This window comes from Diceros bicornis, chromosome X (assembly GCF_020826845.1).
Source record: "Diceros bicornis minor isolate mBicDic1 chromosome X, mDicBic1.mat.cur, whole genome shotgun sequence".
In the NCBI taxonomy this organism is placed as follows: Eukaryota; Metazoa; Chordata; class Mammalia; order Perissodactyla; family Rhinocerotidae; genus Diceros; species Diceros bicornis.
The window spans coordinates 42,261,566-42,330,488 of NC_080781.1; the positions used below are offsets into that span (position 1 = coordinate 42,261,566).

A 68,923-nucleotide genomic window follows, 5' to 3' on the forward strand; every position below is an offset into this window, starting at 1 on the left:
TCTTTTTTTTTCTGTGTGTGTTTCATTTTAGATAGTTTCTATCATTACATCTTCAAATTCACTAATGTCTTTTTTCAGAATGTCTAATCTGCCATTAATCCCATCCAGTGTACTTTTAAATTTGGGCATTGTTTTCACTTCTAGAAGTTCAATTTGAGTCTTTTATATATGTTCCATGTTTCTACTTAATGTCCAGTCTTTCCTCTAGCTTCTTACACATATGGAATACAGTCACAGTAATGTCCTTGTCTACTGATTCTCTCATCTGTGTCATTTCTGGATCTGTTTCTATTAATTGAATTTTTTCTTCATTGTGGCTTGTATTTTCCTGCTTCTTTGCATACCTGGTAATTTTTTATTGGATGCCAGACATTGTGACTCTTACTTTGTTGGGTATTGGATATTTCTGTATTCCTCTAACTATTCTTTATTTTTTTTTAATAAAGATGTTCTTTTTTTTTAATTTTATTTATTTATTTTTTCCCCCAAAGCCCCAGTAGATAGTTGTATGTCACAGCTGCACATCCTTCTAGTTGCTGTATGTGGGACGCAGCCTCAGCATGACCAGAGAAGCAGTGTGTCGGTGCCCGCCGGGATCCGAACCTGGGCCGCCAGCAGCGGAGCACACGCACCTAACCACTAAGCCACGGGGCCGGCCCTCCTCTAACTATTCTTGAGCTTTGTTTTGGGATGTGATTAAGCTACTTGGAAACACTTTGTTACTTTCAGGTACTGCTTTTAAGCTTTGTTAGGCAGGACCAGAGCAGCGTTGAGAATGGTTAATTTTCCCCACTACTAAGCAAAGACCCTTCTTAGTACTCTACCCAATGATCCATGAATTATGAGGTTTTCCTCTCTGGCTTTTGGGAAAAGGCATTATTTCCTGCCCAGTGTGAATTCCAACTATTGTTCCATTTAATCTTTTCGTGTGTTTTCCCCTGGCCTTGGGTAGTTTCCTCACAAGCCTGTGCTGATTAACGCTCAACTGAATGCCAATGGAAACCCTCTCAAAGTCTCTGGAGTTGTCTCTCTGTGAATCCCTCTACACTCTGATACTCTGCCCTGCTAACTCTAACTGCCTAGGCTTTCACCAGACTCTCAGCTCTGTCTTCTCAACACAGGCCAACTTCTAGGTTTTGCCTGAGTTAGCCCTCTCTGTCTCCAGAGAGCTGGGCAATCATAAGGCTCACCTTGTTTATTTCCCATCTCTCCGGGATCACTCTTTCATTGCACGATGTCCAATATCTTGAGATTTGTTGTTTCACACATTTTGTCTAGATTTTTATTTGTTTCAGGCAGGAAGGTAAATTTGGTCACCATTACTTTTTCTTGGTTGGAAGTGGAAATCTCCTTATTGTTTTGCTAATCTTGTAATTCTATGCACTACTAAACCAGGGGTGTTAAAATCTCAGAGAATGATTGTGGATTTGTGTGTTTCTCCCTTTATTTCTGTTGGGTTTGTGTCATATATTTTGAAATTCTTTTATTAGGCATCTTATGCATTTATGATGTGATGTCTCCCTGATGAATTCATTCTTTTATTATGACATGTCTCTCTTTATCTCTGGTAATATACAGTCTCTAAGTGTATTTTTTTAAATAATTTTATTTATTTATTTTTCCACCAAAGCCCCAGTAGATAGTTGTATGTCATAGCTGCACATCCTTCTAGTTGCTGTATGTGGGACACGGCCTCAGCATGGCCAGACAAGCGGTGCATCGGTGCGCGCCCGGGATCCGAACCCGGGCCGCCAGCAGTGGAGCACGTGCACTTAACCGCTAAGCCACGGGGCCGGCCCCTCTAAGTGTATTTTGTCTGTTATTAATATAGCCATCCAAGCTTTCTTAAGTTTAGTGTTTGCACGGTATATATTTTTCTATGCTTTAACTTTCAAATTATCTGTGTCTTTTTATCTAATGTGTTTCTCCTGTAGACAGCATATAGTCGGGTCTAGTGCCATGCCAAGCCATATCGGAGCCTGAGGCAGAAGGAAGACTGTGTGCCCTTATATATTTTTAATGTAATTTTTAATAGTTATATTTGTTTCAGACATTAAACTCATTGAAAAAATATTGACAGAGAAGTAGATGTATTAAAATTCACATTATTTTAAGTTTAAATATTTTATTTATACCAAAAATAGAATTTATTATAATTTTGCTTTCCTTGCTTTAATAGAAGCAAACTCACCAATAATATTTTCAAAATGTACTTCTTTGTTTATCTTGTTTTCAGTTGAGAGAATTGCCATGTTTGACAATTTCTCTTGACCAAGTGATAATCTGAAATAATTTTTAATTAACTTCACCTTACAGAAACTTCTTTTGCAGGACACCACTGTGACCAGTATTGTTAAAATATTCTCAGGGTCACTTCCAAATTTGGATAAGATTGCACTAAGCATAATTGGTAAATTAGTTTTAGAAGATCCAAACACAATGTTGAATTTATATTACAAATTATTGATAGTACATCCTGCTTAAACCTACTTCAGGTAAATTTCTGTAGGACTTAAATCAGAATATTTAAGAGCTAAGTCAATGGCCACCTTTTGTAAATCACATGTATTTGTAGAAAATAACTTATCTCTGGTTAAAAATCCAAAATCTGAAGACACTTTAATTTTTCATATCTCCATTTTAAATGTGAAATTAGAGTATCTATGATCTCATTAATTTCTGTTTGATATGTACTTTCCCCATAATAAGTGATACTCTCAAACAGTGATTCATACATTTCCAATTTCTGTACTTTCCTTTTTAGTTTATTTTAAAATTTGATAAGTATATTCATATCTTGTGCTAAAGTTGTATATTCAGCAAAATTTCTTTCAAAGTTACATTCTCTTGTTTTTTGCAAGCAGAGGGATAGGCCTTCTGTTAAGCATGCAGCTTTTTATGTAGTCTTTTTTTTTATTGTAGAGCTTTATTCACTTTTCTCACTTGGTTCAAAACATCACCCCACACAGATGAGTTGCATACAAATTTGTAATCTATTTTCACCAAGATGCTTTTGATTTCAGGATAATGTATTTTGTCATTTCATATTATGTATTTTATTTTTTTTTGATTTATTTTATTTTATTTTTTTGGTGAGGAAGATTGGCCGTGAGCTAACATCCTTTGCCAATCTTCCTCTTTTTGCTGAGGCAGATTAGCCCTGAGCTAACATCTGTGCCCATCTTCGTCTATTTTGTATATAGGATGCTGCCACAGCATGGTTTGATGAGTAGTGCGAATGTCCATGCCTGGGATTTGAACCTGTGAATCCTAGGCCACCAAAGTGGAGAGTGCAAACTTAACCACTATGCCACTGGGCCGGCCCCCATATTATATATTTTAATATATGATAAACATTTTTGATTTGTGACCAAAATGCCTTGATTGTATTTGATCTTGGCGCCCATGGGTATCTGTACATTTTTAAAATGTAATTTTTAGAGCAGACATAAGCATATTTCATCTGCTGGTTGAATTCACAAATCATCTCACAATATATACACGTATCAAATCATCATGTTGTACACCTTAAACTTACATGATGTTATGTCAATTATATCTCAATAAATCTGTAAAAAATTAAAATTTAAAAAAGAAATTTGATCATTTTCAGTAGCTGGAATAATGGGTTTTTATACCAAAAATTGTAACTGCTCCCTATAATTTTGATTCATTTCTGCACATATTTTTCTTTTTTCCTGAACATTGCACAACTTGGCTTTTTAGAGGCCATATTTGTCTAGAAATTTTTTAGTATAAATTTAAAATATATTTATTTTTCATTAATACATTATTTAATTAGAATAAATATACACAATATGTACTTAATTTATATTTTCATATAAATTATAATATTTAATAAAATAAGTGTGCATAACAATTTGTATCAAAAATACAAAAATCAATCATTACAGGCAGCAGAAAACTATGCACCAGATTTTCCAGACAAATTTGGTGAAAAATAATTTTTTTTATAAAAGAATTTAATAATAGCAAACTATTTGTCACTGTTTTAAGTGAATAAAGTATAAACGTTTCCTGGTAAATTTTTTTCCCCAGTAAAAAAATAGTTTGTTCAGAAAATGTGTGATATTTGATCAGATTTCATTTGTGAAAAGTCATATTAATAAATAAAATTTGTATTATTTAAATTACCTACATGCTCTTAATATTTAAAGAATCACATAAACGTATTTGTAATAAAATGAAACTTTCCCTTTTAACTTGCAAAACTGTAGACTGCAACTATAAACAATGGAAAAAAACTTGTCGACTTCCCTCAGGATGGAACAATGACCTTCAAAAGAAATTACAAGTGAGAGATTTTTTTTTGTCTTTGAGCTTGCCCGCTCTCCCCACAACCTGCATGATTCTCAGGGTAGTGCAAGCACAGGGTGGAATCCTGCCATGATGTAAAATTTTGCTATTTTGTGTATCATAGATTACTTTGCATTAATTTTTATTTTTTTCAATATTGCATTAAAATGTTATTTTTCCCAGTTACTGAGTCTTTTGGCATCCCTTTATTTATTTATTTTTTTTTTTTGAGGAAGATTGGCCCTGCACTAACATCTGTTGCCAATCTTCGTTTTTTTTCTCCCCAAAGCCCCAGTACATAGTTGTATATCACAGTTGTAGAGTTGTAGCTCTTCTGTGTGGGACGCCGCTTCAGCATGTCTTGATGTGTGGTAAGTAGGTCCGTGCCCAGGATTCGAACCAGCAAACCCTGGGAGGCAGAACAAGAACACACGGACTTAACTGCTACACCACCGGGCTGGCCCCTGGCACTCCTTCAAAGCTTGCACCCAAGGCAAGTGCCTCACTTGCCTCACCCTAATCCCAGCTCTGGTTGGGTCTTGTTTTTTATTTTTCTGGTATTAAAATCCTTGTCTTTAATGGGAGCTTTTAGTTGTTTACATTTTATGGAATTATTGATATGGTCAGATTAAGCTCTATCACATTATTATATGTTTTCTATTTGTTCCTTCTGGCTTTTGATCCTCTGTTCCTCCTTTCCCACTTTCTTTTGAGTTAACCAAATATATTTTAATATTTAATTGTTATTCTTCTACTGGCTTTTCAGCTGTACTTGTTTTCATTTTCTTTAGAGGTTGCCCTGGTGGTTACAAAATACATTCTTAATCACAGTCAACTTAAAGTTAATATTGTACCATTTCATATGAGATGGAAAAATCTTGCAACAGAATAGTTTCATTTTACAAATCCTATCCTTTGTGTTATTGGTATGTGTATTATATCTAAATACATTCTAAATCCCACAATTCAGCTTGAACCTTTTGAGGCATGTTTTTAGGATATTTAGTTTTTACTTTATTTTATTTTTTTGCTGAGGAAGATTGGCCCTGAGCTAACATCTGTGCTAATGTTCCTCTATTTTGTACGTGGGTTGGGGCTGATGAGTGGTGTAGGTCTGCACCCGGGATCTGAACCTGTGAACCCGGGCTGCCAAAGTGAAGCGCACCAAAATTAACTATCACGCCATGGGGCAGCCCCTTTAGGATATTTTGGAGAGGATCTACAGGAACCCTTACTCTAGGGCTGAAGTGGCCTACTCTTAAGGCATGGCCTTTCTAAGGTGTCTGTTCTCAGTGGGGTATTAGGTGAGGACTCTCCTCCACTCAGGCTGGTCAAAATACCTGTTTCCCAGAACTGTGCAAGCATCCATTCAGTTCATGTAAGCCCAGGACTGATCTCTGCTTGGCCTTGCAGTGTCACACTCTAAGCCTGCACAGCCTAGGATTTGGCCAAAGACCTAAAGCAATGCCTATGGTGATTCGTGGAAGTCCACCTCTACAAAGCTCCTTTGCTCCAGTACCATGACTGCTAGGAGGAAGTCCGGAAATATGATCTCTCCTCCCCAGCTCAACTATGTTGCTATTCTCTGCCTGGGCTCCACTTCCCTATGAGGGGGTCCTGAAACGGACTCAGGCAGAGTAAAAGGTACATTCCAGGCTCACTGCATGCTTCCCTTGTCTCTGCCGTCATACTCCATTCAGCAAAGTGTAGGACACTGAGCAGCCCTGATAAACATCTGTAGAATGACACCAGCTTTGGTCTCAGGGCCAACAACAACAACAAAAAGCCGGAATTGACAGATGAAAACAAGAATGACTGCGTTTGCTTAAATGTACAACCAATCTTTCCTTGCCTTTTGTTACACTTTTGAAGAATATTGGTTAAGTATTTTGTAGGATGCCCTTCAATGTGGATTTCTCTGGTGTTTTCTCATGATTACACAGGGATTATGGGGTTTGGAGGATGAATACTATGGAAGTGAAATGTTCCTGCATCACATCAGGGGATACATGACAGCAAAGTTACCATTTTTCACTTCCCATGCTCTTGTCATTAGAAGCAAGTCACACAGTCCAGCTCATGTTCAAGAAGAGAAGGGGAATTAAGCTCCAACTCTTGGAGGGAGGAGAACCAAATATTTAATAAATATTTTGGAGGCAATACTTTAAGGCTGTGCAACTATCATGCTCATCTTAAAGCTTTGCCCACTAATTTAAATTTTTTTTATTTTTTATTTATTTTATTTTTTCCCCCAAAGCCCCATTAGATAGTTGTATGTCATAGCTGCACATCCTTCTAGTTGCTGTATGTGGGATGCGGCCTCAGCATGGCTGGACAAGCAGTGCCTTGGTGCGCACCTGGGATCCGAACCCAGGCCGCCAGCAGCGGAGCGTGTGCACTTAACCGCTAAGCCACAGGGCCGGCCCATGCCCACTAATTTTAGCATTTAGTGGATCAGGTCTGTAGCAATTATTACTGTGGTATTCTAATGGAATTTTCTATTTCCCTCATTTCCTCTATAGTTATTATTTGTAAGTTCTGTGTAAGGAAGTGTTATCCTATCTCCAGCATTTATTTATTCAAGCATATCACTTTTTATATAAGTATGGAATCGATATTTGTTTTATTTTTAGACTATGAACCAATACTATTCTTATCTTTTTGTTGCTCAAATTGTTCCAGCTTTGGCCATTGGGAGCTCTTTCAGGTTGGCTCCTGTATCCTTATGACATGTTCCCATCTTTTATTTTTTTTTAGGTACTTCCTTACTTTCTGGCACAACACAATGCTCCAAGCTCCTCTTGTTTCCCTACCCTGGCCTTAAAATGAGCCATTTCTCTAAGGAGCCCTGGTTCCTTTTACTGGAGAATGGCATTTAGAAACCAAGATCTGGGTACTAGGTGTGCTCATTGCTTCTGGAATAGCACAACGTCTAGGCTTTCTCAGTGGACAGACTGAGAAACTGTCACAGGAGACCAAGAAGATATGACAGCTAAATTCAATCAGGTGTCTGCGTAAGGGAGCTTCTAAGATGGCCCCCAGTGGTCCTTATCTACTGATATTCATGGTCTTGTGTAATTCTCTCCCTTGAGTAATTGATTCTAACCAACAGAATGCCTGGACATTGAGAGCATGTCACTTCCATGATTAGATTACAAGAGAATGTAACTTCTGTTTTGCTAGCAGACTCTCTTGCTGGCTTTGATGAAGCAAACTACCATGCTGTGAGCTGCCTCATGGAAGGACAGGCACACATGGCAAGGACTGAGGGCACCTCTGGCTGACAGCCTGAGAGGAACTGAGGCCGTCAGTTCAACAGGCTGCAGAGAACTGAATTCAGTCCAAAACCACTTGAGTGCAGAGCAGATTCTTCCCCAGTCCTGCTTTCAGATGAGTCCTCAATCTCACCCGACACCTTCCCTGATTGCACCCTCGTGAGAACCACTGGAGCAGAGGACCCAGCTAAGCCAGCCTGGATTCCTGACCCACAAAAACTGGGAGATAATGAAAGCACATTTTTTTACCCACTAAGATTGTGGTAATTTGTTACACAGAAAGAGGTAACAAGTACAGTATCCTTACTTGAATTCTAGAACAAGAGAAAGACATTCATGGAAAAACCAGTGAAATCCAAATAAAGTCTGCAGTTGAGTTCCTAGTACTGTGCCAAAGTTATTTTCTTAGCATTGATAAAAGTGCCATGGTTATGTAAGATGTTAACATTATGGGGAGCAGGGTGGCAACTCTAATGTCTTTGCAACTCTTCCGTAAATCTAAAATTATTTCAGAATACAAACTAAAAAAAAAACACTTCTGGGTTTTACATGTTATGTTTATAAAATAAAGATGAGAATATAGAAAATTTGAGGAGAAAAAATAAAGAAAAGGTATCAGGGAGCCACCAATCTGGTGGTAGACTCAGCAGCCAGGCCTCAGATAGGATAGAAAGGAGTAGCAAGTGTAGTGTTCACAGTCTGTTGCGGGAGACACAGGACCCGACCTGATGCCTGTCCTGTCCCAGGAGTCCGAGTCTGGTTGAGGAATTCCTGGACTAATATTTTTTCCCAGCCTTCAACAAAGAAGATACTTGTGTCTTTCCCCTCCATTTAAATTCCCCCCAGATGTCAACATCTGTTCCAAAATTGAATTGCCTGCTTGTTCCTCTACCTTTATGGCTTTTGTCTTTGCCCTTTACGGCGTCTGGAACACCTCTCCTCTCTGCTGGGAGATATCCTCAAACACTTCCTTAGCACTTCCAAAAGTGAACTTGCAAGAATATCTTCTTTGCCTCCTCTGCCTTCAGTGCCATTTTTCAAACCATAGCCCTCACTCACCTAACTTGACCATTTAGCTCTTCACCCACTTACTAGCTGTACATCTCAGATAGTTAAATTCTATTCCTCAGCTTCTTCAAACAGGAAATGGGAATAGGAATCAGCACTTTCTTGACGAATATTCCTGAGAATAAATGAGGTGAAACACTTGCAGCAGTTAGGAGGGTGCTGGCGGGCAGGTAAGGACCGATGGTTTTTGTGTGCAGGTTGTTTTCCTCCAGCCTCTCTAATTCTTTTATGGATCCCTCTTCAATCTGTTTCTTCCAAGAACCATTCTTCCTCCTGGCCTGCGTGGAGGCTCACTGCACAGTCAAAAGCAAGGACAGGAGACTCTTTGCCAAAGTTAAAAGCGCATCAAACACGCCTAGCATTTATTATTTTAATCACAAACCTACAGACCTCTCAGTACACCCTCCTTGGGGCTTGGCCCCAACAATCCAAAGCTGACAATCTTGGGTATACGTGGTAGGAGGGGTGGGGATGGGCAGGGAATGTCTCTTGATAACTCTGAAATGGGGAAGATTCCTCCAAATGGAGAACTGGGTGGAGGCTGGAGGTTGGGGGTGACTTAGCTGGAGTAGGATGTCAATAAAAAATCAGATTAACAAAAGAGGAGGGACATATGCTGTTGCAACCCTCCCTCCAAGCCTCTGCCTTGGTGGGACAGGCTTCCACTTTTCCCTGGGCCTTTCCCGGAAAGGCCCTTTCCTTCATCCTGTTCCTCTACATGATGAAGAGTACTGCGGTGCTGGTTCTGGGAACCTGGACTCAGTACCCCCTAATCCCCATCACCTCCCTAAACTGCCCTTCAAGGAAGGAGGCAGGACTCCGCCCAAGGGTGGGAGTCTAACTCTCACTCCTGATCTAGGTCTGGAATGTCAACCCACAAGATTTCAAGATCTGCCCCCTTCTCCAAGGGCAAGGTTGGCTCAGAGTCCTCCTGGCTTAGGTCCCGTTGGTCCCAGGTTAAGGCAGGGGAGCTTACATAGCACTCCTCCCTGCAGTGTGGAATGCTTGGATGGCATGGGATGTTGCTAAGGGACAAGGATGTGATCTCCGCTCCATGGCCTGATCTTACTGACTCCTCCACACCTGAAATACCTGCACGGGGCTGTTCCTATAGGGAAGGGGCAGGGCTTAAACCCCCAGGGTGGGACTTCCATCATTTTGACTCCTCTTCCTTGCCAGGATGGACTAGACTGATGGTTCCAAGAGAGGGGATGGAGCAGTATCCTGACACCTCCTGATCCCAGGAGACCTGGCTAGGACAGTCGCTAGAGGACATGGGCTGACTTCATCCTGTCTCCTTCCGTCACCTGGGCAAGGGTGGGTCCCATGGGGCAGGCACGAGGCTGTGATCTCCAGTGGACAGGCCCTGATGTCACTGCCTTCTCCATGGCTGAAATACCTGCACCAGCAGGTCCTGTGGGGAAGGGGCAGGGCCTCATCTGACTCCTCCTCCTTGGCTGGTTACCGGGGTGGGGCCTCATCACATCTCTTCCCCCAGAACACCTGGGCAGGGCAGTCTCATGGGCGGGTGGGGGAAAAGGCAGGGCCTCATCCTGACTTGTCCTCCTTTCCTGGGTGGGGAAGTCCCAGGGGAGGCGTGAGGCCTGATCAGGACTCTTCTTCCATGCTGAAGCTACTGCGGCGACTACTGGCCTTGGAGACAGCAGGGGATACCGAAGAGAGCAGGGGGTCAGAGGCAGCCCGCAGTGGGGACAGGGCACCCCCTGACAGTCCTCCCACCACCCCTTCCTCCTCCTCCATCAGAATGTCCTCCAGCCCAAGGTGGAAGGGGTCCCCCAAATCCCCCAGGTGGTCGCTGGGAAAGTGCAGGTCCAGAAGGGCATCCGAGGGTGGTGCTGGGGGCTGCTGATGGGGAGCACTCTGGGCAGGTCCCCCCCCTGCATGAAACGTTGCCGCGCCTGGCCTGCCCTCCTCCTCAACATCCAGCTGCTCTGGCTTGAGGCTGTCAGAGGCTGAAGTTGTGGCCAGGGAGAGCAGCCCTGGGGTGGGAGGTACCGGCAGACCATGGATCTGAGCCTGCAGTTCTAGCTCCTGCAAAAACGTAGGGGGACGGGGTGGGATAAAATGGGGTTCAGAAGCAGAGGAGCGTTAACAGTGAAAAGAGCAGGCTGGCTGGGTTCAAATTCAGCCTTTGCCACTCACTAGTTGCATAATTTTAGGCAAGTTGCTTAACGTCTATGAGCCTCAGAGTCCCAATCTGTAAAATGGGTATAATAATGGTCCCAGAGGGTTGTTGTGAGGGTTAACTTAGTAGATAGACATAAGGTTCTTGTCACAGTGCACGGCACAAAATAAACGCTATGCACATTAGCTAACATTATTCTTGCTATTGTTACGATTACTACTTATCATCATCATCACATGAGTCGGGAAGCCTGGCGATCCCCCACGTATGCCAGGAAGGGAAATCTTGGCCTGTTCTTCCCTTGCCTCTGCCTGCAGGAAGCCCCCCTCACCCCCATCACTGCCTCCTCCTTCCTGACCTGAATTCGGAGCTGCAGGCTGCGGTTGGCTTGCTCCAGGGATCGCTGCCGGCACTCCAGGTCTTTGGAGCGCTGTTGCTCCTTCTGCAACTTGCGGATGTAATCCACAGAGGCTTTCAGGATGGTGCCCTTGTTCCAGCGCATCTCCCTGGGGGCCCGAGGGGGAGGACAGAAGAGAGTGCTGCATATGCAGTCTTGGGAGCCGAGTGGGGGGATTGCGCCAGGTAGACGGAGCATCCACCACCTGCCTACAACTCGAGGTGGGGCCACATCAAGGGTATGGAATGCTCAGATGAAGACCCCCTGCCTGGAACCTTCCAACGGTGCCTCATCACACCCTGAACCCAGGAAGCCCTCTCTGACCCAATCCCTTACTGCTCCTCACCCATGTCCCTCTGATTCGTCTCACTATAGCTACAGTGGCTTCTCAATGCTCCTAGAACATGGAAAACCATTCCCACCTCAGGGCCTCCAGCCTGGCTGTGCCCTCTGCCTTGAATACTCTTCCCCCAGACACCCAGATGGCTCCTGCCTCACCTCCTCAGGCTCTTTACTCAAACGTTTCCTTGTCAGTGGAGCCTGCCCTGTCCTCACCATGCTCACCCCAAATTGTAACCCTCCCCAGCATTCCCCCATCTTCCTTCCATTTTTTTTTCTTTTTTTTTTGTAAGGAAGATCAGCTCTGAGCTAACATCCATGCCAATCACTCCTCTTTTTGCTGAAGGAGACTGGCCCTGAGCTAACATCGGTGCCCATCTTCCTCTACTTTATATGGGACGCCACCACAGCATGGCCTGACAAGCGGTGCATCGGTGCGCCCTGGATCCGAACCTGCGCCGTCAGCATCGGAGTGCACGCACTTAACCACTACACCACGGGGCTGGCCCCTTCCTTCCATTCTTTATTCTTCTCCACAACACTCATCATAATCGTCCGGATTTTACTTGTTTATCCTGTTTGCTGTCTGCCTGCTTCCACTAGAACATCAGTTCCACGAGCTCGGGGATTTTTGTTTTGTTCCCTCTGGTATTCTCAGGCCTAGCACAGTACCTGGCACAAAGCCGAAGCTCGATATATTTATCGAATAAATAAAGGAAGTGCCAAATGAATAGGGAATTAAGTGCCTATGTCCTATAGGTACCAGACAAGGCACGTGGACCATAACATCACGCACATACAGTTTTAGGTGAGGATGCCGTGAGGGGTTGCAACCCTGCTCAGGATGAGGAAAGCTGAGTGGGAAACGGTCAGAGCAGAACTGCCCGGCAGTTCCCACCCAGGAATGACTTTAGGGGAACAGGGACCCCGCCCCACCTTCCGAGCTCCCAGCCCAGACTCACGGGTCACTGGACTTAGGGATGAGGGTGCCCAGCTCCTTGATCCTGTCGTTAATGTTGAATCGCCTGCGACGCTCAACTTTGGAGGCAAAGGAGAGAAAGAAAGAGTGGGAGAGTCATCAATGGGCTGAGGAGGGAAGAGGAGAAACTGTAGAGTTGGGAGGTTGTTGCAGAGAGAGGCCCCCCAAGGAAGGCCGGGGCACACAGCACGTTGGCAAGAGCACGTGCTCCCACTCACTTAGGTTGTGATTGTCTTTCTTCTGTCGCTCCTTCAAAAGGGCCTTGGCCTCCGTCTCTGGAAGAGAGTGCGGGTGGTCAGGGCCTCTGGGCACAGGAAAGACGCAGGGCCACATGTGTGGCTGCTGAGGTAGGCTTCAGTGGGCGCAGGCAGGGTAAGTGACTTTTAAAAAAAGCACCACTCTGTACTATTTTTTAAGAAGTCATGGTGACAGGCCATTTGTTAAGCTCCAGATGAGAGGAAGTAGAGTGAAAGCAGGACCATGGGCCATATGGAAAAAAGAGGGCAAATGCCCCCAGTTTCTGTCTGCTTAAAATCCCTTTCCCCAGAATCAGGCCCACCCCCAGACCTGGGAGACGGGGGCTCAGCCTGGGTATAGGACAAGTGCACGGGGCCACGAGCCTGGCCCTTACCAGAGATCTCGCGTTTGATGTTGGGCAGCTCGGCTGGGCAGGAGTTGCTGACGGTGATGGCCGGCGTGGCCACACTCTGACTACTGTACACATCAAGCAGATTCCCTGACACAGGCAGCTGGGGGCAGGGAGGGCAGAGAAACGACGGTTGGGAACAGAACCCAGGCTCAGCTCCTTCTCGGCATCAGGCTCCCGACCCTCCACACACCCCAGAGATGGACCCCTAATGCAAGGATTGGCTGACACAGCGCAGGAACCCTTCCTTCTCCTTCAACGGAATTTCACACGGCAACTCCACAGGGAGGACAAGGTCAAGTGGACCTACCCTGCTTTACCAGGGAACTGGAACTTGCCTGGCCTGTTCATCACGCCCCTGCAGCCCCTCAAATCCCTCAGTGACCTCTGAAGCCCCTCTCCCACACCCGGGAGCTGGCTCTGAGAAGAGATGCTGGAAAATCACCCTTCTCAGGTCTTTGTCCACTCCAACGCAACATTTCAGTCCGTTAGCCCCTCCTAGCACGACATTCCAATTTAGCATTCTTGGAATACTCCAACCCAACCTTCTCAGACTTTGGGAAATTATCATAGCAAATTTCCATCCAAAATCTGGCCTTCTGGAGTGTTCCAGCCCAATCTCCACTCTTTTGTTGTGATTGCGTTGCACCACATTACATATAAGGTCTCCGGCCGCCATGTACCAAACTCCTGATTCTAGTATCTTCTTGCACACTCTGATCTCTCAGAATTTCTTGACCAACTACTCAACTAGCACTGCTTTTATGTCAGCCTAGATTTTTTTTTCTCCTTCATATTCTCCTGGGTATACTCTAACATATCAACACACTAATCCATAAGTAATTAGTCCCACCTCTTGGTGAATTTTCATCTCTTGAAACTCCCACCAGTCTGCTGGATCCATCTAATATAAGGTCCCAATCTCTAGCTGTGTCCAAATCTAGCTGGTACCATTTTTATACATGCTTCTATCCTCTTGATAAGTTGGAAAGAAGCAAAGCTACAGCCACTTGGTATGTCCCAAAGCAAGTTAGGGGACTCTTGGAATGTTCCAGAACCAGAATGTTACAATTTATTGGTACATCCTCTGCTCTAGAAAGTTTTATCCACTCTCTACAAGGACCTAGCCTCTTGGCACAGTTCGCTGCAAGAGACATTTGCATTCCATTTGCTTCAAAGTCTAACTACACCATGTTTTGAGACTTTTGGTATGTTCTGATCACTTCATGGTCTGGGTACGTCCCAAGGACCTGAATCTTTTGGTACAGTCAAAATGCTATAAGAGTCCCACCTCTTGGTCCCTCCCACAGTGAAGCTCAAGCACCTTGGTTTGCTCTAATATCTCCATGAAGTCCCCGCCCTATATATATGAAAACCTACAAGGTCCACCTCTCCATGCAGTTCAATACAATGCCACGGGGCACTGCTATGCCCCATTCTCATCATACAGCCTCCCTCTCTATCTGACTACAATCCAGGGCGAGGGTTTCTTAGATACACAGCCAGCAAAGGTGTAGTCTCAGTGATAGAGGGATGTGCTCATTTTCAGAGCACCCTCCCCTCTCAGGGCCACACCGTGCTGGGGAGCTGCAGGCCTGCCGTGCCTCCGGGCAGATAGCTGAGCATCTCATCGTTGTAACTGGACTCCAGGCTGATGATCTCGTCAATGACATCATCAATCTGGGGGAAGAAGGAAATATGGGAGAGGGTTAGAAGAAGTTGGAGGTGGGGAGCAGGGGAGGGTTGTCTGCAGCCACTTACCTCCTTCTCTGAGCTGGACCCGATGGTGAGCAGTGCCATGGGGCTGTTAGGAGCACTGCCTGTGGGGCCAGTAGTGTGGGCAGCCTCGGGGGCGGGGAGTGGCTGGGCACTGGCAGCCCCCGGTGGTGGGGTGAGGGCCTGAGAAGCCAGCTTGGGCCCAAGGGTGGTGGACAGGTACTGTTTCACCTGCTGCCGGCGTGCCTGCTGCAGGTGGTAGCGCGTCGGGTTCTCCAGATGGGTTTGCACCTGTGGGATAAGGGGGAGGAGGGCAGAAGGGACAAGGGAGGACAGGGCTCAGAGGGCTGACTCAGAGCCTCAGAAGTCACCTGTTCCTAGGCTCAGGCCGGCAAACTGGGCCCAGAATCCGAGAACCCCTCCCAGAATACTGGTAAGTCTCTCTCAGACCCCAAACTCCCTTTCTCAGAAAGCCCTCACAGCCCCCAAGATCCACCCCTGGCTGACAGAATCCCTTACAGTTTCTGGGTGAGCACCCCGTCACAGTCCCCAAGACTCCCCTCTAGTCTCTGACACCACCTAACAGACCTGGGAACTACACATGGGTTCCCAAGACACTCCAATGGCCAAAGAACTCCCAGTGCATCACACGTGCCTGAAGCTCGTCCTACAAAGCCACTTCACAGACCCCAGGCCCACTCGGGGCACTCACGACCCTCCATGGTCCACCAAGACATCCTACAGCCCCAAGAACCGCTCATAACTCCACAAGAATACCTTGGAAACCCTAAATACGATGGGACACTAGCACAGCCTATTTTAATACTACCTGGGACCTGCCTTACATCCCCTAGGACCTCGCCCAAAAGCCACCAGGACCACTCCTCAGTCGCCAGTAGCCCCCTCCCAGGGCCTCTGCATGTTACTTTACCTTGAGCACCTCCCTGGGCACCTGAGCAGGGGGAGGACGGCCCAATGTGTGGCCCCCAGCAGAGACGCCGACCACAGAGATGGCAGGAGAGGCAGGTGCAGGACTGGGGAAGGAAGAGGCTGCAGCCTGTTCCCGACGCTCACGCCTCTCCTGCTCCTGGGCCTGGGCCCGCATTAGCTGCTGCCGCAGCAAGACCCGCGATGAGGAAGATGACGACATGGCAGGGGTCCTGGAGCCCCCTGCAGAAGATGATGCAGAGAGTGTAGCTGGGGTGGCTGGTGTGGCCTGCAGTGATATTGGGAGGCTGCGGAATGGGAAATATGGGGCCACAGGTAAGCTACAAGTCTCATCCCAAGCTTAAGGAGTCATAGCGTGATGCAGTCATCACAGGAGCCAGGCCTGCTCTCTGCCTTCAGAGGCCACAATGGGGAGGGGAGACACAGGCACCAGACCTGGTTGCCGCCCTCAGGGGTCACAGTCTGATGGAGGAGACACTGGAACCAGACCGAGCCCCAGCTCTCAGAGGTCAGTCTGGTGGGGGAATTTTAGCCCTCAGTCCTTATGATGAAGCCTGGATTTGCGCCTGTTCATATATGGAGTGGAGACGCCATTGCATGGCTCTGGGAGAAGGGGTTTATCCTATTTAAAGGAGAGCGAGAGGCAGCAGAATAGAGACTATGGCGGTAGATGCAGCTACAGAGGGCTCTTAAGCTCAATTTGGGGCTGGAGATGCTCCCTGAGCTCCTTGAGGTAGGCATCAAGTTATAAGGGCAACCGCAGGCCCTTCTTCCTCCCCTGCCTGGGCCTCTAGTTCCAGGAGCTAGTCAGTCTTGAAAATCTCAGAGATTTCACAATCCTCTCTTCCTGCCCCTCTTCCAGGTCCCCTCCCCTCTCTTAGAGCCCAGGCCGATGACTCAGCACATTTAGACTTCCAAGCTTGGGGAAAGGATACCAGCAGGGGTTCCTCAAAGGCTGGGGGTGGGTGAGTTTGTTGAGTGGGGGAGGGGGGTGAGCAGGGGTTGTGGGTATGGCTCCGCCCACCTGGGGGCTGAGCTTGAGCAGGCCACGCCCTGTCTCTGGGCACTCAGGGCAAGCTGCAATATTTATGTACCAAATAGGTGCCCAGGTGGGGTTGGGGGAGGCAGGGGAGGTCACGTCCAAGGTACTGGAATCCTGGCTTGGCCACCTGCTTTCCTGTGTGACATGCTCTTTCTGGCCCCTAATTTTACTGTCTGGAAAATGCAAACTGGTGAGAGAATGAGTTGGGTGGGCACTGAGGGCCTGTGGCCATCAAAGAGGGGATGGAGGGGCCTGAGGAACCGGGAGCAGAGTCAGATAGAGGAGACATACCTTGAGCGTAGTGAGAGGGGTTGGCTTTTGAGTTCGTAGAAGCTGTCAGGATCAAGGATGTTTTCTAATTCAATGTCAGCAACAATCCCGGATTCCGGAAGCAAAGAGTTCAGGCTGGGGGCAAGGGGAGGTAGGGGTGGTGGTCAGTGATTGTATGGAGATTGTATGGAGACCTCACTCCTCTCCAACAGCCCGCGGGGGGAGGGGGGGATCAGGAGAGAGGGGAAGAATGTATCCCTCACACTCGCCCACTCTGCTGGGTACCCTCACCATGAATCCCCACATCTTCTCCCCACCCCACTCTCTTTTGCTGTGTTATCCATAGCCCCTTAAGATTCAAAATAATGAGTGCCTGGATCCCAATCCTTGCTCTAACAATCAGGTGTAACAACAACCTGGGTTTGAGGAAAATAGAAAGGAAGAATTTAGGAATGACAATTCACTTTGCAGGATTCCTGACTTTGCATTCAAGAGTTCTCCCAGCCCCCACACCCCCTACTGTTTTCCTGGCAGCTGAATGTGAGCCCATGTTTGTCCACATACACACACAGCACGGTAGGGGCATCCCTCAGCATAACAGTCCATTGTAACACAAACTGAATGCATCACAAAGAGAACTGGGGTCGATGATTCACTTTACAGAAGGATCCACCACTTCGCAAACGAGCCCCCTCCACAGCCAGAGTTCATGGGATGCCAACACATCCAGATACAAAACGGACACATCAAAGGCTCCCCTCGTTCCAACAATCGGGATTTCCAAGGAGAATTTGAGTGGATGATCCGCTTTATACAACATTCTTTTCTTGGCTGGAGGAGCCTGTCCAACGCTCTCCTGTTTTTTTGGAGATCAAAACACACACATCTCCAGTACCAACACCCACAAACACATAAAATAAAAGCAATGTACACCCCTCCCTTTCAACTACTCCCACTACTGTGATCATCTAGGTTGTCATAAAGGCCTTAGAAGATGGTGAATCGATATATGGAAAGGCTGGTGTGAGACCCCAGTGTGTAGGGGACATTATCATGCAGGCAGATGGATGTGCATCCTTGAATTTAGTCAAAGATTCAGAATCCTGAGAGACTGTAGGTAACTTCACTTGACAAGAATTCTCTCCCCTCCCCAAGGATCTGTCTTCCTTCCTTTCCTCACCCTCCAATGGGGCCCTAAAACCACCCAGGAAGTTGGGAAGAGGAAGCTTGGGGGGCCGCTGAGCTCAGCACAATCCCAGGCAGAAAGTAGGCAAATCCCCCTCCCATGCTCACACACCCATTGCACAGAAGTTGGAAGAGATGGGTGCTGGGGTGGGCAGGGTGTGGACAGAGAGGGCTGGGGCTTCCAAGCCCGCTGATGGGAGCGAGGTTAAGAGGCCAGACAGGACCCACCCAGGCAGGGATGGTGCAATTGGTGCTCATTCCAGTTCTAGGGACAGATTCAAGATTCTCTCCAGGCCTGCGAGTCAGACTGGGGGGGGGGGCGGGGAGAGAAAGAACGTGTGTGTGTCTGTATGTGTAAAGGGTGAGCAGGGTGAGCTGAGAGGCTAGGTAGGACAAGTGGCAGCAGAAACAAGACCCTCCTTTGGGTTCCCAAATAAGGTCTGAGGCCTTTTTCTCTGTGCACCATCTCCATTGCCTCTGTCTGCCCATCTTCCATTCAAGCCCCTGTGGGGGTGTGGGAAGAGGGCTTTTCCACTATCCCTGGGATCTGACCCAGCTGGGTGGGTGGGCAGGGGTGAAGGGATTACTCCGGTCAAGTCTTGAATGTTGCTTCTCTGGCTCACTCACACACACTCACAAGGCTGGTCCCACGGAGCATATCTGAGATACCCCCAAATCCCTCCAGATTCATGTTGTCCCCAAACACAGCCTCCAGCAACCAGCCACTGGGAGTCATCAAGCTCCCAAGACAGCACCTCTGTCCCTCAGGACTCTGACACTGAGGGAAAAAGTCCCTTAAAATCAGTGCCTCATTTAGAGTGCTCCCACAAATTCATCCCCCTCATGCCTGACTCAAGGACCCCAAATTCAGCCTCTAATCAGAGTCTCAGTCTCCCAAGTTCAGCTACCTTAGACCAGTTTCCGGACACAACAGTATCTGTGCCTCTAGACGCAGTCAAGGACCCCCAAATCTGAACCAGGCCTCCCTTAATGCACTTCCACGACTCCTTTAAGCCTCAGTCCAAGCAGGCCACAGCCAGATTCCTTAGGCGCCCCCCCAAGACCGGAGTCCCGACGTCCTCCAAGCTAGGCCGAGGGCCTGCAATCCCAGTCCGAGGCCCCCGCTGTACCCAGATCGGACCCCCAGGAATCCCAGTCAGGACTACCGGCCCCAGGCGGCCCCGCACCTGAGCAGCTGGGCCGAGTCGGCCGGCCTGCGCTCCTCCAACAGCACGAACACGGCTCGAGGGCCCTCCGCGCTGGCCTCTACGCCGTCCCGAGCTGGCTCGGCCGCATGAGACATGACGCCCGGCCCCGGGCGAGCCCTGCCAGGCCAGTCGGGCCTCGGCCCGGTCCCCCTAACAAAATAAGAGTCCCCCTCCCCCCGCTCGCCACCGCCTCCTCCGCTAAGCCATGGAGTGAGCTCTGCGCGGGCGGGCGGCGTCGGAGAGAAGGGATGGGCCGTGAGTCATCCCCCGCCCTGAACGGACCAACACCCCCCCGAACCTAACCCCGGACGACCGCCCTCCTCCCCCTCCTCCTCTTCCCCCTCCTCCCTGGGCTGGGGAAACTCCACAGGAAGTGACCGCACGGAGGATGGACGGCTCGCCGGGGCACGCCCCCTGAGTGAGACGGCCAATCGTCCAGGGATGGTTCAAGGGCCCGCCCCAAGCTACGCCTCCGACGCGGAGGGAAAACTAGATTCGGCCGGCCTCATTCCGTGAAGGAAGCGCCTAGGCCACGCCCTCAGAGACAGAGGCAAATCAGCGAAAGGCAATTCGATTGAGCCACGCCTCCTTCTCGCAAATTATCCCTCCGCAGGATATTAAGCCGCTCCTCGGGTCCTCTGCGCCTGCGCACCCATGGCCAGTCGGCGCGCAGACGATCTTCAGACAACGCTTCTAGCTGCGGAACCGCGCCCCCTCCCGGCCAATATTCGTAATATCTGCTCCCTAGACCGCGCTCCAACCTCGATCTAGCCGTACCTCCTCAGCCAAAGCCATAACTATGAGGCCCAGGCAGCTACGTTCCCTGGAAGTGCGCACCAGAAACCCCGCCTTTTCAGTACCCACAGTCCAGTTGCCCAGCTGGTCTTCCTGGGAGCGCTCCGCCTACTCTATGTCATCTAGAGCAGTTGTTGCACTAGGTCGTTGTGCTGCACAGTAGGTGCTTAACAAATCCTTGAGAGAGAGATGAATGAGTGGAAGGACAGAAATTAGATCTGGTTCCTTCAGTGAATGACTTCTGGAATCATAAGGACCCAGGTTTGGATATGGGCAAAGGACTTCTCTTCTCCAAACCTCAGCTTTCCTGGCCTGTCAAATGGGGGTCATAATACCTGTCTGGCAGGGTTGTTATGAGATTTAGAGATAAGTTATGAAAAGTGCTAGCAGGTTATTTGGCATACAATAAGCTCTCCAAAAAAGTAATTGATTCGCTCATTTGTGCACTGATTCAATAAACATTTAAGGAGCTCCTCTGTGTGCCAGATACATGCAAGCCAGCTTGCACACAGCAGAGGGTCCCACTCATACCTTCAGGTGCACAGTCAGCTCACAAGACACCTGGACCTACACCCATCTCTTCCTCCTTCCCAACATCCCAAGACCCTGCCCATCAGTTGGACCTCCAGGAACTTCACTGAGCTCCCATTTGCCTTGCACCTTCCTGTACTGGCACCCTTATTTCTCAAGTTGGCTTGGGAACATGCACATCCCCACAGGCTCACATAAAACCATTATCCATATAATAAAGATGACAATTCTTCCCCATATTAATCTTTAAAAAATCAGTACATTACTGGGCTGGCCCTGTGGCTTAGTGGTTAAGTGCGCGCGCTCCGCTGCTGGCTGCCTGGGTTCGGATCCCGGGCATGCACGCACCCACTGCTTGTGCGGCCATGCTGAGGCCACGTCCTACATACAGCAACTAGAAGGATGTGCAGCTATGACATACAACTATCTACTGGGGCTTTGGGGGAGAAAAATAAATAAATAAATAAAATTTAAATATCGACCTAGATATTTGTGGGAATTAGTAAATGATAAAAATGATATTTCAAGTTACTGGGAGAGAGATGGACCATTTACTAAAATGGTTTGGGGAGAAATTACTATCTTTTTGGGAGAAGGATTAGATTCCTAATTTACCCAATTCAGAAAAATTAATTCCAGATTGGCTAAAGACCTAAACAAACAAACAACTATAAAAAATATCAGAACAAAATATTTTGGGGGAATATGTTTAAGATATTGGCAAAAAAAAGGGCCTTCTTAAACAAGATACAAAAAGCAAAAGATACAAAGAAAAGCAACAATATGCAACATTTATTGGTCATTCTTGGCACTTTATCTGCATTAACTCATTTTAATCCTCACAGCAGCCCTCTGAGGAGGGTTCCATTTATTAGCCCAACCCATAGATCAGGAAACCAAGGTACAGCAAGGTTAAGTCACTTGCCCTAGGTCACCCCAGTTTATAAAATCTGGGGTGGGAACCCAGGCACTCTTTACCACCATGCTCCACCATCTGTTGGGTTTGACCGATTCAAAATATAAAGCTATAATCTGATGAAAGATGCTAGAAACAAAGTTAAAAGACTTGCCACAGACTGGGAGAAAAAATTTACAGTGTTAGACCCACAGCTTAATTATCCCGTCACACACCCCATTCCTACAAACACTGGCCTCATACACACATCCCAAATATCTCCATGACAAGTGCTTCCCCATCACGTACCCTGCACAATATCCTCCATCTCTCTCAGTCTCTGTCTCTTAATCTCTTGCTCACAACTTCACAACTTTTTCAACACTACTCTCTCACTCTCTCTCTTGCAGCTGAGGCAACTGCAGGGTGGGGTGAACGGGAGACATGGAGGGAGGAGGAGAGAGGGCAGTTGGACAGTGAAGTCGAGGAGGTTTCGGGATAGATGCGAGTGGTGATTGAGTGTGGCTTGGGGTGAGGTTGAGGTCTATTACAGGACAATTTGCATGAGACTAAAGGATCACATGAAGGTCTTCAGGAGGAATGGGGCTTCTAGAGGACAGGTTGGAAGTGCAGGTGGGAGCTATTGGAGAGTAAATTGGGAGTACAGTTAGGGGGTTGGAAGATGGTTTGGGGTGCAGTTGGAGTGACTATGGGAAGATAGTGAGTGTTTAGAGACAGAGTTTGGTCTTCTGTAAGATAATTTAAGGAGTAGAGCTATTAACTGTCATAAGATGGTGTGGTAGGCTGACTAATGGCTCCCCAAAAGATGTTCATGTCCTAATCCCTGGAACCTGTGGATGTTACTTTATATGGCAAAAAAAAAAAAAAAAAAAAAAACAGGATTGCAGATGTGATTAAATTAAGGATTTTGAGATGAGGAGATTATCCTGGATTATCTGAATGGAACCTAATTGTAATCACAAATGTCCTTATAAGAGGAAGACAGAGGCAGATTTGACAGACAGGAAAGGGGAAGGCAATGCCACCACAGAGGCACAGATTGTAGTGATGTGGCCACAAGCCAAGGAATGCCAGCAGCCACCAGAAGCTGGAAGAAGTAACAAACAGATTCTCCTCTAGAGTCTCCAGGGAGAGTACGGTCCTGCTGACAACTTGATTTTGACTCAGTGAAACTGATTTTGGGCTTCTGGCCCCCACAACTGTGAAAGAATAGATTTCTTATATTTTAAGCCACCAAATTTGTGGTAATTAGTTACAGCAGCCACAGGAAACTAATACAGATTTTGGTACCTAGATATGGGATGCTGCTGTGTCTTAGTCTGCTTGGGCTGCCCTAACAGAGTACCATAGACTGGGTGCATTAAATGACAGAAATTATTTTTGTGTGTGTGAGGAAGATCAGCCCTGAGCTAACATCTGTGCTAATCCTCCTCTTTTTGCTGAGGAGGACCGGCCCTGAGCTAACATCTATTGCCAATCCTCCTCCTTTTTTTTTCCCCCGAAGCCCCAGTAGATAGTTGTATGTCATAGTTGCACATCCTTCTAGTTGCTGTATGTGGGACACAGCCTCAGCATGGCCAGAGAAGCGGTGCGTTGGTGCGCGCCCGGGATCCGAACCCCGGCCGCCAGTAGCGGAGCTCGCGCACTTAACCGCTAAGCCACGGGGCCGGCCCGAAATGACAGAAATTTATTTTATTACAGTTCTATAGGCTAAAAGTCCAAGATCAACATGCCATCTGGGTTGGTTTCTGATGAGAGGTGCCTTCCTGACTTGCGGATGGCTGCTTCTTGCTGTGTCCTCACTTGGCCTTTCCTTTGTGCACATGCACTCCCGGCGTCTTTTCCTCTTTGTATAAGGACACCAGCCCTTATATGAAGGTGGCGCCCTTAGGCGCCACCCTTATGACCTCATTTAACCTTAATTACCTCCTTAAAGGTCCTATTTCCAAATAGTCATATTGAGGGTTAGGGCTTCAACATATGAATTTGGAGGAGGGGATACAATTCAGGCTGTAACATATGGTAAGAAATACCTAAAAATGTTGAAGTGACTTTGGAATTGGATAGTGGGTAGAGGCTGGAAGAATTTTGAGGCACGTGATAGAAAAAGCCTAGATTGCTTTGAACAGACTGTTGGTAGAAATATGAATGTTAAAAGCACTGCTGGTGAAGGCTGAGAATGAAGTGAGGAGCACAGTAGAGCAAGCCTACATTGTCTTAGAGAATACATATATCATCATCAACAGAATTTTGGTGGAAATATAAATGTTAAAGGTGCTGCTGGTGATGGCTCAGAAGGAAATGAGGAACATGTTATTGGAAACTGGAGAAAAGGTCCTTGTTATATAGAGGCAGAAAACTTAGCTGAATTGTGTCCTACAGTTGTGTGGAAATCAGAGCTTGTAAGTGATGGATTTGGATTTATTTAGTTGAGGAGATTTCCAAGGAAAGTTTTGAAGGTACTGCCTGGCTTCTTCTTGCTCCTTATAGTAAAATGTGAAAGGAAAGAAAGAAATTGAGGAAGGAACTGTTAAGCAAAATGGATCCAGGATTTGATGATTTGGGAAATTCTCAGGCTGTCCAAATTGCAAAAGACACAAAATTTAAGAGATTCACTGTCAGGAAAGTATGCTCTGGAGAGAAAGCAAAGGGTGTGGCTGGACAGCCTTTAGTACTAAAGAGATTAGGTGTGTTACTCGTGGATCCTCTCAACCATCTCAGCAGAAGTCAGGACTAGAGGTGGGATTATCCACAAAAGATTTGTGGAGGATCCTCTTGTCTAATGGCGTGAATCCCTGTGAATTCCATGGGAGACCCACAAGGTTTCTGAGAATGTTATATGGCCATAAACACTGCGTGATTGGCTTGAAAGAAACGGAGACAGGATGAAATGAAAGAAGGATGTTGGACTCCCAAAATTCTACTGGAAGGATAGAGGCTAAAACTACTCAGTTCCAAATATGTGCTACCTTTCAAGAGGAAGAAAGGATAACTCTGAGGGCAGAGCTGCGGGCCCAGAGGTGTAGCCTCAAGCCACAGTGGATTAGTCCCAGGCCATGAAACCTAATGAAAACTGCCCTGCTGGATTTCAAAATTACTTGGAACCAGTGACACCTTTTTTCCTTCTATTTCCTTCCTTTTGGAATAGGAATGTCTATAACTCTTATCCTATACCTGTCCCACCATTGTATTTTGGGAACAGATAACTTGTTTTCTAGTTCACAGGTCCAGAGATGGAGAAGAATTTTGCCTCAGGGTAGATTATACTTAGAGTCTCACTCATACCTGATTTAGATTATGTAGATGATGAGATTTGGAACGTTTGAGCTGATGCTATTAAAGTGAGATTTTGAACTTGAGTTGATGCTGTAATGGGTTGAATCTTTTGGGGGTATTGGGATGCGGTACATGTGTTTTGCACGTAGGGTGGATGTGTATCTTTGGGGGCCAATGGGTGTACTGTTGTAGGCTGAATGATGCCCCTCCCAGATTGGGATATGCACATCCTAATTCCTAGAACCTGTGAGTGTACCTTAGATGGCAAAAAAAAAGAAGCAGAAGAAAAGAAAAAGAAAAAGGACTTTGCAGATGTGATTAAGGTAAGGATTTTGAGATTATGCTGGATTATCCAGGGGACCCTAATTGTAATCACAAGTGCCCCTATAAGAGGGAGGCAGAGGCAGATTTGACAGACAGAAAAGAAGGCAATACGACCATGGAAGCAGAGATTGTAGTGATGTGGTCACAAGCCAAGCAATGCTGACAGCCACCAAAAGAGGAAGAGGCAACAGATTCTCCCCTAGAGCCTCTGGAGGGAGCACAGCCCTGCTGGCACCTTGATTTTGGTCTTCTGGCCCTCAGAACTGTGAGAGAATAAATTTGTTATGTTTTAGCCACCAAGTTTGTGTTAATTCATCAAGGAAGCCACAGGAAGCTAATACAGATGGCTTGGGGATAGATTTGGGGGTTGTTGGAGGGACTTAGGGGTATGCTTGGGGGTAATTGAGGACAGTTTGAGGATATAATTAGGGGCCATTGGAAGGTGTTTGGGAACAGCTGGAGTCATCAAAGGGAAGATTGAGGTGGGATTGAGAGGTCACTGGAGGGTAGTTTGGAGGTATAGTTGGGAGACTGTGGGAAGATAAATGGAGGATGTTTACAAATAGCATTGGAGGCTATTATAGGGCAGTTTAGGGTGTAGGTGGGATTTCTTGGAGAGTGGTTTGGGTGGGATGGTTGGGAAAAATTGGAAGATGTTTTGTGGGTGTAGTTGCATGTAATTTAAGACAAAGTTGGGTATAATGGTCACTGAAGAGTGGTTTGGAGGTATAGTTTGGGGCTGCAGCTGTGGGACAAAAGGAAGGTAGTTAAGGGTTATTTAGATGCAGAATTGGGGGCTCTTGGAAGGGGAATTTTAGGGGTGAGGTTTGTAATTGAGAGTAGTTGGGGTCTAGAGTTGGGTATCATTGAAAGGGCACTTTGGGGATATTGTTGGGAGTTAAAGGGGAGTTTGAGGGTAGAGTGGGGGCTGTTGGAAGGAGGTTTGGGGCTGAAGGTGAGGCTCTGGAAGGGTAGTTTAGTGATGAAGTTTGAGGATCAATAACATGGTTTTGGGCTATAGTTGAAGGCTGGGGGTTACAGTCTGGGATGCTCTTTGCGGGCCTGTTTTGAGGTCTGGATGTCAGAGGGCTATTATGAGCTATAGTTGGGGAGCTATTAGTGGGTGATTTGGGGGGCAAAGATCATTGGATGGAATACTATTCAGCAATAAAAGGAACCACTGATACATGCTACAACATGGGTGAACCTCAAAAACATTATGCTAAGTGAAAGAAGCCAAACACCAAAAATTCACATATTGCATTCATATGAAATGTCCAGAAAAGGCAAATCTCTAGAGACAGAAAGGTTACTGGTTGCCTGGGACTGGGAATGAGAATGTGGATTAACTGTATTCAGGCATGAGGGATCTTATTGGGATGATGAAAATGCTCTAAAATTGCATTATGGTGATTGTTGCACACTTTGGTAAATTTACTAAAATAATTGAATTGCACACTTAAGATGGGTGACTTACAGTATGTAAATTATATCTCAACTAAGTTGTTTTAAGAAAAGATCATTGGAGAGTGCTTTGTAATATACTTGGGTCACTGAAGTATGATTTGGGGTGGAGGTAAGAGTCATTGGAGGGTTTGGGGGACACTTTGGGCCACTGGAGTATGATTTGTGCATTCAGTTGGTGGTTATTTGGAGGTAAAGCTGAGGACCGCTGGAGAGTGCTTTGGGGGTGAGTTTGGATCCGTGGAGTGCGGTTTGGAGGTGGAGAGAGTGTTGGAGGTTAGTTTGAGGCACAGTTGGGGGTTCACACATCGAGTATATGGGATAGTGATAGGGACTGTTGGAAGATAGTTTTGCATGGGTTGGGGCTGATCAATGGAAGGTTTGGTGGGGGGTTTGTGGAACATGGTTTGGAGGTAGAGCAGGTGACTGTTAGAATTGATTTGGGGTACAGGTGGGGGCCACGTCAAAGGTGGTTGAGTATGTTTGCGCAGGTGTTGAAGGCTATTGGCGAACCATTTGGGGATCAATAGAGTATGGTTAGGATGGTACATGGAGAGTGGTTTGGGGTCAATGAAGGGTGTTTTGGGTGCATATTGGGAATAGCAGGAGGGTGATTTGGAAGTGTTCTTTGAAGGTTAATGGTTTCAGGGCTTACTGCAGATGGTTTGGGGGAACTACTTAGGGGTAGCGGAGGGTAATTTATTCGTACAGGTTGGGTGTCCATGGGGGGTGGATTAGAGATACTGCTTGGGATCAATGGACAATAGTTTGAGGATACAATTTGGGGGATGATGGTGGTTTGGGGTGCATTTGGGGCATTGAGGGTAGTTGGGGGAGTTTAGAGGTGTGGTGGCAGCTGATTCAAGGCAGTTCGGGGTAGTGCTTGGGGGGTGACTTGGGCTGAGGGGCGCCGGTCTGATCACTGAGGGGGCGTGGCCTCAGTAGGGGAGAGCTCTGCCGCCCTCGAGAAAGCGTGTGCGCACGCGTTCCCAGCTGGTTCACTCCTGGCGCTCCCAGGGCAGGAAAAATCGAAGACCCGAACTGGCGCCTGCGCACTTGGTCTCCGCCGCTGCTGTGGTCTCGCGCCCCACCCCCCGTCCCCTCCTCACCCCCCACCCCAGGCTCGCGCTCAGCGGCGGAGGTGGCGGTGCCGCCGGGAGCGGACGGACCCGAGTTGAAGGTGGGGGCGGGGGTCCACCGCCCGCGGCCGAGCCGGCCCTCCTCTCCCACCCTCCCCGCGCCCCCGTCTGGCCCCCAAGGCTAACAGTCGCGCGGCCCAACGCGGCCCACGGACAGGGCGGAGTAGGCGCGAGCCAGGGGACGAGCGGGAGGCAGCGAGGGAGGGGCGCGCCCATCACCCCTCCCGGCCCATACCGACCCCGCCTACACCGCGCGGCGAGGACCCTAGGTGAGTAACGCCCGCCCGGGGAAGAAGGGAGGAGACAGGGCGGGGTGAGGGCCCGGAAACGCCGGCGGGGGATGTACCTGCGCGCGCACCCGCGACCTTTGACCCCGTGGTCTCACTCGCGACCCCTGCCTGACCTGACTACCTCTTTTTTTAACCTTGAACTCCGGCGCCAGTCTTGGCCCCAGGACCTCCGGTCTCACCTGTGATCTAACCATATTCTGGACTGGTGTGATCCTCAACCCCTGTTTTGTCCTCCTAAACCCAGTCCTCACCCCAAACCCCATCCAGTTCTGTTCTCAGGATCCTTGGCCTGACTACAGATCTTTGCCTGATTCTGTTCCATCTCTGATGCTCATCTTGCCTTGTTCTTATCACCCCAGTTTCTCTCCCAGTGCTTGACCTGTCTGTTCCCTAAACTCTTGTCCAGTCCCTGAACCCCTTCCAGTCGTGTCTTGGCACCCTAATGCCAATCTGATCCAGGTCTGTCCTGATTCCTGACCTCTGACTTCTGTACTTTCATCCCACTCTGTGCTAACAACCCGCCCACCCCCACCCCCCTCCTGACTCCTGATCTCTATCCTGGCTCACCACCTTTAGACAGTCTCCCTGTCTCCTGCCCTGTCTCTGCCCCCAGCTCTGTGATATTTCCCCCCTCTTCTCTTGTCCCATCGCTGTCCTCATTTCTATCCTCATTCTGTCCCTGACTTTTCCTGTTCCTTACGTCCATCCTGAACCTGCTCTTTTCCCTATCCCCTCCCTTGAACTCTGTCTTGGCCTATTCCTGGTCATGTCTTCTGACTACTGTTCTATGCTGGCCCTGACCCTTGCCCTGCTCTTTTGTCCTCTGCTGTCCCCTACTTTTTCTCTGACGCTTGTCCTGAACCTCACTCCATCCCATCCCCTGGGAAGTGTCCTGGCTCCTTCTCTGTCCTGCCTCTTGACCTCCATCCTACAATGACTCTGATTCTGTCTTGTCCCCTACACTCCTTCCTATCTTGTCCCTTCATCTTGTCCCAACCCCAGGGCCCTGTCCTACTCCTTTTTTTTTAAAATTTTATTTATTTATTTTTCCCCAAAGCCCCAGTAGATAGTTGTATGTCATAGCTGCACATCCTCCTTAGTTGCTGTATGTGGGACACCGCCTCAGCATGGCCGGAGAAGCGGTGCGTTGGTGTGCGCCCGGGATCCAAACCAGGGCCGCCAGCAGTGGAGCGCGCGCACTTAACCGCTAAGCCACAGGGCCGGCCCCCCTGTCCTACTCCTTACCATACCCCTCCACCCTGTTCAGCTCTCCCTCCTTCCCAACACCCACTTTGCATCTCCTTTGAGCCCAGAAGGACGGGGATCCCCTTATACCCTGCCTCTGAACTTGGAGGTTCCGCTGTTCCCATTATCTCTGAAGTTCATTTCAAATGCTTCTCTTAGCATGAGCAAGAGCAAGTAGCTCTGTGGGCCCTGTGTGGCTGAGGGAGTTTTCATGCGATTTCCCCCACCCCCACCCAGTGATCTCACACAGAGCTTGCATTTCTCTCCCTGCCCCAGGAGGCCATGGAACTGTTCTTATGCCCCCCACCCTCCCCGAGTGTGGAAGAACACCCTAAATTATTCAGTGACTCTCTGGGAGTCCGTGAGGTCCAGGTCATGTTTCCACCCTTGCTAGGTTGGAGGCTGCCCCGTGTCAGGGAGGGGGCGTGGTGAGCAAATATGTGGAGGTAGGGGACTCGGGGGTATGTGTGAATCTTCTAGGTCCTGTTACCCCCATCTCCTGGTCTTGATCCTGGGTGCATGATCCCTGCTTTCTTGGCCTGGAAAAAAACCCATTCTAGGCTAGAAGCTTCAGGGCTTGGTAGGGGTGGGATGGGGGCAGGGGTTTATCTCTCTCTCTCAGCAGTAAGCAAACAAATCTTGGTGCTAAGTCCATCCCACCTCTGTGGGACAGATCTGTGGGCGGGGGTGGGGGGTGGTCACTGTGTGTAAGAATCAGGCCCATCCAGTAGCGGCAACAACAACAACAACAATACGAGGTTCTCTCACTGTCTGAATCTCCTTGATTCTGAGGACGGACAGAGAGAATTCGAACGAGGAGGTAACATATTATTCAATTATGTTTTGTTCCTGCATTTCTCATAGAGAGTAGTGAGAGTTTGAATAATGAGATTCCAGACCCATCTCATTTATCTAAAACATTTATCCAAACCTATTAATAACAACATGAGCATCCCTCACTGTCACAATCTATTTGGTACCCAAGTTCTGAGAGGGAGAGTTCAGGTAGCTCAGACAGTGAAAAATACCAAGTTATCTGATGGTATTTTGGTTTTGCATTTTACATAATGAGTAGGGAGAGTTCAGATAATGAAGGATAATGGCTCTAACTCAAAAATGTATTCAAATCTACTCGTTTTCCTGAGCTCCAGTGGCAAGAGTTGGGATAGTAAGGGTACTGTCTTGTGTAAATAGATTTGGTTCCTGCATTTGGCGTGGTGAGTAAGGAAAGCTCAGAGAGTGAGGGATACCACTTCTTTCTCAAAAATGTATCCAAATCGATTCAGTTCCTGTATTTGGCTAGAGAGAGTTCAGACAATTTACCTGAATGTATTTGGTTCCTGCATTTTTGATGTTCAGTAGGGAGAAGTTGGATAATGAGGGAAAACAACTCTGTTTCAAATATGTCTGGCTTGATGAGTAGGGAGGGTTCCATGTCTGGGTAGCAAGTAGGGAGGGTTTGGAGGCTGGGGATACCAGCTCTGTCTCAAAAAAAAAATATATATATATGTATACACACACATATGGAGAAATACTTGCAATCGTGAAAGTTAATACACATTGAGCATTTACTGCAGGCCAGGCATAGTCCTAAGCAAGCTTTAAATGTGTTAACTCATGTCGTGCTCACAACAACCCTGTGAGGTACATACTATTATCATCACCCCCATTTTACAGATGAGGACGTTGAGGCACAGCGAGGTTAAGTGACTTGTCCAAGCAGTTACACAGCCAGTAAGTGGCAGAGCTATGTTGAATCCCTGACCCACATTTGCTACCCCTACATGAGGCCACACGAGGCTCAGGTCCTGGCTGGTCCTGGGCTTAGAGGTTGGCTGTCTTCTAAGCTGTTACAAGTCGTGGGCCAGGACAATGATGTGTGTGGGTGACTCTGCCCCACCTGTCTGCCTGGCCCAAGAGGCCCAGTTACTTGCTCTCCCCTCCTTACTCCCGCACCAGCCCACCTGCATGAGTTGATCATTGTTGCTATTAACAGTCATTAATGATGTGGTGTGAATTACCTTGCACTTTGAAATGCCTTCCAAAGTTAGTTTGGCCTCTATTGGCTCCGAAACCACAAGCCTTGAGACTCAATCTTCATTGCCAGCCAGCTTGTCCCTCTTCAGCTCTGATTTTATAAACACCCCTCTTTCCAACAACCTTGGTGTCCCGCAAGAGGCAGGAGAGGCCCGTGGCTGGGAGGACACTCCCCATCAACACCCAGCTGCCCATCTTATGGCTGCCGCCTCCACCAGCCCCAGGCAGTGAAGTGGGGGGAGAAGGGGGGTGATGAAAGGGGCCTTTGTGTCCCATGCCGGAAGTCTCACACCCAGGAAGAAAGGTGGGCAGGGTGGCGGGAGGCCGCAATAGTGTGTGCATGGGCGTTGCTGATACAGTGAGCTCCTCTCCAGGTTTGGCCCACCTGCCAAGCGGGGAGGGAGCTTTCCTCACTCTGCTCTTTCACATCACAGTGTGGGCTGCTGCGGGGGCCTGGGTTGGACTTGGGCCCTGAGGTCACAGAGCAGATGGCCCCAAATGGAGTGCAGGATGTGTGCTGTGTGCTGTGTGCTGGGGCAGGCCCAGAGCCCTGGTGGTGGTGTGGGGAAAACAGTACATCATAGGGACTCAGAGCCCTTGATTTCCTTGACTCTGGTCCAGAAATGCCCGGGGAGCTGGAGGAGATGGGGGAGACCCAGCCCGGGTGTGAAGAAGCGTGAGCCCCCTTTCCCACTCCTTCTCCCTTGCAGGAGTAGCCTCTGTTGGCCTCCAACCCAGGACCCAGCCTCCCGAGTTCTGATTCTGCCTGCTCTTGCGCCTCTGTGATCAGAATCAGGCCTGTTCACCTCTCCGAGCCACAGCTTCCACATCTACCAGCTGGCTCTGAGGAGCTGGGTCTGTGCCATTCTCCCAGGTTTGTAGGGATCGGGAGGGGTTCAAGCACATGCGTGTGTTGTTGGTTCGCTAGGATGATTTCTTCTGGAGCTGCGGAAGGTGGTAGGGTCTTGAGACCCGGTCTCTCCTTAGAAAAGTTGACCTCCTCTGTCCCAACTTGGGCAACAATTACCCCAGTGAGGGTGGGAATTGCTTTAAGACCTTCTCCCACCCCTGTCTTGCCCTGGGAGGGAAGGGTAGGGGCCTCAGGAATGTGATGTGTGCTGCCAAGAGACACACACCTGATTTACACCCAAGACCTCCTGTGTGCTTAGCAACTCCCCAAATCTCCATCCCCCAGCGCCCAGGTAGTACCCTTGGGTGGGCTGGGTCTGATCTGGGAACTTGAGTGGCACCAGAGGCAGCTGCCATTTCCATGACCGTTAGCCCTTCTTCCTCGATCCTCTGGTAGGTGTATGGGGTGAGGGGGGAGGTCCAGGCTCTGTTCTTGGCCATGCTGGACACCCTGAGGGGACCTGGCTCTGAGACTGCCCCTAGGGGTGGCCTGAGCCCTGGTGGCAGACAGGCAAGGGTTAAAAGGTATGGGCCTGCCCAGTCCTTGGCCAGGTAGGCTGGGCCATTGCCTAGTGGGAGGCGGCCTAGGCATCCGCCACTGCGCTCGCTGCTCACTGCCACTACCAGCCGGAGCAGGGCCTGGTCGAGACAACTATTTTTTTGAAGTACCCAAGGCCACCCCACAGCACCTCTCTGGCATTGGTGAGCACCTGGGAACAGTGGGCCCGGGGGGGAGGAGGGTATAGGGTGTACTGAAGTTCCCTGCGGGAGAGAGCCAGGTCTGTGCCAGAGGTACAGCGAGGAAGGAGGGCCTGAGTAGAGGGGCGAAGGCCAAAATGTCCAATTTCCTTTCCTGGCATGAAGCCAATTTCTTGCCAGAAATGGACAAGGGGAAGGGATGGGGGAGAGGAGAAGCCAGAGTCCCCTTCCTCCGCTCCCTGCCACTTCCTCTCTTCCTTCCTCCCCTGCAGGAGTAGTCTCTGCCTTCCCTCAACCCGGTGCCTAGTCTCCCAGGAAAGCCCAAACTGGGCTATTGAGAAACTACTTCCCAGCACCTGCCTGCCAGCCCCCCATCTGTTCACCTAGAGTGGGGGCAGGGTGGCCTCTAGGGCAGTGTGGGGAACAGTCCCAGACGCTGGGAGTTTGTATTTGCTCCGACGGTGGCAGTATGTGGAAGTGGGGGTCCCACTGAGGGTGTTGGGGTACCACCCAGGTGAGGTGTCTTGGTTGTAAACAGTCATTACAGCCAGGAATTTCTTTCTCGGCTGTGGTGTCAGAAGGGCAGACCTGAAAAACCTGCTGGGCCCGCCTCTGGGTGTGGGGGGTGCCCTCTGCAGCTCTCCTGCTGCAGCCCATCCTGGGGATGGGACCGGACCGGGCCATGGGGTCACCAGTGGGTGGGGGGACCCAGGGCCTGGTGTGGCGGTGTGTTGGGGCGGGGGCTGCTGGGATCCCCCTTCTCACCGTCTCTGGGTGGGGATGGGGCAGCCCCAGGCCCCAAGGCAAATGTGCAGAGGGCAGGTGAGTGGAGGCAGATTTTGGAGCCGGGTGTAGGGGTGTGGGGCGTTGACCCTGTGTCTAGCCTGCCCAATGACCCCATGACTCAGGCCCTAGCTATGTCCCCGAGGTCAGGCTGACAGGGTGGAGTCGGGGTTCCGGTCTGGACCCCGTGTTGACTTCCAGGGTTCCATGAGCTCGCAGGGAAGGAAGGCTCAAGGCAGCCCAGTGTGGGATATGGGACCAGTCCTGGTGAATGGGCCCACTGGGGTGGAGTCGAGGTTCCTGTTGGGGTGGAGGAACGTTTGGGGAGGCCTGCGAGAGTTCCTCAAACCCAAATAGGGGCTGGGGAAGAAGGAGCTCCAGGAGCCAAGGGCAGAGGCTGAGCTGGGACCTTGAGGAAGCCCTGCCGTGCTGGGCACTGTCTGACCTTGGAGGGTGGGCGTGTGAGCGCCTCTGCAAAACCCCCGCTGCTGTCTGGGCTTGCACAAAGGCTTTAGGACTGGTCCCCAGCCCTGATGTTGAGGATGGGGTACCACTGCTTTGCGGGAGTGGTTCAGACCCTATGGGGTGGGTGGGAGGACTGCTGAGAAACTGGTGGCACCATATTAGCAGCTTGGCCACACCCACCAATGTATAAATGGGGAAGGGGCTTGAACCCACGCCTCCTCAAGTTGCCTGGGTCTTCTCCACACCTGGCCACCGTGTCATGACAAGCTGGCGATTTTGAGGTAGGTGGAACTAGGACCTCTGTAGCCTCGTGAGGCCCTCCCAGTCGCCTGCCACTGAAGTCAGGCCAGGTGGCGGGAGATGATGTCACCTGGCTGCCCAGCTGGGGACTGAGCAGGATGTGGGAGGGTGGGAGCAAACTCCAGAGGATGGGACGAGAGCAGGACTGGCGGCCAGCCAAGGCAGGCTCCATGCTCAGCCAGGTCATCTGGGGGCAGAGAAGGAGGCAGAAGGCAGTCAACTTGTTATCTGCAGCTGTGGACTGCTGCTCACAGTCTGGGCTGGATGACTTCCCTAGGCACAGGACAGGTTGGGGTGCTGAGAGGGGCTGGAGGGGTCTGGGGCCAAGTGAACACTCTTGCTGCTGCACCAGGGCCACAGGATGGAGTTGGGATAACAGACTCACAGATCTAGGCTTGATCCCTGGCTCAGCTCCCTCATCATTCTTTCATTCACCCGGCAGACATTCATTGAGCACTTGCTGTGTGCACAGAAGTGTTAGGAGTGCCAGAGATACTGATGAAAACAGGACAGCTACGTTTCCTGTCCTCGTGAATGTAAGAGGGAGGCACAGTCTCTTGTTGGACAGCAGTTGTGAGGGGACGTAATGTGGGGCCCCACCTCTGGAAGTGGCATTTAAGCCCCAGAGTGTAAGTGAGAACCAGGGGCTGGAGTGGGGAACAGAGCACTGCAGAGAGCAGCCACAGCCTGGGCAAAGGCCCTGAGGCCTGGGACTGGGAGCTCATGAGGAATGGGGGCGGGGTTGGAGCAGCTCTAGTGAGGGAGAGTGTTGGACCGGAGGGGCGGGCCCGGGCTACATCCATAGCCATGGGCAGGTTACTTCACTTTTCTGAGCCTTACTCTCCTCATCTCTGGAGTAGGGGTAATAATAATACAGAACTGCCATCACAGAATGGTTGTGAGGATTAAATGTGGTATAGAAGGTAACTGTTCCAGGCCCCCAGGTGCTTAATCAATGCCCACTGTTGTTATAGTTGGTTGAATCTGTACCATTAATTCTCCCTACCCAGGCAAGACTCCTGACGGTGGCCCATGGGCCTCTGAGGAGGCGTTGTAAGTCCACCCAGCTTCCCACTTGCTGTGCTCCCACTCAATGGGAAGGGAACCAAGGTACCAGGGCCAAGTGGGTCCAGACATTGACGCAGATTCTGAGAGGGCAGGTCAAGCAGGTGGGTGGGGTCAGGGTACCCCTTATTCCCAGCTGGGGTGTGGGAAGCTGGGGAGGGGTAGGGGTTGAGGGATCGCGGCATGTGCTTCCTTAATGGCTCGTGTGCATCACTACCAGGCCTTGTCCAGCCATCAGCCCCGGCCTCTCGACAGCACCAGGATGGAAGTCAAAGGTCAGCTGATCAGCTCTCCCACCTTCAATGCCTCAGGTCGGTGGCTGGTTCCCCCTCCTGGTGCCTCCTCCCCTGCTCTGAGTCACCACCTGCCCTCTTGGGAAGGGTTGGCCCCTGGCCTCACAGCTGCTCCAGGATGTCCTGGCTGCTCCACTGACCTTTGCTCCCTCTGTATCCAGCTGTCCTGTTCGTAGAGGCTGCCCCCCAAGTGAAGTCAGAGCGTCTTCGGGGGCTGCTTGACCGGCAGCGGGCCCTGCAGGAGGCCCTGAGCCTGAAACTTCAGGAGCTACGCAAAGTGTGTCTCCAGGAGGCGGTGAGGCCTGGCCCTAAGAGCGTCCGGTAGGGGGGTGAGGAGCCGGGGCCCCTAGGTAGGTACACTGGAGTGGCAGTGCTGACCTGTAGATTCCCTGTCACCCTCTAGCTCCTCAAAGCTCAGCTTAGATGTCTTAGAATCAATAAAATATGGCAGTGCAGGCCCACAATCCCCTATCAACAATTTGAAATGCAAAAAACCTCAAAAAAAAAACAATAGTTATTTCCAAAATTTGGCAGTAAAACCTGACCTGAACTGACATGGGATGAGTTATAGTTTCGATTTTCTCCTCTTGGTGTGAATGTCCACAGTTTGCCAGAAATAATAATGCAGTTCAGAGCATGCAGCCCCTGGTCCTGAAGGGAGTGTTATATAATATGAGGTACTTAGACTGTGTCGCCTTTCTAAAAACTAAGAAATTCTGGATTCCAAAGCAGATCTCCCTGCTTCCTGTGCCTACCGCCCCAGGGATTTGGGCCATTGAGGGGCTGAGCGTCTCTGCTGCGCACCTGCCTGGTGGAGAACTGGGAGGAGGAAGAGAAAGAACAGGCATGGGTGCTGAGCAGGACTGGGCTCCTAGTAGGACTCTCTAGCTTCTGGGGTCATTACTGCTTTGCCCCATCCCTCCAACTAACCCTTGGTAGTCTCTGACCCCTGCCTCGCCCCCAGGAGCTGACTGGCCAGCTGCCCCCTGAGTGCCCGCTGGAGCCAGGTGAACGGCCCCAGTTGGTCCGCCGGCGGCCCCCTGCAGCCCGAGCCTACCCTCCACTGCACCCCAACCCAGCACACCACTCCTTGTGCCCTGCTGAGGTGAGCAGATGGGTGTGGAGAGCAAGATGGGGGTGAGCCAGGTCCAGAGGAGGAGGAGCCTGGAGGAAGCTGTGGGCAGAGTGGGGGTTGCGTCCAGGGGAAGGAGAGGCTAAGGTGAGAAGGGACTGGGCTGGAGGGAGGTGGATCCCGGGTCTGAGGGAGGATGGTGGTCCCTAACCATTGGATAAGCCTCTCACCCTCAGGAAGATGAATAGGCCCAGCTCCTAATTAAGGCAGACCATGGCCCCAGAAGGAATAAGGTCCACCCCAGAATAGGCTGCCCCCAGGAAGAGCAGGCCCGCCTCCAGTGTAGCTCTGCCACCGCCTGGTCCTTGTGCTTGGCCGTTTCCAACATTTGGTCCTGTCCCACCCTCTCGGGTGGGCCCCGCAGGAACTGGCTCTTGAGGCCCTGGAGCGTGAGGTGTCAGTGCAGCAGCAGATTGCGGCAGCTGCCCGCCGCCTGGCCTTGGCCCCCGAGCTGAGCGCCGAGCAGCGCCGGCGCCGGCGCCAGGTCCAGGCAGATGCGCTGCAGAGGCTGCATGAGTTGGAGGAGCAGCTCGGGGACGTCCGGGCCCGCCTCGGCCTCCCAGTGCTCCCGCCGCTGTCCACGGGGGCAGTTATCACCACCCAGGGAGTCTGCCTGGGCACGCGCCTCGCTCAGCTCAGCCAAGGTGAGCCAGGCCCCCTCAACTCCCCCCAGTGAACGTGGGAGAATGGGCACTAGCTAGGGGATGTGGTAGGGGTGGAGTGGGTGAACAGCTAGTGAAAAGTGGGAGGTAGGCAGAACTTAAAGGACTTGACCAGTAAGAGGAGTTGTGATAAACTGGCTCCTGGGCAAGGGTGAGGCCATTGGGAACTGACGGAGAGGCACCAGGACAGGGAGGAGCCAAGCCTCTGGTGGTCTTGGATTCAGGTAAAGGCGGATTCTGGGAAGTGAACAGAGTGGGGACGAGACCGTCCAGTGGGGTAAGGGTCTGGCACCCAGGCCTTGCATTGATACGCCCCGGTCTCCCCCTCTCGCCTGTAGAGGATGTAGTTCTGCACTCGGAGAGCAGCTCCCTCTCAGAGTCTGGGGCCAGCCATGACAATGGTGAGGACCGCCATCCCCCAAACCCACCCGCCCTTTGGGGCTCAGCCCCGCCTCTCCCTCTTTAGCTCCTCCTCAGCCACGTCCCATTCTCATGTGGGTTCCTTGTCTTCTTTGATTCACCCTGCCCTGCCTGGCCCCGTTCCTGCCTCATCCCTTAGCTCCTCCTCAGCCTGCTCAACCCTGCCCAGCCCTCTGCCCCTCCCTGCCTCCCTAGTCCCTGCCCTTTGCTTTGCCCACAACCTGTTGGCACCTTGTCGTTGAATTCTCCCCCACGTTCTCCCTTCCACCCAGAGGAGCCTCGCGGCTGCTTCCCTCTGGCTGAGCGCCCCTCGCCACCCAAGGCCTGGGACCAGCTGCGGGCGGTATCTGGGGGCAGCCCTGAGCGACGAACTCCGTGGAAACCACCTCCGTCAGATCTTTATGGGGATCTGAAGAGCCGGCGGAACTCTGTGGCCAGCCCCACCAGGTAAGGGTGAGCCCCTCCCTCCTTCCCCAGGAGCCAGGAGTGGGATCTTGAGCCTGGGCTGGCAGGAGGGCCTCCTGGTGGGTATGGTCTCTAACCTGGACCCCCACCTGGGCATGCTTGTGTCTGTCTAGCCCCACGCGCTCACTGCCCAGGAGTGCCTCCAGTTTTGAGGGGCGAAGTGTGCCTGCCACCCCTGTCCTCACCCGGGGCGCTGGCCCCCAGCTTTGCAAGTAAGTGGACTGTGAGGGTGGGTTTGAGGACCAGAGGAGGGACAACAACTCTAACTGGGGGTGTTGGGGAGAGCATTATCAAAGGGTGTGGGACGTGAGAGGCTGGGCTTTGAAAGGTGAATAGGAATTGTCTTGGTGGAGAAGAAGGGGGTGGGAATTTGGGGCAGAAGCACTAAAGTTTGAGTATGGGCTTTTCTGTGTGTTTTAGACAAGTCATTTCCCTTCTCTGAATCTTTGTCTCCTCATTTGTGAAATGGACATCATAATATCTGCCTCTGAAAGACGCTGTAGGCATAATAAGTTCTGATTAACATATACTGAGTGCCTGCCATCTGCTAGGTATCAGGGCTTTACATGGTATCAACTCATTTAATTGTCATGAGATCCCTATGGGATAGGTGCTACTGTTATTCCCATTTTATGGATGAGGAAACTGAGCACAGAAAGGTTAAGTGACTTGTTAGTAAACCAGAGACCTGGTATTTGAACGCAGGCAAGTTCAAGTCTAGAGTCTGTGCTCTTAGTCACTGTACCCTACTGCTTCTTAAACCAATACTTACCAGGTGCCCACTTTTCCCAGGCTGTGGACAAAGCCAAGTCCCCATCCTTACGGCACTTGCATCCTGTGAATGGGGGCTGTTGGGATGATAGTTTGGATGGTTCATACACATGGGGGCACAGAGAGTTCAGGAAGGGTCTTGAATTCCAGGCCTAGGGATTAGGATCTCACGGTGGAAGAGGTGGGAGCCATGAGAAGTACCTTAGCAGGGGTGAGGGGTCAGGTGTGTTAGGAAGAGCCCTGTGCTGGGCCCTCCTCTGCTGGCATTTCCTCTCCAGCCCTGCACACACTTGCATCTCCCTTGGAGCTGACAGCCCCAGGCCCTCCCATACGTTTTCAGTCCCTCTGCCCCCCAGGCTGGGAAAGAACCTCTTCTGCCCTTTACATGGCACTACCCAACACCTTTAAACACACAGTTTCTAATCCTGGGCGACTGTTGGAGATGTGGAAGTGAAGGCTCAGGAGGAGGTGGGGTAGGGAGGACACTCAGCCCATCTGCCTGATATTTCTGACCCTACTCCCATCACCCCCATCTCTGCACCCCCAGACCTGAAGGCCTCCATTCTCGCCAGTGGTCCGGCAGCCAGGACTCCCAGATGGGCTTCCCGCGGGTGGACCCTGCCTCCGACCGCACCTCCCTCTTTGCAGCTCGCACCCGCCGCAGCAACAGCTCCGAGGCCCTGCTAGTGGACCGGGCAGCTTGTGGGGGAGCTGGCTCCCCACCTGCACCTCTGGCTCCCCCTGCCACTGGCCCCCCGGTCTGTAAGAGCAGTGAGGTGCTGTATGAGCGCCCCCAACCAACCCCTGCCTTCTCCTCCCGCACAACAGGCCCCCCAGACCCTCCCCGGGCTGCCCGGCCTAGCTCAGCGGCCCCTGCCTCCCGCGGGGCCCCCCGGCTCCCGCCTGTGTGTGGGGACTTCCTCTTGGACTATTCCCTGGACCGGGGCCTGCCCCGCGGTGGCAGCGGGGCAGGCTGGGGGGAGCTGCTGCCTGCAGCCGAGGTCCCGGGAGCCCTCTCCCGCCGGGATGGGCTCCTTGCCATGCTCTCAGGCCCACCACCTGTGTATGCAGCTGACGGCAGCAGCCCCCTCCTCCGCAGCAAGGACCCCCACACCCGTGCCACCCGCACCAAGCCCTGTGGCCTGCCCCTGGAGGCCGCCGAGGGTCCAGAGGTGCATCCAAACCCTCTGCTGTGGATGCCCCCACCCACCCGTATTCCCCCGGCTGGGGAGCGCAGCGGCCACAAGAACCTTGCCCTGGAGGGGCTGCGGGACTGGTACATCCGGAACTCGGGACTGGCCTCGGGGCCCCAGCGCCGGCCTGTGCTCCCCCACATGGGCCTGCAACACCCACCCTTCCTCCATGCCCGCTGCTATGAGGTGGGCCAGGCGCTGTATGGGGCCCCCAGCCAGGCGCCGCTCTCACACTCAAGAAGTTTCACGGCGCCCCCTGTCTCCGGCAGGTATGGGGGGTGCTTTTACTGATGGGTAGGGGTCTCTTGAGGCAGATGGCAAAGGCATCCAGGCCAGGGAGAAGCTAGTCATGATAGCTAATGACTTGGACCACAAGAGAACTAGCTGCAGCCTTGGCCTGGGGTCCCTGGGCCCTGCCTGAGCTGCATTAGTCCACAGGGTCTCGGTGGAGGGGTATCTTGGGCCATGGTAGCAGTAGTTCTTTACAAAGCTATAGAAGAATTTTGATATTTTAACAACCAGTGCATGTCAGCTGAAAATGAGCCTTGAAACCAGGGTGCTGGCAGGAAGGGACATCCCATGTGCCTCGCCTTTCTCTTCCTCTTTTCACTGCGCCCTACCCTTGCAAGCCTAAAGGTGCTGTCCTGTGCCTGCCTCTGCCTCTTTAACGAGCCTCTTTTCCTCTCTTTCTGTGTCTTGTCCGTCTTTTCCTCTCTTCTCTGTCTTCCCCCCCGTCCTCCGGATTCCTGCTACCCCTTCTAAAGATACTACGCGGACTTCCTGTACCCCCCGGAGCTGAGCGCTCGTTTAAGTGACCTGACGCTAGAGGGGGAGCAGTCCTCCAGTTCTGACCCCCAGACCCCGGGGACACTGGTCTGACACCTTCTGATATGCCCCTTGTTGGCCTGGGCATGACTCCAGTCGGGGGAGCACACAGCTAACTTCGCTGAGCCCTGGGGTGTGGTTGCTCTCGGTCCTGGGCTGGGGCGCCAACCTGATCTTCAAAGGCCCCTGGCTCCCCGCGGGTCCACGAAGGTGTCTGACACCCTGCTTCTCCTCTCACACTGTGCTGGGAACTGGGGGCCCTCAGCAAGCTTAAAAGAGGGGGGATGGTGTAATGGGGACTCCAAGCCCCTTCCTCCATTTCTGTTTACAGTTGTGATTTAGGTATTCACTGTCTTCCCCTAACACTAGACGTTTTATGAAAGGGAAACTGTGATCTCGTCCTGGTTGGGTTCATTCCTGTCCCTGTGCCCAGCCTATTCCATTCAGGAACTCCTCCACAAAATGGACCATATAGGGTCTCAGGACCCTGTTTGGGGCAGCCAGGAGACTCGTGTTAACAGAACTCCCTGCCACTCCTCACCAGGGCAGTTCTTGGGGATGTGGGCTCTCTGCCCACATTTGGAAGGACTGGAGTCTGGGTAGGGGGCTTGGGTTCATTTTCCCAACCCCGGGGGTGCCTGAAGGAGCCCCAGGCCTTGTCTGCCTGTCTGTGCCCACTGCCTCTGCCCACAGGGTGAGATGGCACAGCCTTCAGCGGCAGCCTCCGCCTTGACTATCCCCAGTCGGGAGGCCCCGCAGGAGGGCCAAAGGGCAGAGCCATCGGGTGTGTTGTGTCCTGGGATGCTGCGGTGGTGGAACCTGGCATCTGGTAGATGCCAGTAAAATCCTCAGGTGACGTCTGGCCACAGGCTACGTCACGTCTTCCTTGGCTTTCTTTCCATCCACCACTTTTTAAACAAATCCACACAAGCTGTGTTTTCTATACCTGTCTGTGACTTTCTGGAGCTGGGGGTTCCCCTGCCCCCTTTACCTGGTGTTAAACTTTTCTTTTTGTACCAGTGGATCTGGGCCCAAGACACTACCCACACTGGAAGGGGATTTCTATAATAAATGTGTAAACTGAACCCATGTGTTGCTCTTCTATCTGCCTTGCTTTGGGAGCCCACACCTATAGTTAAGACCACATAATATATTTTTATAACACCATGTTATAAAAAATATAACACTGTGGAAACAGCCTGTGATAATGTCATCCACATTGGCTTTACTTGCTTTGTGATGTGGGGTAAATTCTTTGCCTGTCTGCCTTCAAATTCCTAGCCAGCCCTCAACAAGAGCCCTAAGTAATACAAATGGCAGGAAATACTCTGTGCCCTTAACTACCTTGTGCGTTAATGCTGCTCCAGAGGTAACAAGTTCAAGGAAGGAACTGAGAGCTCACCCCTTCAGCCCACGCCATTTGACAGAGAGAGACCCAGTCAAAAGAGTCTTACGTAGAACAGAAAAGCAGAAGGCTACTTCTGGCCATTGAAACGTGCAGACTTCACCTAGGAGGCCCAAACTGGCTTGAACGATGCAACAGCCTTTATTGTTGCAGCAACACTGATATATATGCCCCATTCCTGGTACACGCAGCCCCCACCCCACCTCACCCCTTGGTCTTCACCACTGAGGAACTTTGGTGGGGGAGGGGAAGACTCCCTAAGCAGAGAGGGAGGGAGGCAAGTGGAACTGGTGAGTGTTGGAGTCACCTGGGACCAAGGGTTCAACAAGGTTAGGATACCTGAATCCTCTGCCCAGATGGGAGCTGGACACACTTGGGTCCTGGGTTCAAGATTTGGCAATGCCTTGACCTGGGTTCAAAGCTGCGGTGGGGTCTGGAAAAGCCTTGGTTCAGGGTTCAAGATTTGAGAATGCCTTGGTCCCAGATCCCAGCTTTGGGGCTGAGCATGGGAGATGGCTGGGTCCCAGACTGGGGTGGGGGGAGTGTCTAGGTCCAGAGTTTGAGGTTGGCCATGGATGCTCTGGTCTCCAAGCCCCAGCTGTGGGTTGGATGCCAGTGGCTCTGGGTCCCAAGTTCAGGGCTGGGGAAGACTCTGGTCCTTTAGGTAATGGGCGCTGGGTATGAGGAATATCCCAGTTTTGGACCTGGGGGGAGGGTCACAGATGTCCTGCTTTTTGAACTGGGGAGGGGGCTCCTATTTTAAGGGCTGGGAAAGGGCTCTGGGTCTGCGGTACAGCCCGGCGTGGGGGTGGCGCTCTCCAGGTCTTGAGTACAGATCCCAGGTCCCTAGGACCCAGCCTCCTGCTCTTGTCCCAGCGCCTCCAGTAGCAGCCCCATTGGCGTCCGCTTGAGACCAATGCTTTCGATCTTGTTCTCAATCTTGTTCTTGAGGTTGCGCAGGCGCAGCGAGGCGTGCACCAGGATCACTATGGGCAATACCGAGAGAAGTGGGGTCAGTGAGATGGGACATCAGCCTTTAGCCAGTGGGGGTCACAGAAGGGAACTGGAGCACAGGCAGGCATGGAGTGGTCAGTGGCCAGGACGCCTCTAATCCTGAAAGTGTGGCCGAGTAATTCGCTTTGCAACAGGGGCGTGCCTAGGAAGGGTGCACAGTAACGGGCACTTGGCTGGTGGAAGGCACTTAATATAGAGTGAGGCCTGGAAAGGCGGTAGCAAGCAGGGCATTCCCAGAAGAGGGGAGCGAAGCCACAGAAGGCGCTTTGTAAAGGGGGTGTGGCCACGCCCGCCGGGTGTCCCAGCCCCCTGTTGGCCCGGGAACCAGGGCAGGGCAGGCCTGGCGCCGTGCGCACGCGCTGGCCATTTTCCCGGCTAACTCAGGATAGTGAGACTCACCAAGCACGGGCCCTGCGATGCTGAGCAGGAAGGTCCCAGCGCCGCCTACGGCCCAGAGAACGAGGAGACCGACGGCAAGCACCGCGGCCAAGCAAGCGGCAGGGTGGCTGCGGCGGCAGCGGCGCACGGCTGCGCGAGTCTCAGCTGCCCACACCAGCACGCCAAGGGCCACCACCACTACCAGCGCGCTTAGGAGGGTGTGCAACGGGCGCATGTACCTGCGAGCACAATGGAACTAAGCTAGCCGGGCAGTGGGTAGAGGGCCGCCCGGCCTCCGAGCCTTCCGGACCACCGCCCACCCGATCCTGGGCCCCAAGAGCTTTGGTTCCATCTCGCTGGACTCTCCAGCCTGGCAAATACTCCCACCAGCCCTGTCTCCGACAAGTCCACCCTCCAGGGCTTCCGGCTCCAGGAGCCCTGGACTTCCCTGTGGACCCTCATTTCTTTCTTGTCAATCGTACAGTCCCATCTTCCTGAGATCTCCCGCTTCAGGTTCAGGCCCTCCCATCCCGCTAGGTCCTCGGGCTCCCCGCCCTTTCCTTCCGACCCTACCCGGCAGGGCCCCTCTCCAGCGCCCCCACCCCCAAACCTGCCCCCAAACCCACGCTTTGAGCCCACCCCTTGCAGATTCCAGGCCTTCTGTCCCCAGGCCCAGGGTACTTAGAAGACCCCCTTTGAGGCTTCCTCCCCCTTCAAATTCGCCCTCCAGGTTCCCATTTCCCTATATATTCCTCCCTCCATCATTGCTAGAACCCCTTCCAGGCTTTCGGTCCCACTCTTAACTTCCAACCCTGTCCAAGTCCCTCCTCCAGGTTCTCCATCCCTCTCTGGTCTTGGGCCTTCCATGCCTGGGTCCTCCCTCTTGGCTCAAGTTTCCCAACAGGTACCTGCTGCTGGGCATTCCAATCATATCCAGGCTCCCCTACAAACCCAGATCCTCCACAAGTCCACCCTCCACACCCTTCAACTTGACCACGCCCCTGTCCCCCGTCATAAATCATCCGGAGACGCCTTAATCTGGCCCCATCACTCACATCGCCCCATCACCTCCCAGGCACACTCAGGTTCCACTTTCAGACCCTCCTTCTCTTCAGGTCCACCTCCCTGCCCACAGTTTCCCCTTTGGTTCCATACTTTGTCCATCCTCCCCAGGTCTTCCCTTCAGACCCTCCATCCCCATCAGGGCCCCCTCAGCCAGGCTCTATCCAGCCCCAGGCCCTCCTCATAACCGGGTTCCACTTCCTTCAAGTCCTCCCTCCCTTGCCCCTTAGGTTTTCCATCTCTACTGAATTCGCTCTTCCAGGCCTTGCACTCCCCTCAGGTTACCCCTCCCGGTCCTCAAAATCCCGCGGGTCTACCCTCCATGTCCTGCAGGCATCCCCGGCCAACGGGCGCCTCCCTCCCTCCCTCACCCGGCCAGAACGAGACCGAAGCCGAAGCAGACAAGGTAGTTGGTCTGGTAGTAGAGGAGGTTGTTGATAACACGGTGGCACCACCGCTGCGGATCGCACGGATCCGGGGCCGCCAGACGCGCCGACCCCAGAACGAAGTCGTCCAGAGCGCGTAGCGGGGGCAGCCGCACCTCCGACATCCTGCCGGTGGATGTAGCTGGACCAGCCACAAGAGCGGCCGGACTACAACATCCGTTACACCCCGCACCACCGCGGGGTACACCGGGAAACGGACTCTGAGCCATACAGAGGCTTCCCTAACCACCTAGGTGGACTGCGCAGGAGCAGTAATGCACGTGACCGGAAATGCTAACAAGACGCCAGAACTGCAAGGCAGCAAGGGCTGCCGGGAAATCAAGTCTCAGCCGCGGTGTAAGGAGTTCCCACCCACTCCCGGGCGGGGCACCACCAGGGACTATTGCGGGTGGTGCTGCTGGCTTATGCACACAGTAGCCAGACATTGGAGGACATGCAGAGAGATGACAACGGGGACTGTCAGAGGGACCCAAGCAGGTTCCCACTTCCTTCCTGTCAGGGTCTGAGAGGGTCACACCTTTCCTGGAAACTCCTGCAGGGCCTTTTCAGCCTCATCTCCTCCAGGCCCCCCCCCCCCCCCCCCCCCCCGAGGTCCAGCCATAAATACCATTAAGGGCCTTTTATTAATTCATATTCATTACATCAGAGATCGTCTCTTCCTGGGAAGTTTTTTTAAATCCCCACAGGTTGGATTAGGGCACTCCCTCTGGTTCCCTAGCAGTCTTCTCCAGGCTGGGAGCCTCAGGGGGTCTGCTTCCTTCTCAGGGTCCCTGGCCTGGCCCTAGGGGCCCACAGTCTTCAAGGGCACACAGTCATCAAGAAGTGCTTGGGGGAAATGAGCTTTTTAGGCACTGCTCTGCTGAGTAGAAAGCGGGTGCTTGCCCCATTAATGCTTGCTGGCTGATGGCTTCCACAGCACTCCCAATCCCTCAAAGGCTTTGCAATATGCCACCATAGGTTCCTAGCACAACCTACAGGGTCCTTAAAAGTCATCGTCATCACAGATGTCAAGGTACACATCAAAAGCCTCTCTGTTGCAGTTTCCATCAGGAGTGAAGACGTACTTGTGGAAGGTCCCATCTACACAGATGGCTGGAGAGAGGAAGAGGATTGGTAAAAGGTTAGAGGCTGCTGAAGCCACACACTCCAGTCCTCTCAGGTGTCCCATGGCATAGGGTCTACCTCCAGGCCTTTGCCCACCTGCCATCCCACTTACTGATGATGGAGCTGAGCTACCCATTCTAGCTCCCTCAGGCTTCCCACGCCCTAAAATTCTTTCAGGTCCAACTTGCAGGGCTTTGCCCATGCAGTACCCCCAGTCAAGGGCCAGTCCTACTCACCAATGACCGAGTTGACATTCTTGGAAGTATTGCGACCAAAGGCGCAGATGCAGGCTGACTCAGCAGGCACGGTAAAGCTTGCCAGGCTCCACTGAGAGTCCACGTACTGCCCAATCATAGGCCCCACCTTGCCTACGCGAGCCAGCCTGCAGGCAGTACTGGCTAAGCCCAGGTGTGGTACATGGGCAGGGGAATGGGGATGCAGCAGGGTGGGAGAGGGAGTACTCACGCGGAGCGGCGGTTGAGGCGGGTATCCTTGAGAGCAAAGATGTGGACCGTACCCTTATCACTGGAAGCGCACAGGAAGGAGGAGTCATGGCTGAAGTTGATGCTGGAAGACAGACCAGCAGGGATGCCCACATGTCACATGGTGTGGGGTCACCAGCCCACCACACATACCCTCTGCTCACCAGTAGAGGGTGGCGGGGTCAGTGCCTCTGCGCAGCTCCACCAGTTTCTCCTTGGACTGCGTGTCAAAAAGGCGAATAAGGGTGCCCTTCTGGGAGGCCGAGGCCACTACAGTGCCTGGCTGGTTCAGGGACACGCAGGCCACATCGCTCTGATGTGCATTGATGGTAAATGGAGCAGATGAAGTTCCGGGCTTTGTGCTTGCCAGGTCCTGCAGTGGAAGGAGCAGTTCGGGCTTGGGGTAGTGTGGAGGGCAGGGGCCAAGGGTCCACAGGGGGAGCCAGCCCACCCACCTACACTTCTTTGCCCACTGGACGACTCACCACAAGTTGCAGACTCCCACACTTGTGTCCTGGGAACACTAGCAGTTGCTTCTCCAGGCTGGGGCAGAGGTCACAGAGCCCTAAGGTGTGAGGATGAAGTGGGGGTAGGCTGGTGAAGGGGAGGCAGGGGCCAGGCAGGGTTTCAGAATGGACAGAGCTGGATAAGGGCCAGACTTCGACCTTCCATGATGCATGTTACCCAAAGAATCCTCAGGGGGCTTGCCCTCGGCTGTGCTCCCCACCAGCGAGGCAGATTCCCTTCCTCCCTATGCAGCTGTGGCACCTCTAGGAGGCCCAGGGATCCCTGACATATGCACTCATGTCCTTACTAGGTGTTTTTGCTCTGCTATCTGGGGCACCCAGGGGTGGGGCAAGGTTGAGGGTGGGGAGAGAGAACCGGCTAAGGGATGGAAAGATGGATAGACTGGGAATATGAGCATCTCTCAGCCCTTCTGTGCATCTCTGTGCCAAGCCTCTCTCCCTGCCTCTTTCCCAGTTTCCCTGTGTGTGCCCCTTCCGTTCTCTCGTTTTTGCCCCTCTGCCCCGTTCACTTCCTCCTGCCCTTACACCTGCATATCTGGGTCCTCTCACCCTTGGGGTTGTCCCGGGTGTCAAACTCAAACAGCTTTCGGGGATTGTCAGGGAAGGAGTACACATAGATGCGGTTCCTCAGCACGATCACGATTCTGTGGGCATCACAACACAGGATGGCCATGAGGGGAGGGCAGGATGCACAGGCGGGGCTAAGCCTCTCGCCTGCTGTGGGGACCTCCTACCTGCCCCCAGTCCTCCTCAGGCTCACTTGTCATGGCGCATGCGCACAGCCAGCACTGGCTTGGTGAAGGTGAACTCCAGCACCAGCTTGTCCTTGGAGTCCTTGCCCTCCCGGGCATCGTCCCAGATCAGCACTGCTGGGCAGGTGGGTGCGTTGTCGGTGCCAAGGTTTAGGGTGAGGGGCAGCCCTGGTGACACAAAACCCACCCCTACTCCCCATGGGGCCTCAACCCACTTGCTCAACCTTTCGCTAATACCCAATGTGAGCCTCACACAGCATGAGCACTTTTGGACGTGATTCCTGAGAGAACAGGTTCTAGAAATGTTATACTCATTTACAAAGAGGAAACTGAGGCTTGAGGGGGTTGAGTATCTGGCCAAGAACCTCACAGTCAAACAGCAACCAAGTAGGGACTCACACCCAGGCCTGTAATTTCCCATCAGTAACTATCTGCCTCCATGGTCTCAGTCCATACCCCTAGAAGATTTCTGTGAGGAATCCTAGGGCTCTGTGACTCGCCTAGGGCGTCTCTTGCCATGTCCCAATGGGATCAACAAAAACTCTTAAAACAAGATGGTGAGTGGGGCTCAAAGCAAGAGGGTGTTGGAGAGACAGCTTGAAGATTTTAAAAGCTATTGGTTGTGTGACCTTGGATAAGTCACTTAACCTCTCTGGGCCTTGGTAAAAATGAGGATAGTGATACTTCCTACTACATAGAGTTACTGAGATGATTAAATGAGTTAATACATGTAAAGTGCTTAGAACAGTACCAGGCTCATAGCAAGTGCTCCATAGGTAAGGACATGGCATACAGGAGGCTTTCAATTAATGTTTGTTAAATGAAGACAAAACACCAAGCGCTTCTCTAGCTGTAAGATCCATGACTTCCAAGCTGTAGGCCGCACTGTGTGACTCCGAGGTACTCTGATATCTTCATCTGCCAGTGCCTCAGGGTGCCTAGGGGAGGCCAGGATTCCAGGGAATCTGGGCCAAGGGTGGGATGCGATGAGGGCACTTACCTGAGATCTCTGAGAACTTGGGGCTGCTACCACCGCCCACCAGGGCCAGCAGGTTGGAGCGGTGCAGCATTTCCACCAGGCCCATGCTGCCCACCTGCTCATGGTCTGGACAAGGACCAGGATGTCAGTGGGGGTGGGAGCCAATGCCCAGCCCGTCCTTTCTGCCCATTGCCTCTCCCCCACTGATGGCTCACCCAGATGCCCTTTCTCCATCAATGGCTCCACGTTGTAGATGCGCACACCTGTCTCCATGGCACAGCAAAAGCAGCCTGGGGGATGGGAGGAATCCGGACTGCCTCAAAGGATGCCCAGGTGGGAAGCTAGGGGCCCAACACCCACCTCTGGCCTTTCTCTCTCTCCCTCCCTTCCACAAGGATACAGGTGTGCTAGCCTCTCTCACTTTGGTCTTGGTTGAAACGCAGGCTGGTCACTCCTCGAAGTGGCTGCTGAGTCATGGTCCAGGACTGCTTTCCTGGAAACAAGTGGGGGTAGGGTTGGAAAGAGTATGCCCTCTGAGTCCTAGAACTCCAGTCCCCAACTGATTTCTTCTTCCTCCTCCCACTGCTATCAGGACTGCAAAGAAGACAAAAACAGGGAGAGCCCTGGGGTCCACACTCTAAGCTCCCAAGACCCTAAACAGCAGGGCCAACAACCTCTCTAACTTCTCACACTAGGCCCAGTTCCAGGCCTAGCCTGACCTGGACCCCCCACCTCCTCCTTACTCCCCAACCCTCACTGACTGCTTGTCAGGAAGCAATGGGGTATGCGGTGTCCCAGTGATATCTCCTCCCCGCCCCCAGCCAATCCTGGCCCCAATGCCCAACATGGCCTGGAACCACTCCCCACCCACTTGTCATCTTCACACCTGGACCTAGCACCCAACTCCACCTGTCAGTAAGTGGGGAAAGGGGGCTAGGATATCCACTTCTTCCTTCACCTCCCTGACCTGACCCTGAGACCTGCCATGGTTGGTCCATCCCCGACGGGAACTCCTTTCCTTATGCCCTTCTGACATTCCCAACCTATTCCACCACCCAGAGCCCTCTCACAACTTCCCTCCTCACAGGCTTCCCCCAACCCCTTCAGGATCCCATGCCTACCTCAGGACAACCCTTTCTCGTGCCAAGCTAACTTCTGCCCAACCAAGGCCAACTGAACACTCCCCCAGATGCCCTTATGTCCTGCAGACCCTACCTCAGGTTTCCCCTATCACTCCAAATCCCCTACCCCTGGGACATCCCCTTCCATGCGCTCAGCTGTCTCTGATTCTGACATGGGCTGGCTTGGAGCTACCTCCAGGAATCCCATCCCCCTAAGATTCCTCCTCCAGACTCCCTATCCTCTCCCCAAGATGCTGCCCCAAGGCACCCCTACCCCTTCAAGAACCTTTCCCAGGACACACACCTCCCAAAACCCCTACCTGGGACAACTCAACCCCCCCAAGACGCCTGCCCCAGACCCCTCTAAGATTCCTGACATAGAGCCCCCATACTTACTTCAAACCCCTGTTTCTCTAAGACCTTTGCCCAGGCACACTCCCTCCCCATCCTCCAAGATCCAAATCTCCTACCTTCCCCCCTGAACCACCTCCACCAGACCACCCCACTCCCCAAAGACCCATTCTTTAGACAGCTCCACCTTCCAAGATCCCCTTTTTGGGACCCCCCCCCCCACTGCAAAGGCCCACGCCACCCAAGAACCCTGCCCTGGGATGCCTCACACACCGCCCCCCGCCACTTCCTCATGTCCAAGACCGCTGTCATACTCCTTCCAACACCAGCACCCACTCAAGTTCCCTGTCCTAGATTCCCCCATCCACCAAGATCCTTGCTCAAAAGACCCCTCACCCTCTCCCAGACCCCAACCAATTCTGGGATCATGCCCCAGCTCCCGCCGCCTGCACTGACCTGATCTCCACGCGTCCCCGATCTCAGCCCGGGTTCTCGGTGCCGCCCGCGGCCCGACTTGCTGACCTCGCGGGCCTTGACGCCCGGCTCCGGTGTTTACATCAGGTCTCACTTCCGGGGGAGGGAGTCTGTGACCGGAAATGACTCATCCAGGCCGGAAAACCCGGCTGCAGCACTCCTCGCCTAGGTTCCGTGTCTTTGGGGCAAACGCGAGGGATACCAGCGTCCTGACAGGGCGGAGGGTTTCCCCAAGGGCATGACTGAGGGAACCGAGGACAGGTGGGCGAGAGAGAACCTTCCCCGGCGCTGAGCGGAAAAGAGCCGAGAATTCCTCACCTCGGTTCTCCTTGGAGAGCTAGAGGCGTTAACCTTCTGGGCTAACAAGACTTGGACCTCCGAGGTGGGCTAGAGTGGCCTCCCCTGTTAGCAATCCGTAGTCCTCCCAGACTCCTAGAGAGGCGACTGAGGAGCCTCGGAGCGGGGCCTGACCTTGAGTCCTTGAAAGCTGAGACTATCTTCTTGGCCAGGGGAAGCCAGGGAAGGGAATACCCCCGCCTCCACTTTGTTGTATTTACAAAATGAAAAATGGTCTTTTAATGGCAAGAGGTATAAATGTTTACTGTGGGAAAAAATGACCGCGGTTATGTACATACTGGAAATATTTTTTAATTCAGCCTTTAAATTTTGAGATAATTGTGGATTCACATGTAGTTTTGAGAAATAATACAGAGAAATCCCACGTACTTGAACGGTTTTCCCAAAAGGTAACATTGTAAAACTATAGTAAAATATTACACTCAGAATATTGACATTGATACAATCCACCCATCCTTTACTTTTTTCCAAGTATTGTTTTGATGTTTTAAAAAAATTATTATGGGGCGGCCTGGTGGCGCAAGCGGTTAAGTGCGCGCGCTCTGCTGCGGTGGCCCGGGGTTCTCAGGTTCACATCCTGGGCGTGCACCGACACACTGCTTGGCAAGCCATGCTGTGGCGGCGTCCCATATAAAGTGGAGGAAGACCGGCACGGATGTTAGCCCAGGGCCAGTCTTCCTCAGCAAAAAAAGAGGAGGATTGGCAGATGTTAGCACAGGGCTAATCTCTCACACACACACAATTATTAATATATAATGGACATCAGTTTAATTTATCCTTTTTAACTGATTCTCGGTATTCTGTGGAATAAATGTAGCATTGTTCAGCTGTTCCACTAGTGATGGCCATCTAGGTTGTTTCACGTAGTACTGTGTTGTCAACATCCATGGACATATTTACTTTTGAGTTTTGGCCCCATATACTGCCCTAGGCGTGACTCCATTGCTATGCCCCTCAGCAAAGCCAGTCTTCTGGCTTTCTTCAGTCTCTACTTCCTTGTGTCCCAGACCATATTTAACTTAATTCAGTTTGGTTTCTGTCACTCCCATGTCTCTGAGATTGCTCTTAACCAGATCACTGGTGAATAATAATCTTGCCAAACCAGCAGTCACTTCTCTACCCTCTCCTGTGACCACTCAGCACTTTCCACAGTTTCTTGCTCTCACTCTCTTGGTTTTCTACTACATCTCTGGCTGCTCCTCCAATTTTATCCAGTTTCCAAATATTGGAGTATCTTTGGGTATGATCCTGTCCCCCTTACTTTGTAGCCAATATTCTTCCCTAGGTGACTGGTGGTCTAGTGGTTAAGATTTGGTGCTATCACCATTGTCGCCCACCCATGTCCCCGTCAGGGAACCACATCACCCATCTGTTGGTTGTCATACTGTGTCCACTTCATGTTGCTGTGATGCTGAAAAGCTATGCCACTGGGATTTCAAATACCAGCAGGGTCACCCATGGTGGACAGGTTTCAGCGGAGCTTACAGACTAAGACAGACTAGGAAGAAGGACCTGGCCACCCACTTCCAAAAAAATTGTCAATGAAAACCCTAAGAATAGCAATGGAGATTGTCTGATATGGCGCCGAAAGATGAGAAGATGGTGCAAAAAGGCTGGGCAGGGTTCTGCTCTGCTATACACAGGGTCAGTAGGAGTCAGAATTGACTCGATGGCACTAACAACAAAGGTGACTTCATCTTGTCTTGTAGCCTTAATTATTGCAAATATTTGGAAGATCCACTAATTTAGGCCTCTAGCCTAGACCTCTTTCCTGAACACCAGACTCACATATGTTATGTCCTATTTGACATGTTCAGTCTCTCAAATTTCCCTGGCTCACAAACCCTGCTGTCTCCCTCATCTGAACCAATGGTATCATAACACCCAGTCTGTCACTCAAGTCAAAGAGCAGATATTTCATGCTTGATTCTTCTCCATTATCATTGGCAAATTCTGTTGGTCTCACTGTCAAAAGGTGTCACAAATACAACCCCTCAGTCATGCACTTTCAGTCAAGATGGAGTAACAGGGCCCAAATTTGCCCTCTTACATGAAACAACCCACCCCTCTCCCCCCCAAAAAAGCCAGAGAAAATACATGAAATAGTGTTTTTCAAGACATAGACATCAGGCAATGAAGGACAGTGATCCCTGAGTAATGAGAAACAAGGTGAGCCCTACAATTGCCCTAGCATACCGCTTGGAGAGTTTCTATGCTATGGCACAGGAAAGGGAGACTGAGGCAGAGCCTGGTGGCCTCCCTAAGTTGAGATAATCCAGAGAGACAAGAGCAGCTAGAGTTCAAAGGACAGAATATCAGGAGAGAGCTGCACAGAAAGAGCACCACAGAGAACTGCAGAGGGTCTACCTTGAGGAGTCAGTTGAGTACTGATCAGTGCATGCAAATGAGGAAACTACCCAAGGCCAGGGAAAGAGCCAACCAAATGGATTAGAGGGAACAGGGCCTGGAACGCAGGCAGAGGATAGTGCCTGCTCCCACCAGCCAGAGTGGAAAAACTCATAATTCACAGGGCATAGAATACGCGGGAGGATTTTACCTCAGTCATGGGAAATAATTAGCCCTAGACTTAGTACTGCTCCAGACCCACTTAACAAATCATAAAAGGAATACCATGCAAGATCAAGCTGTCTCCAAGTAACTCAGTACAAAGGTCAGGAAGATTTATAGGAATAATAATAATAGTAATAATAATAAAAACTCCAGCACCTAAACAGGTAAAATTTACAATGTCTGTTATCCAAGCAAAGATGACCAGGCATAAAAAGAAGCAGGAGGTACATACTACAACGTGGAAGAATATTGAAAACAGTATGCTAAGTGAAAGAAGCCAGTCATAAAGGACCGCATATTGTATGATTACATTTATAGGAGATGTCCAGAATGGGCAAGTCCGTAGAGACAGAAAGTAGATTAGTGGTTGCTTAGGGCTGGGGGGTGGGGGGAGGCGATTGGGGAGAAAAGGGCAATGACTGCTAAGGGGTATGGTGTTTCTTCTTCAGGTGATGAAAATGTTCTGAAACTGTGGTGATGGTTGCACAACTCTATAAGTATACTAAGAAGAACATTGAATTGTACACTTTAAATGGTGAATTATGTGGTATGTGAATTATATCTCAATAAAGGTGTTATTTAAAAAAAAGAAGCAGGAAAACGTGACCCATAATAATCAATCAATGGAAACTGATCCAGAATGGGCACAGATATTAGAATTAGGAGAGAATGATGCTGAAAAAACTATTAAAACTGTACTCCATATGTTAAAAAAGTTAAGCAGAGACATGGAAGATATAACAATACCTAAATTGAATTTCTGAAGATGAAAAATAGAGTGTCTGAGATGGAAAAAACACTGGATGAGATTAATGACTAGACATTGTGGAAGAAAAACATTAGTGACTTGAAGTCCTAGCAATGGAAACTAACAAAATGAAACAGAGGAAAAAAGAATTAAAAAAATAAAAATAAAAAGAGCATAAATGAGCTGTGGGACAATTTCCAGTGGCCTAACATGCGGGGAAATAGAATCTCCAAAGGAGAGGAGGGGGAACAGAAAAAGTATATGAAGAAATAAAGTCCTAAAACTTTCCAAAATTAATGAAAAATATAAACCTACAGATCCAAGACGTTCAATGAACCCCAGCACAAGAAACATGGAAAACACTACACAAAGACACATTGTAATAAAATTGCTCCAAACCAACAATACAGAGAAAAATCCTAAAAGCAGTCAGAGAAAAAAGAGTTGTTACTTAAGAAAAAGAGAAGAATGATATCAGATATCTTGTCGAAACAATGCAAACAAGAAGATAGTAAAGCAATATCTTTAAAGTGCTGGAAGAGGATGACGTTTTCTGAATATCAGAGTAAGGAACTTCAAAAATCCATTCCTCGATAAAGAAGATGTGGTATATATACACAATGGAATACTACTCAGCCATAAGAAACGATGAAATCCAGCCATTTGTGACAACATGGATGGACATTGAGGGTATTATGCAAAGTGAAATAAGTCAGAGGGAGAAGGTCAAATACCGTATGATCTCACTCATTAAGTGGTAGATAATAACAACAACAAACACATAGAGACAGAGATTGGATCAGTGGTTACCAGAGGGGAAGGGGGGAGGGAGGAGGGCGACAGGGATAATTAGGCACATGTGTGTCGTGATGGATTGTAATTAGTATTTGGGTGGTGAACATGAGAACATGATGTAATCCATGCAGAAATAGAAGTATAATGATGTACACCTGAAATTTATACAGTGTTATAAATGAATGTTACCACAATAAACAAAAAATTTTTAAAAAATCCACTCCTCCACAAAAGCAATGAGAACACTGGCCAAAAAAAAAAAAAAAAAAGGCCCAAATCAACTTTTTGAGAACTCTAGAAATTAGCCAAATGCTTGTAACTATCCAAGGAGCATTTTTTTGAGAAAACTGCCTGAATCTCGGTGAGAATGAGCTTTGTGGCATTTTTTTTAAAGGCTTTATTTATTTATTTATTTATTTATTTTTTCCCCAAAGCCCCAGTAGATAGTTGTGTGTCATAGCTGCATATCCTTCTAGTTGCTGCATGTGGGACGCGGCCCCAGCATGGCCGGAGAAGCGGTGCGTTGGTGCGCGCCCGGGATCTGAACCCGGGCCACCAGCAGCGGAGCGCGTGCGCTCAACCGCCAAGCCACGGGGCCGGCCCAACTTTGTGGCATTTTAATGTGCCTTATTCATATCCCCCTCTCCCCAGCTCCATTGTACCAATGAAATCCAACAGTCTAGCAGGATGGAGGGAGGAAGATGGGCTTGGAGCTCCCCCAAAAGCTCCCTTTCTAGAGAATTGTCATTCTTCCTTTTTAATCACATGTTAACATAGATAACATTTTTCCAAAACAAACAAAAAATATTTAGTGAGAAGAGTGGCATTGTTTTACATTTCTGCAAATCTCCTTAATGTTTGATTTGATAGAAGACAGCTAGATTCTCATATCTGCTCCAGCATTCAATCTTTTGTGATATCACATATTGTGTGGCCTCTGGAAAACTCTACTGTACACCATGAGAAAATCAGTATGAAAAAGGCAAATTATGTCTTAGTATCGTGAAAATACTTCTGGCCTGCAGACCCCTTGGGTCTTGGGGACCCCCAGGGATCCTGGGCCACACTCAGAGTTACTAATAAAAGTTGTTAAAGCTTCTGGGTATAGAAGTACCACCCCACCCTCACCTCCACAATGAGTGTTTTACTTCACCTTTATACTGGAGTAAATAGGGCTTAACATCTTATTTGAATTAAGATGGGTTCCTAAGTCTTTAAATCCTTTTTAATTTGCTTTTCAAACCAGTGGTCTAGTTATTTACTTAATGCTATATATTAATAGGACAGTCACCTGAGAATGAAGAACGATGCATATTCCTGTCATACAAAGTTGTTGTGAGGAAGAGTGTCAGGATTGAAAAGGACCAACTTCCAATGACTGAGTAACCTGTTGAAGAAATCCAAACTTGGATGAACATTTAGGCATTCCAGATTTGTGGGAATGAGTTGTAAGTATCTACATCTCAGTCAAAATCTTTCTCAAAGCATGAATCTTGAAGCTAAACATGACTATACTCAGACCCAGTTGGGCCAACTTTAATATTAGAGTCCCTCCCTGGAACATTTCACTTTCTTTTGTGGATGTGACTCACTGAGTTAATCTCCTTTCTCTAATGCATCCTGGAAAATGGCTTGTTTGTGGATTGAGGAATTGTTTTACTCTTATGTTTCGAAAAGTAGCAGCCTGATTTCCATGTGCCTTCATTTAACAACTAATCATTGAACATTCATTCATTCATTTATTCAACATTTATTGAGTGCCTACAACACATCAGACACACTGTACTAAGTGTTGGGACTAGAACAGTAAGCAGAACAATGTCCTTGTCCTCAGAGGAGAAAGGTGATGAATATATATATAAGTACTATAGAGAGAAAAAGGATTAGCAGATAGAAAGGGCTGGGGTAGAGGTAAGAGTTGCTATTTTATTTGGGGTAGTCAGAGAAGCTTCTGTGATAAGATGACACTTGAGCAGATATCTGAAGGAAGAGAGACGATGAGTCATGTGGAAATTTGGGGGAAGAGCATTGCAGGCAGAAGGAACAGCAAGGATATCAATGCAGCTTGAGCAGCTCACAGAGGTATGGGGTAGGGACAGATCATGCAGGACCTTGTAGGCCATTTTAAAGGGTTTGGCTCCTATTCTGAGTGAGACAGAGAGCCATTTGGGGGGTTTGGAGCAGAGGAGAGAGACATGACGAGAACTGCCTTTTCAAAAGAGCACTGGCTGCTATGTGTAGACCAAGGTGGCAGCAGAGGAAGCAAGGAGGGCAGTTAGGAGGCTATTGCAGTAAATCAGGCAATGGTTTTTGGTGGCTTGGACACTGGGCAGTGGAGGATATAAGAAGTATTATGGAATTATTTTGAAGGTAGAGCTGAAGGGATATGTTGATGGATTGGATATAGAGTGTGGGAAAGATAGGAGTTAAGAATGATTCAAAAGATTTTAATTAAGGTGTGAGTCAGCTGGAGGAACAGATTTGAGAGGGGAAATTGGGAGTTTGGTTTTGTTTTTGTGAAGTCTGAAATGCTTACGAGATATCACATAGAAATGTTGAGTAGGTTGTTGGAGATGACTGAAGATCAGGAGAGAGGTACAGGCTGGAGATAGAAATTTAGGAGTCGTTAGAATATCAATGTTATTTAAAGCCATGAGACTAGAGGAAATCACCTAGGAAGTGAATGTAGATGAGCAGGTCAGAGGACTAAGGGGTCGAAGGCCCCTCTGGGGCCTTTCCAAGGTACAGAGGTCAGGAGAATGAGGAGGAACCCACCAAAGACTGAGCAGGAACAGCCAGTGAGGCAGGAGCAGAATCAAGAAAGGATTTCCGGAAGCCAAATGAAAAAGCATTTCAAGAAGGAAGCCATAAGCTGCCAAATGTTACTGAGAGGGAAAGATGAGGAGCACCCACTCTGTGCAGGCACTGGACGTATGAAGATGAACCAGAAGGCTAGGCACATAGTAGGTGTTTCTATACTTTTCAATATAGTAAAATACACATAACATAAAATTTACCATCTTAACTTATTAATTTTTTTTTATTATGGGTAAAAAATACAGACCATAAAATTTACCATCTTAACCGTTTTTAAATGTACGGTTCAGTAGTGTTAAGTATATTCACATTGTTGTGAAACAGATCTCCAAAACCTTTTCATCTTGTAAAACTGAAACTCTATATCCATTAAACAACAACTCCCCATTTCCCCCTCCCCCCAGCCCCTGGCAACCACCATTCCACTTTCTGTTTCTATGAATTTGACTGCTCTAGATATGTGATATAAGTGAAATCATACAATATTTGTCTCTGTGATGGGCTTATTTTACTTATCATAATGCTTTCAAGGTTCATCCATGTTGTAGGATGTGTCAGAATTTCCTTCCTTTTTAAGGCTGAATAATATTCCATTGTATGTATATACTACATTTTGTGTATCAATTCATTCATCAATGGACACTTGGGTTGCTTCCACCTTTTGGGTATTGTGAATATGCTGCTGTGAACATGAGTGTGCAAAATCTCTTCAATACCGTGCTTTCAATTCTTTTGGATATATATCTAGAGCTAGAATGGCTGGATCATATGGTAATTTTGTTTTTAATTTTTTTGGAAACTGCCGTACTGTTTTCCATAGCAGCTGCACCATTTTATATTTCTACCAATAGTGCACAAGGGTTCCAATTTCTCTACATGCTCACCAACACTTGTTATTTTCTTTTTTTTAAATTGTAGCTATCCTAATGGATGTGAGAATTGTCATTCTTGACATGTATGGAAGTTCCCTGGAAACCCTCACTTACAGGGCTTGTGTTTATTTGACCTGACTCAGACCTTTCTCAGTTTGAATAGCCTTTCAAAAACAATCAATGTCAATTGTTTAACATTACAGATGCCTGAGGTGGTGATAACAGTTAGAGTAAAAAAGAAGTTGACCCAAAAACATGAAAGGAAAAGCTGTGGAATAAGATGTCCATATGGGGCTTTGAAAAGCTCTGACATATTCCTGGGAATCTGGAAGGTCATGTGCATGTGCATGCACAGGGCTGTGAGCATGCCTATGAAAGAGCTGAGAAGGCCCTAAGCTCTCACCTCTGGGTGACCTTGAGGCTCTGTGCAAGCAAAAGTGAAGCCTAAGGCAGAGTTGTAAACTACCTGCTGGAGTGTTCAAAGCATGCTCTAACACACACAGAAACCCTAGGCAAAAGGCTGAAAAATTACTGGTTCAAAGCATTTAAGGGAATCTCTGTCTAACCAGTAGCTGACCACTAAGCTAATGAAGCAGAGACTTTGGTGACCACACACAACAAAGAATACAGACTTTACAGAATTAGTTCAGAAAAGTCACTAAATAAACAACAGCAACAAAAACAACAAACAATAGCTGCAACAAAGCCTAGGGAGGAGAGAATCTGAATTCCAGAGTTGCCACATTATTTTAAATGTCCAGATTAAAAAATTGCAAAGAAACCAGAAAGTATGGACCATACAGGAAAAAAAAGCAGTAAATATAAATTGTCCCTAAGGAAGCCCAGACATTGGACAAACTAGACAAAGATTTTTTATGTGTCTTTTTTTTTAATCGATGTCATAATAGTTTATAACATTGTGAACTTTTAGTCGTGCATTATTGTCAGTCACCATGTAAATGCGTCCCTTCACCCCTGGTGCCCACCCCCCATTCCTCTTCCCCCTGGTAACCACCAAACTGTTCTCTCTGTGTGTGTTAGTTTATCTTCCACATATGAGTGAAATCATGTGGCATTTTAGAAAAAGATTTTAAATTACTAGTATAAATATGCTCAAAGAACTAAAGGAAACTATGTCTAAAGAACTGAAGTGAAGTATAATAACAATGTCTCACCAAATAGAGAATATCAATAAAAACACAGAAATTATAAAAAAGAGTCAAACAGAAATTCAGGACTTAAAATAATTGAACATGAAAACAATATATATGAAAAAGAAAATAAATATGAAATAATTGAAATGAAAATTCACTAGACGAGCACAACAGCAGATTTGAGCTAGCAGAGGAAAGAATCATTTAATTTGAAGATTGATCAATTGAGACTATCCAGTTTGAGACACAGAAATAAAAAAGGATGAAAAAAATGAATAGAGCCTCAGACACCCGTGGGACACCATCAAATGTACCTATATATTGCATAATGGGAGTCCCAGAAGGAGAGAGAGAAAGGATCAGAAGAAATAACAGCCAAATCTTTCCAAATTGATGAAAAACATTAATCTACACATACAAGAAATTAAAAAGCTCTAAGTAGGATAAGTTTAAGGAGATCCACACCTGGGCAAATTATAATCAAAATTTGAAAAAACAAAGAAAAAGAATATTGAAAGCATCAAGGGATAGAATCTTAAAAGCAGCACATACAAGTGATCCTCAATAAGATTTATCGTTGGTTTCTCACCAGAAACCACGAAGGCCAGAAGACAGTGGGATGACATATTCAAAGTGCTGAAAAAGAAACTGTCAACCTAGAATTCTATACCTAGCAAAAATGTCTTGCAGAAAACAAAGGCAAAATAAAGATATTTTCAGTCATGAAAGAGCTTAATGAATTCAACCTCACTGGATCTGCACTACAAGAGGTGTTAAAGGACATCCTTCAGACAGAAGGAAAATGATACCTGGATCTACACAATGGAATAAAAAGCCCTGGAGATAGTAACTAGATAAATAAATATGTAAGCTATTTTTCTTATTATTTACATCTTTTTAAGAGATAATTGGCCATTTAATAAAAGATAACAACATTTTGTGGTGTTTATAACCCGTGTAAAAATAAAATGCATGAAACAATAGCAAAAAGGTCAGGAAGGAACAAATAGAAACTTACTACTGTAAGGTCCTTATGTTATACATGAAGTGGTATAATATCAGTTAAAGAGATATACTATAAGTTAAAGGTGTATACTACAAATGCTAAAGCAACCAATAAAATAACAAATCTGAGTTATAGATAACAAACTAACACAAGAGATAAAAAGGAATCATTAAAAATACTTGATTAATCTAAAAGAAGGCAGAAAAAGTGGGAAAGGGGAACAAAGAAGAGATGGAACAAATAGAAAATAAATAGCAAGATAATACCCTCAAACTTTATCATATCACATTAATCACATTAAAGGTAAATGACCTAAATATCCCAGGTGAAAGTCAAAGATTGTCAGACTGGATAAAAAGCAAGACCCAACTTTATGCTGCCTATAAGGAACACACTTTAACTATAAAGGCACAAATAGGTTAAAAACAAAAGGATGGACGAAGATATACCATGTTAACACTAATTAAAAGAAAGGTGGAATTGCTATATTGATATCAGACAAAGTAGGTTTCAGAGCAAAGAATATTACTAGGGATAAAGAAGGCTATTTCATAATGACAAAGGGATCAATTTATCAAGAAAAAATTACAATATTAAACATTTATGCACCTATTAACAGAGATTCAAAGTACATGAAGCAAAAATTGATAGAACTACAAGGAGAACTGGGCAAATCCACAATTATGGTTGCAGATTTCCTTATTCCTATCTACATTATTCATAGAAAAAGTAGGCAGGAAATTAGCAGAAATATAGTAGACTTAAAACAATAGTAGCAACCAACTTTATCTGATTGATATTTATAAGACATTCCATCCAGCAACAGCAGAATAACACTCTTCTCAAATGCATACAGAGCTTTTACCTGTCAAGCAAGGCTGAAATATTTGGCCAGTCAAGAAACAACAAGCCTTTGCTAGATTCAGACAGATTATTACTTATATAGATAGTAAAAATAAGAGTAGCAAGGGACTGGCCCAGTGGCATAGTGGTTAAGTTCAGAGCACTCTACTTCAGTGGTCCAGGGTTCGTGGGTTCGGATCCTGGGCGCAGACCTACACACCGCTCATCAAGCCATGCTGTGGTGGTGTCCCATATACAAAATAGAGGAAGATTGGCACAGCTGTTAGCTCAGGGCCAATCTTCCTCACCAAAAAAAAAAAAAAAGAGTAGCAAAGGTACCATCTCCCCATATCCCTTGTCTCAGAGGATGACACCAAAAGGGGCTAGATAGCTGCAATACAAGTGGTGGAATACCCTGGTGCTGAGGAGCTGATTTCATGCTTCAGCTAAGCACGTTTATAGCCTGCAGTTGTACCGTAAGGGTGGGGGCGGCGTAAGACAGAAAGCCTCATACCTCATCAGAGCTTGGAAGGCGATGAGAAACTGTCTCATGACAGCTTTCCTCAAATATAGGAAAGTGAGTGGGAAATGGCCTTGTAGCAGCTCCTCACAAGCTTCCCATGCTCTAATGTTCTGAGAGGGTCACAAGGCTTCTGCCAAGGCCTAGATAGATCAACTGTGGTTAAGCCTTGCCTACATGAACTATGTGGATATATGCAAAGTCATCAGGGCATCAGCGTGAAGCAGTTCCCCTACATTACCAAGATAGACTTTATTCTGGGCCATGAAATTAGTCTCAATAAATGCAAAAGAATTCAGGTTATACAAAGTATTTTCTCTGACCACAACAGAACTAAATTAGAAATCAATAACAGGAAGATCGCTGGTAAATCTCCAAATATTTGGAAACTAAATAACACACTTGGAAATAACTCATGGATCAAAGAAGAAATCAAAATGGAAACTAGAAAACATTTTGAACTGAATGAAACTGAAAACTCAACACATTAGTGTTTGTGGGATGCCACTAAAGCAGTACTTGGGCGTGAATTTATAGCATTAAATGCCAATATTAGAAAAGAGGGAAGGACTAAATAAGAAAGGTCTAAAACCAATTACCTCAGCTTCTACCATAAGAAACTAGAAAAAGAAGGGCAAAATAAACCTAAGGTAAGCAGAAGAAAGGAAATAATAAAAATTAAAGGGCAGATCAATGGAAATAGAAAAGAGAAAAACAATGGAGAAAATTAATGAAACCAAAAGCTGTTTAATTGAGTTTAATAAAATTGATAAACATGAAGATTTACAAGAAAAAAAAGAGAAGACGCAACTTACCAATATCAGGAATGAGAGAGGTGACATCACTACAGATTCTACACATACTATAAAGGATAAAGGAATATTATAAATAAAATTACCGATAAATTCCACAACTTAGTTGAAATGTACAAATTCCTTGAAAGACACAAATTACCAAAGCTCACTGAAGAAGAATTAGATAGTTGCTAGGGGCTGGTGAGAGCAAAGAATGGGGAGTAATTTTTTAGTGCATACAGAATTTCAATTTTACAGGATGAAAAGAGTTCTGGAGATGGATGGTGATGATGGTGATGATGGTTGCACAACTTAGTGCCACTGAACTGTACACTTAAAAATGGCTAAGATGATAAACTTTATGTTATGTGTATTTTACCACAATTTAAAAAAAGGAAATAGATACCTGAATAGCTCTATACCTATTACAGAAATTGACTTTGTAGTTAAAACTCTTCCTACAAATAAAACTCCAGGTGTATATGGTGTCACTGGTGAATTCTATCAAGCATTTAAGTAAGAAATCATATCAACTCTACACAGACCCTTCCAAAAGTTTGAACACTTCTCAGCCGTTCTATGGGACCAGCATTACTCTGATACCAAAACCAGATAAAGACGTTACAGAAAAAGAAAACTAAAGACCAATATTCCTTATGAACACAGATGCAAAAATTCTAAACATAATTTTAGCAAATTGATTCCAACAATGTATTAAAAAGATAATATATCAGGGGCTGGCCTGGTGGCAAAAGCCATTAAGTGCACGCGCTCCGCTGCAGTGGCCTGGGGTTTGCCAGTTCGGATCCCAGGCACGCACTGATGCACCGCTTGTCAGGCCATGCTGTGGCAGTGTCCCATATAAAGAGGAGGAAGATGGGCATGGATGTTAGCCCAGGGCCAGTCTTCCTCAGCAAAAAAAGAGGGGGATTGGCAGATGTTAGCTCAGGGCCGATCTCCTCACAAAATACAAAAAACAAAAAACAAAAGATAATACATCATGACAAAGTGGAGTTTATCCCAGGAATGCAGGGTTGCTTTAATATTAAAAAATCACTCAATGTAACTTCCCATACTAATAAATAGCAGAAGAAAAGAAACCATATGACCATCTCAATAGATGCAGAAAAAGAAGTTGATAAAATTAAACATGATTTCCTGATAAGACTCTCAGGAAAGTAGGAATAGAAACCTTCCTCAACCTGGGCCGGCCCCATGAGTAGCGGTTAAGTGCATGCGCTCCGCTGCTGGCGGCCTGGGTTCGGAACCTGGGGCACGCACCGACGCACTGCTTGTCAGGCCATGCTGTGGTGGCGTCCCACATAAAGTGGAGGAAGATCAGCACGGATGTTAGCTCAGGGCCTGTCTTCCTCAGCAAAAAGAGGAGGATTGGCATGATGTTAGCTCAGGGCTGATCTTCCTCACAAGAAAACCCACAAAAAAACAAAAACTTCCTCAACCTGATGAAGAGCATCTATGCGACAGGTACATGAAAAAATGCTCACTCCCACTAATCATCAGAGAAATGCAAATCAATACCACGATGAAATATCACCTCACACCTGTCAGGATGGCTATTATCCAAAAAAAAAACAAAAGACAACCAGTGTTGGTGAGGATGTGGAGAAATTGGAACACCCTTGCTAACTATCGGTGGGAATGCAAAATGATGGAGCTGCTGTGGAAAACAGTATGGACGTTCCTCAAAAAATTAAAAATGTAATACCATATGATCCGGCAATCCCACTTCTGGGTATATATCAAAAGGAATTGAAATCAGGATCTTGAAGAGATATTAGCACTCTCATGTTCATTGCAGCACTATTCACAACAGCTAAGATGTGGAAACAACCTAAATGTCCAACAACAGATAAATGGATAAGGAAAATGTGGTATATGCATACAATGAAATACTACTTAGCCTTAAAGAAAGAAGGAAATACGGCAATATGCAACAACATGGATGGACCTTGAGGACATTTTACTAAGCGAAATAAGCCAGACAGAGAAAGATGCATGATTCCACCTAGGTATCTAAAATAGTCAAATTCATAAAATCAAAGACTGGAATGGTAGTTATGAGGGGCTGGGAGGAGGGGTAAATGGGAAGTTAATAATGAACAGGCATAAAGTTTCAGTTAAGTAAGATGATTAAACATAGAGATCTGCTGTACAGCATTGTACCTATAGTCAACAATAATGTATTGCACACGAGATTTGTGAAGAGGGTAGATCTCATGTTGTGTTCTTACAACAATAAAATAAAAAAATTAATAAAAGCTCCTTGAAAGAAAAAAAATGATATGTGGATTGGCTAAACTATTTTCGGAGCCCTCTCCATGTTGCATGAACAGGCATGAGAGTCTAGTTGTGACTTGTGGCCTTTGTCCTCAGAGGCATTGCCCAAGGCTTGACCCTGAAACAGATCTACTTCTGTCATTTTTTTGGAAGAGCGGTTCTTAATTGGAGCTCACATCATAAGCCCTTGGAGGGTTCTTTATAACAGAGTGCTGGTCCCCACCCACAGAATGTCAAATTCATTAGGCCCAGGAGAAGCCTGAGAACTTGTGTTTCTACCCTGTTTCTAGGTGATGCTGATGCTGCTGGTCTGGGGTCCACAATTTGAGAATCACTGGTTGTCTGATACTACAAAATAACAGAACTCTGCCCCTGGAGTATTGTCTCATCTGCCTCAAGGGAACCATTGATTCAGGTAAGGCCAGAGTCCCTAGAAGGACAGGAAGCTGGGACTTTGCTGAATTTACAAACAGGCTTATGATTAGGATGTGTTGAGCCTGCTTGGTAATAAAATTTTGTTTAATAAATGACAGGTATGTTGGAGAGGGAAAAAAAAACCCTACAGCTAACATTATACTTAATGGTGAAAGACTGAAAGCTTTCCCCCTAAAACCAGGAAGAAGACGGATATCTACCCTCACCACTGCTATTTTATATTGTACTGAAGATTCTAGCCAGTGCATTAAGGCAAGAAAAAGGAACATGGATTGGAATGGAAGAAGTAAAACTGTCTTTATTTGCAGATACATGATTATCTAGTAGAAAACCCAATGGAATTTATTTAAAAAGCTAATAAAATTCATGTTAATTTAGCAAGGTTGCAGGATACAAGACGAATGTACAAAAATCAACTGTATTTCTATACATGAGTAATGAACAATTGGCAATTGAAATTTAAAAATACTATGTACAATAATATCAAGAAATATGAAATACTTAGGGATATATCTGACAAAAGATGTGCAAGACCTATACACTGAAGACTACAAAAACTGCTGAGGGAAATTAAAGAAGGCATATAAATAGAACGTGTTTGTGGGTTGGAAGGCTAAATATTATTACACGTCAATTCTTCCCAAATTGATCTGTGGATTGATCCAGTCCCAGTAGGCTCTTTTGCTGTAGAAATTGATAATCAGATTCTAAAATTTATATGGAAATGTAAAAGACCAAGAATAGCCAAAGCAACTCTGCAAAAGAATAACAAAGTTGCAGGGCTAACCCAACCTGATTTCAAGAATTATTACAAAGCTACAGTTATCAATAGAGCATGATATTGGCATACAGATAGGCAAATATATCACTACAACAGAATAGAGTTGAGAAATAAATCCATACATATATGGACAACTGATTTTTTTCTTTTCATTGTGGTGGATAATTGATTTTTGATAAAGGCACGAAGCAATGCAGTGGAGGAAGGATCGTCTTTTCAACAAATGGTGCTGGAACTGTTGGATAGCCATATGCAAAAGAATGACCCTGGATCCATCCCTCCCACCATACACAAGAATTAATTAGAATGGATCAAAGACTTAAATGTATCACCTAAAACTATAAAACTTCTAGAAAACCTTTGTGACCTTGGATTAGGCAAAGATTTCTTAGATATAACATGAAAAGGACAATCCAAAAAGAACAAATTGATAAATTTGACTTCATCAAAATTGAACATTTCTGCTTTTCAAAAGACATTGTTTTTTCTTTCTTTCTTTTTGTGAGGAAGATCGGCCCTGAGCTAACATTTGCCAATCCTCCTCTTTTTTTGCTGAGGAAGACTGGCCCTGGACTAACATCCATGCCTATCTTCCTCTACTTTATATGGGACGCCACCACAGCATGGCTCAACAAGCAGTGCATCAGTGCACGCCCGGGATCCGAACCTGCGAACCCTGGGCCACTGCAGCGGAGCGTGTGCACTTAACCGCTTGTGCCACTGGGCCAGCCCTGCAAAAGACATTGTTAAGAGAATGAAAAGACAAGCCACAGACTAGGAGAAAATACTTGCAAAGCATATATCTGATAAAGTATCTGTATCCAGAATATATAGAGAACTCTCAAAACTCAATGAGAAAACAAATGGCCCACTAAAACAAAATAGGTAAAGAATTTTAACATTCTTCACCAGAGAAGATACACATGTGGCAAATAAACACATGAAAAGATGCTCGATATCGTTGGTCATTAGGGAGATGAAAATTAAAACCACAACAAAATACCAGAAACATATTAAACGGATAAAATCAAAATGACTGACCATATCAAGAATTGGCAAGGACGTGGAGGAACTAGAACTTTCATACACTGCTGTTAGGAACATAAAATTGTACAACCACTTTTGGAGACAGTTTGGCAGGGTTTTTTTGGTCATAAAGTCAATTATTCTTTCTACAACAATTATTCACTAAAAGCTTACTATACGCTGCATACTGTGCTAGACACTTGGGATATTGGCAGTTTCTTTTTTTTTTTGTGAGGAAGATTAGCCCTTAGCTAACATCCATGCTAATCCTCCTCT

General features: G+C 48.6%; 4 protein-coding genes across 16 annotated transcripts; 1 reads left to right on the top strand and 3 right to left on the bottom strand.

The window, feature by feature from the left end:
* Positions 1-8,984: 8,984 nt before the first annotated feature.
* Positions 8,985-19,798, bottom strand: TFE3 (transcription factor binding to IGHM enhancer 3). Of its 4 annotated transcripts, XM_058535834.1 has the most exons (10): positions 19,516-19,796; positions 17,165-17,278; positions 15,815-16,118; positions 14,929-15,174; positions 14,743-14,847; positions 13,153-13,270; positions 12,740-12,796; positions 12,505-12,580; positions 11,165-11,312; positions 8,985-10,712 (listed from the first exon to the last, which is right to left on the bottom strand). In XM_058535834.1, exons 1-10 carry the CDS (start codon positions 19,629-19,631, stop codon positions 10,269-10,271), a joined length of 1,728 nt encoding a protein of 575 aa, XP_058391817.1. In that variant the 5' UTR covers positions 19,632-19,796; the 3' UTR covers positions 8,985-10,268. The 4 variants fall into 4 exon arrangements, with proteins under 4 accessions (XP_058391817.1, XP_058391816.1, XP_058391819.1 ...); XM_058535833.1 differs by having other exon boundaries at positions 14,743-15,174; positions 19,516-19,798; XM_058535836.1 differs by lacking the exon at positions 19,516-19,796 and having other exon boundaries at positions 15,815-16,053; positions 17,165-17,250.
* An 8,081-nt stretch (positions 19,799-27,879) lies between these two features.
* On the top strand, positions 27,880-42,620 carry CCDC120 (coiled-coil domain containing 120). Of its 6 annotated transcripts, none has more exons than XM_058535843.1 (11): positions 27,881-28,250; positions 35,720-35,865; positions 35,995-36,085; positions 36,229-36,362; positions 37,032-37,172; positions 37,564-37,843; positions 38,200-38,262; positions 38,554-38,728; positions 38,860-38,958; positions 40,065-40,979; positions 41,475-42,620. In XM_058535843.1, the coding sequence occupies exons 2-11, from the start codon at positions 35,803-35,805 to the stop codon at positions 41,587-41,589; spliced, it is 2,076 nt and encodes a 691-aa protein (XP_058391826.1). In that variant the 5' UTR covers positions 27,881-28,250; positions 35,720-35,802; the 3' UTR covers positions 41,590-42,620. The 6 variants fall into 6 exon arrangements, with proteins under 6 accessions (XP_058391825.1, XP_058391826.1, XP_058391822.1 ...); XM_058535839.1 differs by adding an exon at positions 32,264-32,427 and having other exon boundaries at positions 27,882-28,250; positions 35,720-35,878; positions 40,065-42,620; XM_058535842.1 differs by having other exon boundaries at positions 27,880-28,250; positions 35,720-35,878; positions 35,995-36,049; positions 40,065-42,620.
* A 438-nt stretch (positions 42,621-43,058) lies between these two features.
* On the bottom strand, positions 43,059-46,019 carry PRAF2 (PRA1 domain family member 2). Its single transcript, XM_058535844.1, has 3 exons — positions 45,766-46,019; positions 44,354-44,571; positions 43,059-43,926 (listed from the first exon to the last, which is right to left on the bottom strand). The coding sequence occupies exons 1-3, from the start codon at positions 45,942-45,944 to the stop codon at positions 43,787-43,789; spliced, it is 537 nt and encodes a 178-aa protein (XP_058391827.1). The 5' UTR covers positions 45,945-46,019; the 3' UTR covers positions 43,059-43,786.
* Positions 46,020-46,444: 425 nt separating this feature from the next.
* Positions 46,445-51,896, bottom strand: WDR45 (WD repeat domain 45). Of its 5 annotated transcripts, none has more exons than XM_058535847.1 (11): positions 51,613-51,896; positions 50,106-50,278; positions 49,900-49,974; positions 49,706-49,810; positions 48,714-48,822; positions 48,503-48,597; positions 47,912-47,991; positions 47,591-47,799; positions 47,410-47,511; positions 47,181-47,326; positions 46,445-46,932 (listed from the first exon to the last, which is right to left on the bottom strand). In XM_058535847.1, exons 2-11 carry the CDS (start codon positions 50,158-50,160, stop codon positions 46,823-46,825), a joined length of 1,086 nt encoding a protein of 361 aa, XP_058391830.1. In that variant the 5' UTR covers positions 50,161-50,278; positions 51,613-51,896; the 3' UTR covers positions 46,445-46,822. The 5 variants fall into 5 exon arrangements, with proteins under 5 accessions (XP_058391830.1, XP_058391829.1, XP_058391831.1 ...); XM_058535846.1 differs by having other exon boundaries at positions 50,106-50,177; positions 51,613-51,895; XM_058535848.1 differs by having other exon boundaries at positions 48,714-48,819; positions 50,106-50,177; positions 51,613-51,893.
* Positions 51,897-68,923: the final 17,027 nt, after the last annotated feature.

Bases quoted from the DNA above. Each gene is read 5' to 3' on its own strand.
- TFE3 (XM_058535833.1), bottom strand. From the start codon at position 19,631: ATGTCTCATGCGGCCGAGCCAGCTCGGGACGGCGTAGAGGCCAGCGCG. The intron at 17,279-19,515 runs GTGCGGGGCCGC...CCTTGCCCCCAG, and splicing joins GACTCGGCCCAGCTGCTCAG to CCTGAACTCTTTGCTTCCGG. The intron at 16,119-17,164 runs GTATGTCTCCTC...CCCATTCCGCAG, and splicing joins CCCCTCTCACTACGCTCAAG to CCTCCCAATATCACTGCAGG.
- CCDC120 (XM_058535843.1), top strand. From the start codon at position 35,803: ATGGGAAGGGAACCAAGGTACCAGGGCCAAGTGGGTCCAGACATTGAC. The intron at 38,263-38,553 runs GTGAGGACCGCC...CCTTCCACCCAG, and splicing joins TGGGGCCAGCCATGACAATG to AGGAGCCTCGCGGCTGCTTC. The intron at 38,729-38,859 runs GTAAGGGTGAGC...GTGTCTGTCTAG, and splicing joins TCTGTGGCCAGCCCCACCAG to CCCCACGCGCTCACTGCCCA.
- PRAF2 (XM_058535844.1), bottom strand. From the start codon at position 45,944: ATGTCGGAGGTGCGGCTGCCCCCGCTACGCGCTCTGGACGACTTCGTT. The intron at 44,572-45,765 runs GTGAGGGAGGGA...TTGTGCTCGCAG, and splicing joins TTCGGTCTCGTTCTGGCCGG to GTACATGCGCCCGTTGCACA. The intron at 43,927-44,353 runs GTGAGTCTCACT...TATTGCCCATAG, and splicing joins CATCGCAGGGCCCGTGCTTG to TGATCCTGGTGCACGCCTCG.
- WDR45 (XM_058535845.1), bottom strand. From the start codon at position 49,126: ATGGGAAATTACAGGCCTGGGTGTGAGTCCCTACTTGGTTGCTGTTTG. The intron at 47,800-47,911 runs GTGAGTCGTCCA...CTTCCACTGCAG, and splicing joins GTGGGAGTCTGCAACTTGTG to GACCTGGCAAGCACAAAGCC. The intron at 47,512-47,590 runs GTGAGCAGAGGG...TCTGTCTTCCAG, and splicing joins GACCCCGCCACCCTCTACTG to CATCAACTTCAGCCATGACT.